This window comes from Arachis hypogaea, chromosome 1 (assembly GCF_003086295.3).
Source record: "Arachis hypogaea cultivar Tifrunner chromosome 1, arahy.Tifrunner.gnm2.J5K5, whole genome shotgun sequence".
NCBI classification, from domain to species: domain Eukaryota; kingdom Viridiplantae; phylum Streptophyta; class Magnoliopsida; order Fabales; family Fabaceae; genus Arachis; species Arachis hypogaea.
In genome coordinates, this window is record NC_092036.1 from 104,455,770 (window position 1) to 104,526,078 (window position 70,309).

General features: G+C 33.6%; 11 protein-coding genes across 11 annotated transcripts; 4 read left to right on the forward strand and 7 right to left on the reverse strand.

Annotated features, from left to right (window-relative positions):
• The first annotated feature begins 2,685 nt into the window (after window positions 1-2,685).
• Window positions 2,686-4,563, forward strand: LOC112706332 (CASP-like protein 2B2). The gene is made up of 3 exons (XM_025757593.3): window positions 2,686-3,399; window positions 3,514-3,646; window positions 4,159-4,563. Exons 1-3 carry the CDS (start codon window positions 3,176-3,178, stop codon window positions 4,390-4,392), a joined length of 591 nt encoding a protein of 196 aa, XP_025613378.1. The 5' UTR covers window positions 2,686-3,175; the 3' UTR covers window positions 4,393-4,563.
• Window positions 4,564-4,595: 32 nt separating this feature from the next.
• On the reverse strand, window positions 4,596-6,435 carry LOC112706324 (cytochrome P450 71D8). Its single transcript, XM_025757581.3, has 2 exons — window positions 5,391-6,435; window positions 4,596-5,306 (listed from the first exon to the last, which is right to left on the reverse strand). The coding sequence occupies exons 1-2, from the start codon at window positions 6,294-6,296 to the stop codon at window positions 4,695-4,697; spliced, it is 1,518 nt and encodes a 505-aa protein (XP_025613366.1). The 5' UTR covers window positions 6,297-6,435; the 3' UTR covers window positions 4,596-4,694.
• A 4,690-nt stretch (window positions 6,436-11,125) lies between these two features.
• On the reverse strand, window positions 11,126-12,982 carry LOC112706341 (cytochrome P450 71D8). Its single transcript, XM_025757604.2, has 2 exons — window positions 11,910-12,982; window positions 11,126-11,832 (listed from the first exon to the last, which is right to left on the reverse strand). Exons 1-2 carry the CDS (start codon window positions 12,801-12,803, stop codon window positions 11,221-11,223), a joined length of 1,506 nt encoding a protein of 501 aa, XP_025613389.1. The 5' UTR covers window positions 12,804-12,982; the 3' UTR covers window positions 11,126-11,220.
• Window positions 12,983-15,494: 2,512 nt separating this feature from the next.
• Window positions 15,495-17,524, reverse strand: LOC112706349 (cytochrome P450 71D8-like). The gene is made up of 2 exons (XM_025757617.3): window positions 16,385-17,524; window positions 15,495-16,308 (listed from the first exon to the last, which is right to left on the reverse strand). Exons 1-2 carry the CDS (start codon window positions 17,279-17,281, stop codon window positions 15,697-15,699), a joined length of 1,509 nt encoding a protein of 502 aa, XP_025613402.1. The 5' UTR covers window positions 17,282-17,524; the 3' UTR covers window positions 15,495-15,696.
• A 2,091-nt stretch (window positions 17,525-19,615) lies between these two features.
• LOC112706359 (uncharacterized) lies at window positions 19,616-20,421 on the forward strand. Its single transcript, XM_025757627.3, has one exon. The coding sequence runs from the start codon at window positions 19,643-19,645 to the stop codon at window positions 20,360-20,362; it is 720 nt and encodes a 239-aa protein (XP_025613412.1). The 5' UTR covers window positions 19,616-19,642; the 3' UTR covers window positions 20,363-20,421.
• On the reverse strand, window positions 19,662-21,373 carry LOC112706367 (TPD1 protein homolog 1). Its single transcript, XM_025757640.3, has 3 exons — window positions 21,219-21,373; window positions 21,050-21,148; window positions 19,662-20,966 (listed from the first exon to the last, which is right to left on the reverse strand). The coding sequence occupies exons 1-3, from the start codon at window positions 21,295-21,297 to the stop codon at window positions 20,626-20,628; spliced, it is 519 nt and encodes a 172-aa protein (XP_025613425.1). The 5' UTR covers window positions 21,298-21,373; the 3' UTR covers window positions 19,662-20,625.
• Window positions 21,374-30,730: 9,357 nt separating this feature from the next.
• Window positions 30,731-32,191, forward strand: LOC112706375 (two pore potassium channel a). Its single transcript, XM_025757652.2, has 2 exons — window positions 30,731-31,925; window positions 32,006-32,191. Exons 1-2 carry the CDS (start codon window positions 30,892-30,894, stop codon window positions 32,139-32,141), a joined length of 1,170 nt encoding a protein of 389 aa, XP_025613437.1. The 5' UTR covers window positions 30,731-30,891; the 3' UTR covers window positions 32,142-32,191.
• Window positions 32,192-35,444: 3,253 nt separating this feature from the next.
• Window positions 35,445-38,461, forward strand: LOC112706387 (microtubule-associated protein 70-5). The gene is made up of 11 exons (XM_025757680.3): window positions 35,445-35,701; window positions 35,820-35,905; window positions 36,005-36,070; window positions 36,162-36,332; window positions 36,458-36,628; window positions 36,709-36,864; window positions 36,948-37,094; window positions 37,185-37,256; window positions 37,327-37,926; window positions 38,014-38,162; window positions 38,244-38,461. The coding sequence occupies exons 1-11, from the start codon at window positions 35,596-35,598 to the stop codon at window positions 38,260-38,262; spliced, it is 1,743 nt and encodes a 580-aa protein (XP_025613465.1). The 5' UTR covers window positions 35,445-35,595; the 3' UTR covers window positions 38,263-38,461.
• Window positions 38,462-40,976: 2,515 nt separating this feature from the next.
• On the reverse strand, window positions 40,977-43,418 carry LOC112706383 (pentatricopeptide repeat-containing protein At4g16390, chloroplastic). The gene has a single exon (XM_025757666.3). It carries the CDS (start codon window positions 43,272-43,274, stop codon window positions 41,157-41,159), a length of 2,118 nt encoding a protein of 705 aa, XP_025613451.1. The 5' UTR covers window positions 43,275-43,418; the 3' UTR covers window positions 40,977-41,156.
• Window positions 43,419-45,462: 2,044 nt separating this feature from the next.
• Window positions 45,463-46,896, reverse strand: LOC112765156 (uncharacterized). Its single transcript, XM_025811068.1, has 3 exons — window positions 46,396-46,896; window positions 45,678-46,272; window positions 45,463-45,599 (listed from the first exon to the last, which is right to left on the reverse strand). Exons 1-3 carry the CDS (start codon window positions 46,894-46,896, stop codon window positions 45,463-45,465), a joined length of 1,233 nt encoding a protein of 410 aa, XP_025666853.1.
• A 21,262-nt stretch (window positions 46,897-68,158) lies between these two features.
• LOC112706403 (uncharacterized) lies at window positions 68,159-70,010 on the reverse strand. Its single transcript, XM_025757702.3, has 3 exons — window positions 69,385-70,010; window positions 69,210-69,291; window positions 68,159-69,102 (listed from the first exon to the last, which is right to left on the reverse strand). Exons 1-3 carry the CDS (start codon window positions 69,394-69,396, stop codon window positions 68,408-68,410), a joined length of 789 nt encoding a protein of 262 aa, XP_025613487.1. The 5' UTR covers window positions 69,397-70,010; the 3' UTR covers window positions 68,159-68,407.
• Between the last annotated feature and the right edge of the window lie 299 nt (window positions 70,011-70,309).

Sequence of the window (70,309 nt, forward strand, 5' to 3'; positions counted from 1 at the left end):
TCATGGCTTAAAACATTTTCTTAACACAATTGGGCCTGTTTACCAATATAGGTATGACTTGCACAACAAAATTATCAATCAATACATATGAATTAAAATCAAATTAACAATTTTGTAATTTAATTAAATTAATAATGTTTGTTCATCATCAAATTAAATTAGAGTTTTTCAAACTCATCAAATCTTTTAAGAAGTATATATTTAAAACATTATACCTTTAACTAAAAGGACATAACTCTTTAAAAATGGTGTTTGTTTGAAACATTGTACCTATTGACAATAGAAGAGTCACAGTAATTTATGTACGTGAGAAATTATAATTTCTGTGTGCAATGTATATAAATATACCTTTGTCTACTATTTAAAATACACTAATCAAGAGTGTATTTTAACTATTGAGAGATTTTCTTGTTAAAAAAAAAGAAAAAATATTAAATTTTATTGTATATTGGAAAAGTATTGTCATCAATTCTATAACAACTAAATGTAAAAACAAATATCTCTCTTAAAACAACTATGAAAACAAAATTCAATTAAAATTTTGTCATTTTTTTAATCATAATTACCCAACACATTTCAGCTTTTAAATTGAAGCTGGTACATTATATTCCAGAATATCCTACATCTTATTGTATACAATAGCCAACCTGTCATTGCTATGCTAATTCAACTTCCTGTGTTAGTGATTCCTCACTTCTTTCTATCTTTTGAGACGAGGTTTGTTACACATACTTGCTTCTGATGACTTCTTCTAAGATATTCTTATACCTATTAAAAAGGGTCTTAAAGAATGCTTAGAGAAGTACAGTTCATATGTAGAGATTTACTTCAAGCTTCTGTTAAAGATTTGAAATTTTGAATGATCAAATATATGACTATGCTTACTGCTTACATGCACATTGTTGCAGCAAAATATTATCCCAATATTTGCCACAACTAGTTCAAATAGAATCCTGATTTGATTTATTACGAGCCCGATTTCTCACCTCCATACCGTGGTTATGAGCCTGATTTGTGTATATATGGAATTATTAAATTTTATTTATTTGAAAAAATCAAATTTCTATGTAGCTTACTAGCCTCGTCATCTAAAATTTTGTAGATTTTCACGATTGAGTGAAAGGAAAAAGCCTACTGTTATCTGTGCACCAACATTTTTGTGTGTGTACTAATTAATTTTACAACTGACTTCAGTTCGGGCTCCTTTATTTTGTAGAGTAGGGCTAAAAGGGAGGCCTAGTAGCCTAGTGAGTAGTGAGGCTTACTTTCACTAACAAAATATTCTCTAGAATGTCATGAACTCATGATCTAAAATTTAGTTACTCATGTCTAACGAAAAATTTTAAATAAAGTTCAGATTTGTAGTAAATTAGTTATTGACCCGCTAGGATGAAAAATACCATGCAAAACCACAAAAATTAAAAAATTCTCTAGAATATCATGATCTAAAATCTAAATACCAAGAAAAGGCAACAGATTTGTGTTGCTAGATGACCCAAAATTAAATTTATTGTTGATATAACTTCCAAGGTTGTATTGTATCCATCAGTATCTTGCGTATCTCACTGTATGGAGGGTGTAGAGTTAGCATTCATTTTTCTAATTTTATTATTTTATTTTTTACGGTGTCTCTGTCTCTGATGGAGCCTTCTAGTATGATGCAAGTGGCGTTATGGTCTTATGGACCATCATGCTCCTTGAATCCTTAGCCATCATATAGATTGATAGATTCATAGATAAAGCAAAATCCCAATTCCGATGCACCTTACTTCCCTAATCTCCTAAAAAACATGCACCAACTAAACAATTTATTGTGTTATGGAAAGCTTGAGTAAACTATTGCTGAAATAGTTATTACAGCATAATTAAGTATGTGTTAATCCTAAGATACTATTAATAGTGATGGCGTGACAGGCTAAAACCTGAAACTGAAAGCACTAAGTGTGAAGTCTTGAAATGGCAAATAGATAAAGTGTTGCGCTTAGTGGAATGTAGTAGTTGATATATAGTAGGGTCGTCAGGCAAATGATTTATCTAATTATCTTCCTTTTGTTTTATATTACTTTATCACGCCTTGCAATCGATTGTTATGTGACACTCCTAAGTTATGACATCGATATTCTGGTTCTGATAATATACAAAATTTGGCAACATCATTAAAGAATGAGACCAATGTGAACACAAATTCACATCACAAAAGCAGCATACGTGGCCCCCCACAGTATCACAATGATATTCCATGATTCGATTTTCTTGTTTCCACACCAGGCAATAGAAGAATTAATCTCCCTTGTCATTCTGCAGTAGAAAAATTAAATTATGTTGAGATCTCCACAAAGAAAAATTGAAAAAAAAATAGGAGTCATATATTTACTTTTGTTAGTATTGCAAGTGTGAGGAGTGTTGAAGTTAGTCCCACATCTAAGAAAGTATGGAAGAGTGAGGAGTTTATAAGATGAGAGACCCATTTACTTGACACCTTAAAGTTTTGAGTTAGATGTGGTGTCTTCTCATCTTATATTCTCTCATTTGATTCCTCCCCGAAATCTCCCCGGTTGTCGAGAGAACCGATGGTTAATCGGTCTGGTAGTTTTAATAAGGGGTATTCAAGATGAAGCATCGGAACAGGCCCAACAACTTTATCATAAGATATGTTTACAATGGCATGGCCTAATAAAAAGAAATGACGCACCCCAAAAATTGAACCCACCGCCCTTTAAATGACTTAAATTTAGGCACTCCTTACCCCCTATCAGAACCTTTCTAGGGACGAGAAGTTGTTCCAACTCTCTAGAAACCATGAATGAGCTCTCAAAGCCACACATTTTTTCTTTTTCATTTAGCAGTACTTAAATGCAGAACCATTTAATGGCCCTTATTTTTACATGATATGATATGATGATAAATAAATGCTCATCAAGTTGCTTTTGGGTTTGTCCACTTGGCAGGCTCTGATGCATTTGTAGCTAAAGCTTCATCATCACCACCACTTTACAATTTTAAAGCCAAAACATTTGTGTGTGAATGAGTATATATAACTATATAAGTAGTGAAGTTCTTAGGATTGTTTGTCCCTATTGCTAACTCCTGAGTGTGTTTGTGGCATTCTGCTTTGTGCTATACACATAGACATAATAGTTTTCTTTCTGGTTCTTGTTTTAGAGTGTTGTTGAAAATGAGTTACTTGGGTGTGGGTGTTAGTCCTGGAACTGTGCCAGTTTATCACAGCAAGGACCTGAAGATGTTGGATAGGAGGGTGAAGATAGCAGAGGTGGTGCTGAGGTGTGTGATCCTTGTCCTTGGAGTTCTTGCAACTGTTCTTGTGGTAACTGATACACAAGTCAAAGTGATCCTGTCCTTTCAGAAGAAGGCTAAGTATACAGACATGAAGGCTTTAGTGTAAGCCCTTCTTTAGTTCTTTCTTTCTTCTCCTTTTTCTGTTGGAAAAATGGAAATGGTAGTGTACATGCATGTCCGGTCCCTGATGTTTTTGTATTCTGATATTGATTGTAGGTTCTTGGTAGTGGCCAATGCTTTGGCTGCTGGCTATTCCTTGATTCAAGGACTGTGCTGTGTTCTTAGCATAATTAGAGGGAGTGTACTCTTCAGCAAGCCCTTAGCTTGGATTATCTTCTCTGCTGATCAGGTACCTTATGTATATATTTCTAGTTTCTACATTTTAGTAGTTGAATTTGCAATTGATCAAAGATATGGATTATTGAGTTTATATAAAGTAGTAACTAGGCAACAGTATCTTATTCACTTTGCATGTTGACACCTTGTGTCAGAATTTTCAGAGTAGGGTCCAGTTGGTTATGGTTTACTTTCATGGCTTAAATTTTTATAGCAATCCAAATCAACAGTGATCATAAATTCATACATGATTGATACTAGCTACAGTCACTGTCACTCTCACCACAAGGCATGTTTGGGTTTAGGATCTCAAATGTGAGAGCTTTTAATTTCCTTTGTCATGCTGGGTTTCAAACAAGCATTAATAAGATAACGGGTTATGGTTTATGAAGTATTATCCTACTACAACTTACAATCACATAAAAGTATTTTTTATTCAAGTGAAGGTTTAGATTCATTTTTCAGTTGAATGAAGTCTCAAATATAAGGTATAACAGAAAGGTATGTTGAACTTGGTTTATTCAGGTAATGGCATATGTGACTATGGCGGCAGTAGCAGCATCAGTGCAATCAGCGGTGTTTGCAAAGGCAGGGCAAACTGAACTTCAATGGATAAAGGTTTGCAACATGTATGAGAAATACTGCAACAAAGTGGGAGAAGGGGTAGCTTGTGCTGTTGTGGTTAGCCTTAGCATGGTTGTCCTCTCTTGTATTTCGGCTTTTAGCCTCTTCCGTTTGTATGGCGGTAACAAAAACTAAGAATGCAGGTTGGTAGGCTTAGGAACTACCATGCTTTCTTGGCTATTGTGATAGTTTTGAAATTCATTACAATGCTCATTTTGAATATGTAGTAATGCTTGAATTATGATACCAATCTCAATGTAATTGTTCCTTATTCTTAACAATCAATGCCACATTAGCCTTTTACAATTGTTATTATCTTTCTAAGAGCATATGCTAAATTGCTAAATTGATTATATTGGATTCATGTTATACCAAATTGGCAATACATAGGAAATGAAGAACACACATGATATTATTTATTAGGCACTACGATGAATCTAAAAATGGTAAGGTGTGGGAATCAAGTAGAGGTGGTTTTTCCTTCCAACCACAGCTCCTTGCGCTTCATTCATATCCAGATCCTCTGGCCTAATTCCTTTAGGGAGTTCCCAGTTGAAGTGGTAGAGTAGCATAGCTAGAGCAAACTCAACGTTGGCTAAACCGAAAGTAAGTCCCGGACAAGCTCTCCTTCCTGCTCCAAAGGGGATGTACTCGAAGTTTGATCCTTTGAAATCCATAGGAGTGTCCTGGAACCTTTCTGGTAGGAAGGTTTCCGAATCATACCAGTAATCGGGATCTCTTCCGAGCGCATATGCATTTACCATGACTTTAGTCTTGATCGGTATATGGTATCCATGGATGGTGCACTCTTCTCTGGATTGTCTTGGAAGCAACAGAGGAAGAGGAGGGTGTAACCTCATTGTTTTGCTTATCACAGCCTTCAAGTAGGGAAGCTCTGCAACATCTGCCTCCTGGATTGTTTGCTTCTCTATCAAGGCTTTTCGAATCTCAGTCTGTGCCTTCTTCATAGCTCTGGGGCTTCTCATCAATTCCGACATAACCCACTCTATGACTACTCCTGAAGTGTCTGTTCCAGCAGCAAATATGTCCTACATCATAGTTTCAAAGGCCTTAGTTATCATAATCAAAAGGAATTGTATGTAATGGAGTTACAAAAGTTCAGACATACTAACCCAAATGACTGCTTTGACATTGTTCATTGTAATTTGGGTGTCAAGGGTGCCACTATGTTGGACTCTTAGAAGAACCTCAACAAGATTCTCAGTCTTTACTTCTTGTTCTTGCTCTTGCCGGTGTATACCTTCCAATTTCCTTGCTTCATTCTCCTTTATGATCTTGTCTAAGGTCTTGTCGATCTTGACATGCATCTCCTTCAGTTTGGCTTCAAAACCAGTGATGAAATGCAGAGGTTTCAAGGAAGGAAACAAATCCGCAAGGTCAAATCCATCGGATAACGCTATTGTCTTCTTCACAAAGGACACAAACTGTTCATGGTCTTCGGATAGGTTGCCAAAAACAGCTCTAGAAATCACAGTGCTTATGAGATTGTTAATCATTTTACTGAGATTGATGGTTGCACCTGGGGATTTGCGAATTGTTTCTACCATGTTAGCTACCTCCTCTTCTCGGATAAAGGAGAAAGAGTGAACCTTCTTAGAACTTAGAAGCTCAAGTGTGCATATCTTCCTCATCTGTCTCCAGTATTCACCATAGGGAGAGAATGCAATGTCTGTTGATCCATAGGTTATGATCTTGGAAGGAAGGAACTCAGGCCTGTCTGCAAAAGCAAGATCATGAGCTTTCATGATTTCTCTGGCCATGTTGGGGGATGAGACAATCACTGCAGAAATCTGACCCAGTTGAAGGTGCATGAGTGGACCGTGTTTGTTTGCTAGTTTTCTGAGAGCATGGTGTGGAAGTGATGAGCCTGCAAGTTGATGCAGGTTCCCTATGAGAGGTAGTTTCCATGGCCCAGGTGGCACTTTATGGACACTTTTACCCTTCTTTGCATGCCATAGCAATAGCAAAGAGATGATGAAGCTTATTATGATAAACACCATGGATGAACTAACTTCCATTGGCAGATCCAATACTCTCTGAATGATGCTTTCACTTGATGTACTTATGCAACCGATTCATGTTTATTTTATGCTGTACTTTATTTGTCTGAGTCAACGAAAACTTAACATGAGTAGTTGGGTATCTCACGCCATTGGATTATGTACATGTAATTTTGATTCTTCACCCCGGTTTATTCTTTCGGCTAGAATGTTAGGTAGCTAACCATTTTTTGTTTGTTTAATACTTGATTAGTAATTTATATCTTAAATATTGAATTTTAGAGTAAATTAACAATTAAATCTATGAAAATTTATATTTCGAACATATTAGTCATTAAAACAAAAAAAGTATCAATAAAAATCTTTAAAATAATAAACATGAATAAGTTAATTTAAATTAAGACATTCTACTATAATCATAGAAGGCTAATTTAAAGATCAGTTCCGCTACATTACCAATAATATATCTGCCAACTTCTGCCAACTCTTATTTATAATTGTGTTTCATGAAAGTGTGTTCGTGGATGTGTCTAATAAAAATGTTTTTTTTATAGATGTGTTTAATAGAAGTGTCTTTATAGATATATTTTCTGGATATGTCTCTTTATATATGTATTTAAAATATATTAATTACTAGACACATCTACGAACACACTTCTATGAAACACAAATATAAATAAGAATTGGCAAAAGCGAATAATATGTTGGTACCCTATATTTTTCCTTTAAAGATAGTGTATCCACATTTGTTATCATAAAAAAATTTATTAGTATTATTTTTAGAGATTAATCTATCCAAAATATAAATTTTCAAAAATTTATTTATCATTTTACTCTAAATTTTAAATTCTAATAATATCAAAACAAAAATATTAACTAATTGATTAATTTTAATAAAAAATATTGACTCCTAATATTTTTCTCTACTTATATTCATTAGCAGTAAAATATCTTTAACCCAACCATTTAATATTATATTTTTTAGTTAATACTTTTAAATATTACTAATAAAAAATAATAAATTATGTTATTCCTGGAATATTACCCTAAAAAAGTATTTGCATAAAAAATTGAATTAATAATTATATAATATATTATGATACATATACATAAAAAATAACCATCAGTCAGTATATAAAAATACATCTTTGATATTTTATTAAAAAAATTATTATATCTTTATAAATAAATTTGAGTATTCGTTTAATTTATTATAAATTTGATTATTTAATTACAAAAAATTTAATTATTATGATTAATCGTTTAATTAAAAAATAGAGTAAAGTATCGTTTTTATCCCCAACGTTTGGGGTAAGTCCTATTTGTATCCCTAACATTTAAATCGTCCTATTTGTATCCTTAACGTTTATAAAAGTGATTCAATGTTATCCTATTATCAATTATACTAACAAATCAGATTATATTTTTTAATTATTCTCACTTGGATGTATTCATTCTCAATTAGGTCTTACTTGGATGTGTTCGATTTTAATATTATACCCACTATTTGTGTTTAGATTCAATTATGTCCCTAAAAAAGTGAATTATGTAAATGTTGTAGGAATTAGTTTCAACTTTTGATGAGTTATTTTTCATAGTGGATCATCGATTCTATCCCAGATATTTGTATTCTAACTTCAAGAAGAGATTTTTAAAATTCAAACTAAAGTGTTAATGATGTGTAATTGACGGCAGGATAACATTGAATCACTTTTACAAATATTAGAGATACAAATAGAACGATTTAAACGTTAAGGACACAAATAAGATTTACCCAAACGTTGAGGACTAAAACGATACTTTACTCTAAAAAATATGTGATTAAATATGTAATTTTTAAACCTTTTTTTCTCTCTCTAATTGATTAGACATTAGCTATTCAACTTTAGCTAGATTTACATGCACGGTGCATGAAAAAATACAAAAATATAAATGAAATTATTTTTTTAGTGTTAAAAAATAAAATAACTTAAAGTTGCTTAATAAAAATTTTTTGATAGTATTATTTAGTCTAATCTTAAAATATATAGTAAATATCGTATTATACTATATATTATATATAAATATATATGTACGTTATTTATTATAATGTTTTAAATGATTATATACATAGATCTCTTTTATATTATTACAAACTAAATTTAATATTAACATAATGAATTTGTAGAAAATTAAGAAACTTAAATATCATTAGTTTATTACACTATTTTAATCTCTTTTTATATATTATAAAAGATTAGAAATGACGATACTTGTTGAATTGCATAGGGATCATATAGGCATATAGCCTCAACGAGGGACCAAGTCATAAGTGAGACAAAGCCTATATAAGGACATAATCCTTTACCAACTCAAACTTGCAACGAAAATGTTTACGCTATATATTCGTTTTGGGAGTAGATCTTTTCAATGTAATGATATTCTTTTACTCTGTTTAAAAAATATATGATAAAAAACCATATTTTACCACATCAATTGAGAAGAGACGAACATGAATTGAGGAGGTTGATTTGCTTTATTTCTTTTTTTCCAAGTGTTGTCTTACAAACACAAAATTCGGCGGCAATAGCCTCATCCTTTGACTTGATTCAAAATTTGCATTTAATTAGCTTAAGAATTTGTCTTAGACTCTTAGATTTTATGTTCTAAAAATATCAGGGAATAACATTTTTTATAATACTATTAGTAATATTTTTAATTAACACTTTATTTTCATACTATTATAATTTAAAATTTAGCACAAAAATACTTTTGTTGATTCGATATTAATAAAAAATAATAAATTTTATTAGTCATATAAAATTATTTTTTATGTTTTAAATCATGTTATATCGATTTACTTTCATAAGTATCTATTGAATTATTTAAATTTTTTGTTTCATTATCAAATACTTTGACTCTTAAAAATTTATCAAAGTAATAGAATTACTAACAAAGATGAATTTAGAGCTCAATAAATCTAAATTGAATACCAAAATTTTTTAATAAATATATGAAAAATATATTTGTACCTTGTTAATTTTAGACCCATTTACATTTACAATCTAAGTCGACTTAAGTATCTAAAAAATTCTTTACAAGCCACAACATAGAACTAATAACCAACTATAATTCATTTCTGATGTTTTATTTCTTATGAAGTCTAGCTTCGTTTGGCTTGGCTTTTAGCGTGTTTTCACCCGGCCAATGAAACTCTTTTCCCATTCAAATACCACATTTTTATGATAACTGTAATACTAATAATAATAAAAAAAATTATGTGCTGATCATAAATTAGTAATCATGTATTTGTATATAATATATGTATAATTTAATTTATTTTTAATATATATTTTATATAAATAATTAATTTTGTAGTCGACTTTTTATGTATACCGAACATCGTTGATGAATAATAGAAATGATAATAAAAAATAATTCCATATATAAACTTACAACCCAAACTATTTGAAAATTACTGGTACTTTCTATTTTTTCTAGGAGATAATTTATTTGTCAGTAGTTTAGTTATTAACCGTTTCTCTTCAAGCAAGGTCCAAGTTCGTTCCAAATATATTAATATATATATATATATATATATATATATATATATATTTCAAATGTAGCAATAATTTTCTTTAAAAAAATTACATGTTCAAATATTGTATTATAATTTTTATTGTGCATTATCTGTGCTTTTTTTATATCATTTTTCAACATATATAGAAAGTTCAACACGCGTACCTAATAGTGTAAATTGTTAACATTTTAATATTTTATTTTGGAAAAGTCTAGGGACAATAATTTTATTAAATTCTGAGCAGTATGTAACCAATAAAGAAAAGTAAACGATTAGATGAAATTTTATATCAATCTCACACCATTAAAAATATCATTAATGACTATTTGATAACTACAAATCACAAAAATTACTGAGTCTCTATACTCTCCTTTGTTTCAACACACTTAGCTTGTGCTATTGTGGTTAGCCTTCGCATGATGCTCCTTTGTTGTATTTCGACTTTTAGCCTCTTTCTTTTCTACAGCAGTTGTTAGGATATAGTTAGAAACAATTATATCAATTAGCATTATTTAATATATTTAAAAAATTATTATAAAATATTATGTATTTATTATTTTGATTATTTTAGTATTTATAAATATTTTTTATATTATATTATTTCATACAACTTGAATATTTATAAACTTTTATTTTATTATTTTTTTTAACAAGTTTAAATTTTTGGGTAAGTAATTTTATCATATATCTTGTTAGACTAACAGAATATTGATCTATGACATGCATTTTTATTTGGTGCTTAGGAAAATAATATATGGAGGACTTTCTCTCTTAACGAGGATGAATTTTTCATATATAGGCTTATGAGCTTTCAATTTTACACTTTGTTCCTTTAGTTTCCTCTTGTTATTAGTGTTATTTAAAAAAAAAAAAGAGCAATGCTAGGGGCAGCAATTTTTGTGATTTGTTAGCCATCAATGATGATTTGATGGTGTGAGATTTCATCTAATGGCTCACCTTTTTCTGCTGGTTAAATGCTGGCCAAAATTCAATAAAACTGCTGGCCCCTATACTTTTCCAAAAAAAACATAAACTGATAGAGCGAGTGCAGCCAGAACTAGCGGTAACAAAAACAAAAATGCAGGTTAGTAGGCTTAGGAACTACCCTACTCTTTTCCCCACTCTGTTTCAAATTCATTACAATGCTCATTTTAAGTATGTAGTAATGCTTGAGTTATGATGTCAATATGATCTCTTCCAATGTAATTGTTCCTTATTCTCTGTAATCAATGCCAGCAATAGCTTTTATTCGATCGTTAAATCTTTTTAAGACCTTATGCTCAAACGCTAAAGTGATGATGTTAGATTTATTTTATACCGGCAATACATAGCATAGCAAATGAAGAACACTCATGATATTATTTATTTGGCACTATGATGAATCTAATAATGGTAAGGTGTGGGAATCAAGTAAAGGTGATTTTTCCTTCCAACCACAGCTCCTTGTGCCTCATTCATATCCAAATCCTCTGGCTTAATTCCATCAGGAAGCTCCCAGTTGAAGTGGTAGAGTAGCATAGCTAGAGCAAACTCCACATTAGCTAAACCAAAGTTAAGTCCTGGACAAATTCTCCTTCCTGCTCCAAAGGGGATGTACTCAAAGTTTGTCCCTTTGAAATCCATAGGACTTTCCTGAAATCTTTCTGGCAGGAAGGTTTCTGCATCGTACCAATAATCCGGATCTCTTCCGAGCGCGTACGCATTTACCATCACTTTAGTCTTGATCGGTATATGATATCCATGGATGGTGCACTCTTCTCTGGATTGTCTTGGAAGCAACAGAGGAACAGGTGGGTGTAACCTCATTGTTTCGCTGATCACAGCCTTCAAGTAGGGAAGTTTTGTTACATCTTCCTCCCGGATTGTTTGCTTTTCTTTCAAAGCTTGTTGAATCTCAGCCTGTGCCTTCTTCATAGCTCTGGGGCTTCTCATCAATTCCGACATAACCCACTCTATCACTACTCCTGAAGTGTCTGTTCCACCAGCAAATATGTCCTACATCAAAGTTTCAAAGGCTTCAGTTATCGTAAGAAATTGTATGTAAATGGAGCTAGAAATGTAGACATACTAACCCAAATGACTGCTTTGACATTGTTCTTTGTAAGGATGCTAAGGGTGCCATTGTGAAGGACTCTTAAAAGAACTTCAACAAGATTCTCGTTCTTTTCTTCTTGCTCTTGGTGTCTATCTTCCAACTTCCTTGATTCATTCTCCTTTATGATTTTCTCTAAGATCTTGTCGATTTTGACATGCATCTTCTTCAGTTTGGCTTCAAAACCAGTGATGAAATGCAGTGGTTTCAAGGATGGAAACAAATCTGCAATGTCAAATCCATCGGCTACTGCTATTGCCTCTTTCACAAAGGACACAAACTGTTCATGGTCTTCAGATATATTGCCAAACATAGCTCTAGAAACCACAGTGCTCATGTGATTGTTAATCATTTTACTGAGATTGATAGTTGCACCAGTGGATTTGCGAATCGTTTCTACCATGTTAGCTACCTCCTCTTCTCGGATAAAGGAGAAAGACTGAACCTTCTTAGAACTTAGAAGCTCAAGTGTGCATATCTTCCTCATCTTTCTCCAGTATTCACCATAGGGAGAGAATGTAATGTCAGCTGATCCATAGACTAAGATCTTGGAAGGAAGGAACTCAGGCCTGTCTGCAAAAGCAAGATCATGAGTCTTCATGATTTCTCTGGCCATGTTGGGGGATGAGACAATCACTGCAGAAATCTGACCCAGTTGAAGGTGCATGAGTGGACCGTGTTTGTTTGCCAGTTTTCTGAGAGCATGGTGTGGAAGTGACGAGCCTGCAAGTTGATGAAGGTTCCCTATGAGAGGTAGTTTCCATGGCCCAGGTGGTACTTTATGGACACTCTTACCCTTCTTTGCATGCCGTAGCAATAGCAAAGAGATAAGGAAGCTTATTATGATAAACACCATGGATGAATTGACTTCCATATTGGCAGATCTAATTCTGTGTTTGAAGGATGCTTTCACTTATGAATGTACTTGTGCATGCAACCGATTCATCTTTGTTTATAGTTTATAGTGCATTTTATTTGCCTTGTTTTGTGTGCTGCCTAAGGTGCCTTTGGAGTTTGGAGATTGACTTCGACATGCACGAGGCAGGTAGCTTGTTTAGTTGACCATATTTAATAGTTTGCTTTTTTGTTGACTGTATTTAATAGTGGGTTTTTTATTTAAATAAATATAATATTTAGAAAATATAGAGATGTTCTGGAAAAATTGCACTTTCTCTTTTTGTTACTTATTTTGTTAGTAATAAAAATGGGATCATTATTAGAGATGACAAATGGGTTTAAATTGATCAGACGGTCTGTAATTCCACAAAAAAGATAGAACAGTTAAAAAATTGGGATGACTAAAGAGCAAAAATCCGTCTAATTTGCATCATTTAAATCGCAGATTTTAACAGTGTTGGGCTTAGTTTTTTTTGGCAATAAGTATTTTTGTAATTTTTTTGCCAAAACTCAACTTCTCCCAACTAACTTACAAGAGTATGAAGATAAAAATTGAGTGTTTTGGATTATATTTATCTTACTTTAAAGACAATATTTATAATTATGTTTTGGATTATGTTTATTTTGTTTTGGAAATAATATTTATAATTATGTTTTGGATGAAAACTTGATTTATAATTATGTTTATTAGATCTTTATAATTACAAAGACTTTAATATTTATGAATATAAAAAATATAATTTTTTATGTCTTTAAAAATTATAAATTTATTAATATAGTTGTTAAATTATATATATTATTTAGTAATTAATAATAAAAAAATGAGTTTTGGCGGATTTAGTCTATCAACCCATCAATCTGCACTAAGACAAGGTAAAGAAGAATTCTAAGACTGTCTCACTAAGGGCGGGACAGATTTCTAGTGGAGCAGGCTGAGCTTCTCCCCTTATCACCCCCTAATAATTATAAACGTAAATACGAAAAAAAATTTATAATTTGTACATAAAAAAATTATAATATTTCTAAAATATATTTTGTTGACGATATAGATGAAATACATTCATAACTATATGTTTATATTACCAATGAAAAGTTATATTTTGCAGGACGATTTAGATCCTTAAAAAATAAAAATCTTTAATATAATTTATTATTATTTAAATCTTATTATTTTGATTTTGATTTTTTAATTTAATTTAGATTGTATTGTTTAAATTTTATTTTATAATATAACTTAATTCGAATATTAATGTCTAATTTAAATTTTTATTAAATTTTAAAATATACCTTTTTTAATTATATTTGATTTAAATTAAACATTTTTGTAGAGAGGAGTGAAAAAGATGGAGAAGTAGGTGAAAAGAAAAACTTTGCTCAAGTTTAGACATGTTAATTTTTATAGGTATTTTTTTAGGTTTGAGGTCAGCTAATTTAAAGTTTAATAAGCCCAAGAGTCTATTTGAAAAATCTGTTTGGTGAATTATAAGTTATAACTCATAACAATAAACTTAAAAAATTTAAATTGATATTAAATATATTTTAAAATTTATAATTCATAATTTGTAAACTATAATTCATTTATATATTAATCATTAATCACATATCATAACCGTACTTACAATTTATAAATTTTTTTTTTGAAAAAAAAAGTTATAATCTTAATTAATTTTACCCATTGATTTTTTTTATTTTATTTTGTATTTAATATAAATAAATAGTTAAAAGTTCAAATTAAGAATAATTTATATTTTTTAAAATATTTAACGAGCCAAGCCAACCCAACGAATTTTTGTAGTTTATTTTTAACTTATAACCTGATCTTTTTAATTAACAGGCTAAAGTTTAGCTCAAGTTCAAGCTTGACTTGTTTAATAAAATGAATGGAGTTGAGTGAGTCTAAAATGAGTCAAGTTACGAGTCTCCGTTGAGTAGTCCAGTCCACTTCCATCCATAGGGGTCTTTTCTTTTTTTTTCTTGGTGGCTTTTATGGTTTTTGAGGAGAAGAAAAAAAATGTGTGTTTGTTTGATCAATGAGAGCATTTAACTTCCTTTGTCTTGCGCAGCTGAGGCCCAGCACAGTTGGCATACCTTCTCCAATCCATTTGACCAAAAAAAAAAAAAAAAACTTCCTTTGTCTTGCTGGGTTCAAACAAGCATTAGTAAGACAATGGGTTAGGATTTATGAAGTATTTTATCCAAGGGAAGCTTTATATTCATCTTGAGTTGAATGAACTCTCAAATATAACATTTATCAGAAAGGTATGTTGAACTTCCTCTACATATACAGGCAATGGCGTATGTGACTGGGGCGGGAGTAGAAGCATCGCTGCAGTCAGCGGTGTTTGCAAAGGCAGGGCAATCTGAACTTCAGTGGATAAAGGTTTGCAACATGTATGAGAAATTCTGCAACCAAGTGGGAGAAGGGGTAGCTTCTGTTGTTGTGGTTAGCGGTTAGCCTCAGCATGGTGATCCTCTCTTGTATTTCGGCTTTTAGCCTCTCCGTTTGTATGGCGGTAACAAAAACAAGAATGCAGGTTGGTAGGATTATGAACTACCATGCTTTCTTAACAAATTTAACAACCTGCCTATCCCCTTCTCCCCCCACTCTTTCTTGGCTATTCTAATAGTTTTCAAATTCATTACAATGTTCACTTTGAATATGTAGTAATGCTTGAATTATGATGCCAATCTGATTTCTGCCAGTGTAATTGTTCCTTGTTCTCAATAGTCAATGCCAGCATTAGCTTTTATTACAATTGCTGTTATCTTTTAAAAGCTTACGCTAAATTGATAAATTAACTTTGGCAATACATAGCAAATGTAAGAATACACATGATATTATTTATTAAGCACTATCATGATTCGTGAAGCTAAGAATGGTAAGGTAGGGGAATCAAGTAAAGGTTATTTTTCCTTCCAACCACAGCTCCTTGTGCTTCATTCATATCCAAATCCTCTGGCTTAATTCCTTTAGGGAGTTCCCAGTTGAAGTGGTAGAGTAGCATAGCTAGAGCAAACTCCACGTTGGCTAAACCAAAGGTAAGTCCCGGACAAGCTCTCCTTCCTGCTCCAAAAGGGATGTACTCGAAGTTTGATCCTTTGAAATCCATAGGAGTGTCCTGAAACCTTTCTGGTAGGAAGGTTTCTGCATCACACCAATATTCGGGATCTCTTCCGAGCACATAGGCATTTACCATGACTTTAGTATTCATAGGTAGATGGTATCCATGGATGATGCGCTCTTCTCTGGATTGTCTTGGAAGCAACAGAGGAAGAGGAGGGTGTAACCTCATTGTTTCGCTTATCACAGCCTTCAAGTAGCGAAGCTCTGTTAGATCTGCCTCCCGGATTGTTTGCTTTTCTTTCAAAGCTTGTCGAATCTCAGCCTGTACCTTCTTCATAGCTCTGGGATTTCTCATCAATTCCGAGATAACCCACTCTATAACTACTCCTGAAGTGTCTGTTCCAGCAGCAAATATGTCCTACATCATAGTTTCAAGGGATTAGTTATCATAAGAAATTGCATGTAAATGGAGCTAGAAATGTAGACATACTAACCCAAATGACTGCTTTGACATTGTTGAGTGTAATTTGGGTGTCAAGGGTGCCACTATGTAGGACTCTTAAAAGAACCTCAACGAGATTCTCATTCTTTTCTTCTTGTTCTTGTTGGTTTGTACCTTCCAATTTCCTTGCTTCATTCTCCTTTATGATCTTGTCCAAGATCTTGTCGACCTTTACATGCATCTTCTTCAGTTTGGCTTCAAAACCAGTGATGAAATGCAGAGGCTTCAAGGAAGGAAACAAATCCGCAAGGTCAAATCCATCGGATAACGCTATTGACTCCTTCACAAAGGACACAAACTGTTCATGGTCTTCGGATAGGTTGCCAAACACAGCTCTAGAAACCACAGTGCTTATGAGATTGTTAATCATTTTACTGAGATTGATGGTTGCACCAGCAGATGTGCGAATTGTTTCTACCGTGTTAGCTACCTCCTCTTCTCGGATAAAGGAGAAAGACTGAACCTTCTTTGAACTTAGAACCTCAAGTGTACATATCTTCCTCATCTGTCTCCAGTATTCGCCATAGGGAGCGAACGCAATGTCTGTTGATCCGTATGCCATGATCTTGGAAGGAAGGAACTCAGGCCTGTCTGCAAAAGCAAGATCATGGGTCTTCATGATTTCTCTGGCCATGTTGGGGGATGAGACAATCACTAGAGAATTCTGACCCAGTTGAAGGTGCATGAGTGGACCGTGTTTGTTTGCTAGTTTTCTGAGAGCATGGTGTGGAAGTGAGCCTGCAAGTTGATGCAGGTTCCCTATGAGAGGTAGTTTCCATGGCCCAGGTGGCACTTTATGGACACTCTTACCCTTCTTTGCAAGCCATAGCAATAGTGCAGAGATGAGGAAACTTGTTATGATGAACACCAAGGATGAATCAACTTCCATTTGTAGATCTAATTCTCTCTTTGAAGGATGCTTTCGCTTAATGTATTTTTACATCCTATTCATGTTTATTTCTTGCTGTATTTTATTTGTCTGTGTCAACGAAACTTTAAGATGAGTAATTGGTTGTCTAAGTCAATGATAGATTCCTTTACCAACTCAAACATGCAAAACAAATGCTTATGTTATTTGTTTCTTTCTTTCCTTGCTTGTTTAAGCGTTGTCTAACGTTAAACACACACAAAAAAAAAAATATGTCTGGCTTCTGTTTTCGACTTTGTCGACCTTGTGAGAATATAATGCTGACAAAACCTAGCCGGCTGAAACTGAAACGTACAAGATTTTGGACATTGGATTAACTAATGGATTGATGACATCAATAAAATCATTTTTTTAATCCGTCCTAAAGTCAAGTTCCTAATATGTAAACAAAATAGTCAGATACAGCCTGTTTTGTAAAGATAGTGCTTGATTTTTTTATGTTTGATGTAGCAAACATAGTTTATTTGAGAAGTGTTTGTTGATTCCATTAGGGATCTCCCAGTTAAAGTCATACATGTTGCATGCTTCCCTGCATTCCCTTGTAGCTTAGAAGCTCCAAGTGCATATCTTTCTCATTTATGTTAATATCTTAACCCTCTTTCCTGCTAGTGCTAGTTGATGAAGGTTCCCTATTAAAGACAACTTCCATGGCCCTGGTGGCACCTTATTCTTTGCATTCATTTTCTTTCTATAATACCATCTTTTTTCTTGACAGAAAGAATAAGAAGATGATTTCCTGTGCTCTGATTTTTTATTTTTATTACAATCAAAGAGCACTACCAAAGTGTTTCAAAGAAAGGGGGTTATCCTGACGTAGGTCTGCTTATGGCCTAGATCAACTTAAGTTTAATGGACTCTCTATCGAACTACTAAAAAAAATTGAAAGTATCAAGAAATGAAACCTTATACACCTTAAAGTTCATAAGATAGGCCGAAAAGAGAATTTTTTTGAGGTCCCTTTACTCATTATGCATAGCATTGAATAGAGTGGGTATTCACCTTATCAATATCTCAAATCAATGATGGATTCTACTGGACGTTTCAACCCTTTGTCAGACTATTATTCTCTTGTTTTGTTCCCTAAAGTGGAGTAAGACATCGATTTCTCAAAAAGATCAACTCTTTTAATTACATGATGGACTCCTTTGAAACCAAGGAGGAAGAATATTGGTACTCCACGGAAAGAATGAGAAATTTTGTTGTTGAGACTTAATGAGAACACTTCTCTATCTTCTGGCTTCCGCATACTCAGTTCCAATAAAATGAAAAAAAAAAGATTAATTAAGAAAAGATATTGCCAATTGCATATAAAATTCTGATGTGGTAAACGAAATAATTTTATAACTAATGTTTAACTTTAGAGCAACAGTTCTAATAATTATAGGAAGTGCTTACTTGATCGCATACGGTGATGCAAAATTTTAATGGCCATTTGATTTCGACAGATGCGATAGCTATTATAATTTATTATTTTTGACTATTAGTTCGTGATCAATACTTAAAACTTAAAAGTACGGTGCTTAAAAGTATGAGATAACATATATTATTAAATTATTAAATTAAAAGTATTAGACCTAACATTTTTATTTTACTTTTTTTATATGCCAATTCAACATTTGTCAGTTCAAGACACCATAAGTCATAACGATCCATCATTTTTTTTCAAAAGAACAAAAAGGGGATTGTCATAAAAATAAAATATTTTTATTTTAAAATTTGATTATTTTATTCACAGTAGATTTTTTGTGAGATTTGTTTTTTGAATTACCAAAAAAAATGTATAAATAGAAATGATAAAAGAAATTTAGAGATCTGATTTTTGCATGTATCTTTCTTAGAAATCGAATTTTAGTATTTTACTCTCATCTTTTGTAACGCTCTATTTTTTTTAACGGGGCACAATACCTAAAAGAGAAAGATTACAAAGCCACACTATCCACAGGGTATTACCGCTGTACAACCCTTTTTACATCATCATAGATAAGGTAAATATTTTTGTCGATTTTTATCGTCCATATATGTTGTCACCATCTGAACCTTTTTTGAAGTTTTTGGTGGTTTAATTTTTTTCTCCAAAAGTTATTTTTAATTTCAATTAGGATCCTAACCTATATATTTATTTTTGGTCATGTAACCTAATTATTGTTAAGGCGAGCCCAGAAGAATCTTCAAACTACAAAATCTTAAATGTTGGGAGCCCTTAAAATGTAAGGCCCAACATTTCAAGATATGCATGGCAAAAAGTGGGCAATTAAGCCCAGCATGGGGTGTGCTAAAAAAATAAAAATAGGCGGATAACATAGCGCTACACATGGATGATGGATGCCAAGATATGGGAATTGGGAAGATAAGATACGGATATCTAAAGTCTCAGCAGATGTGCTTTGTATACAACAGAAGAGGAACGAGTATTGGTTTTGCACTAATTTTGGTGTGAGCTATCATAAGTTACTCAAGAAGATGTTGAAGAATCTGAGCCTGAGATCAGAACTTGACATTGCAAGGCCTTCCAATCCTTGTTTCTCAGAGCGTCATCATTTATTATTTGTGAAAGGCATCAAGCCAAACATAGTAGCATCGTCCTCTGGTACAGATTTGAAACTCAAACAGCACAGAGCTTCAAGACTAGCAGTGAGTCTGAGACAGAAAACTCCAATTACCCTTGACCGCACAAGCGTGGACGTGGTTCCAATTCCAAATGGCCGTTATTCCACTTGCAAGCTTGTGATCATGGGAGCTGCCGTTTCTGTGGGAATATTGGTGGTTATGAGTGGGCTGGATGGTCAGAGGGCGTGGGCTTTGGGCCCAGAAGGCCCACTTGTGGAGGAGTTCTGGGACAATGTGAGGAGATACGCGCTGTACGCGCTGACTGTGAGCACGGGTGCCATATACACCATCGTGCAGCCCATCCTGGAGCTCCTCAAGAACCCTATCTCTGCCATCCTCGTCATCGCCATCTTCGCTGCCTCCATCTTCATTGTTTCTCAAGTTCTTACTGCCATGGTTGGTGTTTCCGACTTTACTTACAACTATGCCTACTAATAATTTTATGTATATTGTATTCCAAACTCCAATATTAATACTTTTCCTTTCGATTCTCACTCTCTTTATTATTAATAAAATAATAGAGCTATTTTATTTAGTAGGAAATAAGAAAGAAAAAAAATGTGCATTTTCCCATAAATAAATATAATACAATAAAGGTGGCAAAAACGGCTTGACAATTCGCTTGAAGATGTCTTTTATGGAACCATCTACATAGATTTCATGAACTGATCGAAAACATGAGAGTTGGCGAGTAGAGTCTATAAGCAAACGAGGGATGCAACGGTGAGAGGGTAGCGGAAAGTGTTGGCATACTGAAAGGAGATGGCTGTGGCAGGGGGAAGGGGCCGGCCATCATTGACAAGGCAATCATCATATCGGAGGCGGCGGAACAGTCTTGGGTTGATCAACCTGGCGGAGCTGAACCAGCCGCAGTGAAGCCTAATGTTGGCTATGCTGCAATCATTGCTGCACTTGTTCATTATTTGAACTGCATAGGAAGGTATCCCGCTTGGTAGAGGAGCCGCTTCCCCCGTATATATGGCTATGTCCTCCTTCGAGCATGCCTTCCCTATGCGGTTCATGTCCTCCACATCTACACCTTCAATTCATTTCATGGTTAACAACTTGCAACACAATATGGTTCAAATATCTCATCCAAAGTGTATGTGTATATATATATACCAGAGCCAGAAGTAGGCCTCTTCAAATGCTTCCTAGTTTTGATCATTGTTGTGTTTCTCTTTGAAAATAACATCTCATCCTCAAACACCTCATACCTCACTGCACCATGCATATATTGTTGCATTATTGTTATGTAACAGAATTGGAATGCACAAAGTAAAGGTGTTACCTAGCAGCACTGTTAAGGCAAAGGCCATGGATACCATGCAAATGCTTCGAGCTTTAGAACATTTGACCACAAACCCCATCCTGAATAAACAACAAACTTAGTTATTTGAGTAGTAGAAGAAATGAATATACTGCAAGTTTATATAGAATGAGATATAACATATAAATAATCCTTTTGCTAGGTTCCAAGGCAGGTTTTTTTTTTTTTTTTAAATCTTGGAAGCTACTACTAATAGCGCAGACCCTCATTTATAAGTTCAGTTCATGCTCAGAACTCGGAACCTCTAATTCCTCTGTTTCATTGCGTGCTGAACGTGTGCTTGCCCGGGCCTTAATTATGATATAATAAAAAGGGAACGACATGAAACTCAATTACCGCTTAAAATGAACAAAAAGGAGAAACATGGAACCTATATGCTTTTACTTTTCAAGATTATTTCCATGCAAGAATTGGCCATTCATTAAATATAGTTCTAGTTTCACTTTGAGAAGAGCATGAACCTGGAATTAAATATTGTTAATTCTTTGGCTCTCAGCATTCAGCAATGTAGTAAAGAAGTGGCAGTATAGTATAGCTTGTAATAGGGATGCACATAGGTATATGAAAATGAAGTGAATGCAGAGTGTAATTAGTAATTGCATGCACCGTGTGGATGAAACAAGAACTCAGAGCAGGGGAGAAAGTAGAGGCATGCCTAGTTGCTTTTGACAAGCGGCGTGGTGGTATGATACTAGTGATTTATTGACTTGTCTCACCCTATTCTTCATTGCTCATTTATTCCGATCCCCACCACACGAGCGTCCCTATATATGCTATGTGACTGCTTTTCAAACACACTGCACAACTCTCCTTTAGTTAATCTTGTGAAGAGCAATCCAAATTAAATACAACAGAACTCTTGATAAAGCTATTATACATTATTAATAGCGAAAGTCTCGCTAGCTAACATTTGGATAGTATTAAACATTTAACACTTTGTTACATTTAGGTTTTTTTTTAATTTGTGTATAAAAATATTAAGGGTGGTACTCCAATTAAAATTTTATAATTATGTTTATGTAATTTTTTTTATATTCTTGGATGATGAATTATAAAATTAAATTTTAATGTTATAAAAATATTTTTTTTATTTAAAGTATAACTAAATAAATAAATTATACTTTAATACAAAATATCTTTATAAAAAAATATTTTTAACAATTTTATTTGAATAATTTTTAAATATTAATACTGATTAATTAATATTTAAAAATAACAAAACTTATTAGCCTTTTAACATTATTATTATTATTATTATTATTATTATTATTATTATTATTATTATTTATTAACTATGTTACATGTATATTAAAAATAACTATATTTATATATAAATACACAGTTGGTGACTAATTTTGTCATACAAACAGTATTTGTGATTATTGATATATGATGATAGACTTAGACCCCTGCGGCCCTGCCATCTAATATGTTGTGTCAAACAGTATTTCACAGAAAAACTACAAAGTAATAACTCAAACTTTACCACGTACACCAACATAATATAAATAATTAATAAATTCAATAATAGCCAGACATCATGATGAATTTTTCCGCAAGACATTTATGCAATGCAGCCTTTTTTTTTCTCCTTTTTCTTTTTTTCTTTTCTGCTTCTTAGTAATTAGGGTAAATATTTTATTCGGTATCTGACATTAATAATTAGTAATTTTTTCTTTTTCAACCTCCCACCATACTCACTGGAAATTGGACCGCTAATTCCCATAACCGCCACCACCAACCGTAGTACCATACCCACCAACGCCACCACCAGCAGCTAGAACAGGGTATCCATAAGACGGCACCGAAGGCTGCATTCCATATCCGTTATCATGCCGACCGCCACTAGCATATCCAAAAAAATTCTAGCACCTTCTTCAGTCTTGTACATGAAGAACGCAAACCCTCTTGTTTTACTACTATTTTTATCAAATTCAAAAGGACCTTCTACTTCATCATATGCAAGAAAGTGGCCGCATATAGGAAAAGAACGAATTAGAAAAAGGAAGATGAGAAGAGGAAGGTTCAAGAGCCAAGGAGAAGAAGGGAGGAAGAAGGGGAAGAAGAAGAAGAGAAGAGAAGAAGAAGAGAAGAGAAGAAGAGAAGTTTTTTATGATTTTTTTTTTTTTGAGAGAATTTTTAGTCCCTTTAACATGACACATCAAGTTTTACTGGATACCTCAGATAAATCACCGTTTATCAATCGAGAACAGGAATTAATTTGTACAATTTTTTAGATGAATGAGACCTGGTTGAGATTTTAAGACGATCAAAGTCAGGATCAGATAGAGTGTAAGTAATGTTTGGTTAGTGAATTTACTCGAAGACCCAAAAGTAGTAAAATATGAGTGATCGTTTTGAATAAACTAAATTAGAAGCTACCAAAAAAATTTATTTAAAAAGAAACATATATAAATTGTTATTATTCGAGCTTACACATGAGGAAGTCAAAGTTTTAGGACGTGAATAAGATCGAGTGTTTTCTTCAAGCGCGTTAATTGGAGAAGAGAAGGTGCATGTACGTAATGTGTGTGGGGAGTGCTAGAAACTTCACAGAGCTTCTCTTTCTTTACAAATGATGAATTGATGTATATTGGTAACGCATCTTCGCCCATTCTTAGCTTTATGCATATGGGATTCCTTATCCAAACAGTACATAATATTATTATAACAAAACATGTATATGACCCACTTTTATTAATGTGGTTTGCTTCTAATGTTATTGTATGTTACCCGTATCATTAATAGTTTGATTTGAGAGTTCCACTTGTTCATACGTATCTTTTCTTCATATAATATAATAAATTAGATATGAGCCCAGGAAACTATGTTAAAGATTGTATAGAGAGAGAGCGCGAGGTGAGTGTGTTCATTTCACATAAATAATAATAGAAAGCAATAAGGAAAGATAAAGTGCTTAATAGATAGATGGATGAAAGAAGGCAGGATTATTATGAGAGTGAGAAGAAATTGAAGAGGTTATTGAGAAGAAGTGTGCAGTATGTTGTGTTGGTCTCTTTGTTTGCTTTGTTTGTTTGGTATTCTTCAGGGTTCTCCATACTGCCACAGTCTTTGAATGCTTACTTCTCAACGTTCCTTTTTTTCAATCTCACTCGCACCCTTCAAAGGAAATACATGTTCCTCCTCTGCAATGTCATTCTTGCTTTTCTTGCCAGCAACTCACTCTATGATGCGCCGCTAGTCAAAGGAGAATGTTATTATGAACAGGTATCATCATCAGAATTGTTATTAGCTAATCAAGATTATGAACCTTTGTTAGCAGAAACTGAGGAAGGAAAAGAACATGAAGAAGAAGGAGGAGGAGGGAAAGGAATTAATAGCGAAGAAGTGGTTGAAGTTGAACTTGAGGATGCAAGAAAGGAAGAAGAATTGGCGAATGCAGATGAACTGAACAGAAAGTTTGAAGAGTTCATAAGGAAAATGAAGGAGGAGATCAGGATTGAAGCTCAAACGCCCCCAATTGCAGTATAGTTATTAATTATTTCTCATATTCGTCCCATGTATGTGTTGCGATGAACAACTCTTTTTTCCTTTTATTACAATGTTACGTATATGTCAGTAAGCTCTTATTAATAACTAGTGTATAGTTTTCTTGGTTTTTATAACCACTTCGTGCTTCTTCTATAGTCTTTTCTTCGATCTTGCTCTTCTACCTCTCTCACTTGCTTTATTTACTTATTTACCACTTGCAACAGCTGAAGATCCATAGATAACAATCGAAGGGTGAAATGTATATATTATTAGCTAAGAGCATAAATTGGTATGCGTTCCAAGCATTCACAAACAGTAAGGTTGGGTTTGAAATGGAAATGGAGGCTAAGAGATAGATATAATAAGAATGGGTGTGAAAATTCTTTACTCAATGCAACATTTCCAATTCGTTTACGTGAGTGTCATTTTTTGTTATTATGTAAATCGTGATAGGTAACTACGATTTTCAATTTGTGCATAAACTGTAGGAGGCTGACACGGTTTATAATTAGAAAACGTTGTACATAAACCGCGGCTGCTTACCACGGATTATAAAGGAAAAATGCTACTAGAAACCGTGGTTGGTCACCATGCTACTAGTAAGTTCTTGCTGTGAGCATAAAACTTTATTGGCTGCCACGGTTTATGCTTAGAATAGTATAAATATATCATCCGCGTTTAAGTGTTTTAAGTGTAAACTTGCCTTATGAATACATGTGAGTATACAGCAAATTCATTGGTAAATTTACGTGTATACTCACATGTACTCACATGGCAAATTTACACTTAGAACACTTAACGCAAATTATGTATTTATACTACTGTAAGCATAAACCGTGGTTTTTTTTTTATTTGAAAATAAAAGGCTCAACACAATATAGTGGAGCAGCAGGAACAAAAGCCAAGATAAAAAAACGCAACAACATTAAGAAATAACCCTTTGTCATCTCCGGCATTGTCATCAACAACTAAAGGGGTCTACACCTTTCCACTCATTGTGGCTCAGCATAGTCATGTGAGTGATTTCTTCAACACCTTTGCTTAGATTCTGAAAAATCCTTTGATTCCTTTCCAACCAGATGTTCCAAACAATCGAACAGAAGCATCTCAATCGTTGCTCTCTATCCTCCCTCCTCCTCGGCCCCTCTGTCCAACACAGGAAATGTTCTCTCCATGAACCTGGAATAGCCCTTTGTTGGCCAAGAATCAATAACCAAGCGCTCCACACCTGCCAAGCAAATTCACAACATAGAAACAAGTGGTGCACATGTTCCTCATATTTATTACATAGAACACAGACGTTATTTTCCTGGTTAATGATCCCGAACCGGCTTAACCGTTCTTTTGTATTCACCCTACCTATTAGGACAAACCAGGCAAATAACTCTACTTTAGGTGGAACTTCCAGATGGTCTTTGTGAAGTTGTAGCTTGTCACCTCCTCCGGAAACAACGCCTCCTGCAAAACCTGAACACATGAGTTAGTTGAATAGACTCCTTGCCTATCATATTTCCATACTACTCTATCCTTTCTGTTAATTACTAATTTCACAGGTCTCAAAGCATCATGTAATTGTCCCAAAAGTCCCAACTCACATTGAAAGAGCTCTCTCCTCCATTGGAAGTTCCAGATCCATTCTAACCCATCCCAAAAACCACAATTCCTTGTCACAGATCCACATTGGTTTGAAACAGAGAAAAACCTGGGAAACCGCTCTTTTAGAGGCCCATAAAGCAACCATCTATCCTCCCAAAATCGCGTACGCCGTCCATCCCCAATCTCTATTGACAAGCCCGTAATCATCTTGTCCCTTATATGGTCATTTGTTATTTGTAGCTGGCAAATATCCTTCCACGGTCCTCCTCTAGTAGGTAGCACTTGAGTTGACAGCAGCTCATTAGGAATCAGATTATAGCAGGAGCAAACCACCTTCTTCCACAACGGACAGTCCTCCTTAGCAAACCGCCACCATCACTTAAACAACATAGTTGTGTTGCGAAGCATAGCATCCCCAACTCCCAATCCATCTAATTTCTTAGGGGTCTGCACCACTTCCCATCTTACTAATGCATGCCATTCCATTACAGCTTTTTTTCATAAAGTTTTATGACTAACTACGGTTTCTAATAGTATTTTTCCTTCTTAATCCGTGGTAAGCAGCCGCGGTTTATATACAACGTTTTCTAAGTGTAAACCGTGCTGGCCTCCTACGGTTTATGCACAAATTAAAACCGTAATTACCTACCACTGTTTACATAATAACCAAAAAGGACACTCACGTAAACAAATTGAAAATGTTAGATTTGAGTAAAGAATCTTCACATCTATTTTAAGGCGAAAGCTAGCGCACTCCAGATAAAGTAGGGAGTGCAGCACTCCTTAAAAGTTAACCTACTATCAAAAGTTATCAGGTAAATTTAATTTATTTATTATTGTTATTATTTTTTTTGTCATGGGCTGAACAAACAAACCAGCACTAACAAAAAGACTAATTCCTCTGTTACTCTGTTATTGTCGATGTGATGTCTTCAAATATTTTCACTGTTTTGTTTGATGGCAGGTGCTTCCACTATCGTTTTAGCTAGCTATAGATTTTGACGCTCTTGAATCCACCCTATTCCACTTCTACCATAAATGACCATCAAAGTCCGAAAAATTGCTGCCATAGAAAAGGAAGACGCATGTCTGTCGCCACTACTGGTTAGCTAACTCCAAACGCAAAACGGATTCTGTAGAAGAATCCCGGTTTTCATGAAGGCGCATGATTCTCAGATGACGACGCAGTCAAAGCACAATATGCATGGCAGTTACAACAAGTTCATTATCTTTTATTTCAAATTAACCTCAACGTGTACTTAATAGAATGAAAAATTAAAATACAATTATATTTAAACAATTATTTGTATTATTTTTTTATTAATTTATTCAAAAAATAATTAAATTCTGAAGCTAATTGGTATAAAATATTACAGATATAAAACTAAGAAAAATTTTTATTTGTATAAAAATGAGCCTAATAAATAATTATTCTATTTAATATATAATTAAGAGTATTTCTTTCTTTACCAACGAATTATAGTTCAAATGACATAATCTCTTTATATTCACCTAAGAATTGGTAAAAAAAAAATACTTCTTTCCTTTATTAACTTTTTTAAACATTAATTATTTATTTTACATACAATATAAAAATAAATGAATATAATATTTATTGAGTAGAAGCAATTACACAAAAAATTTTGTTGTCATAGTATTTGAACGAAAGAAAAGAAAATGTTATTTTAAGAAAAAATAATAATATATTTTTAATAATATTCTTAATACAAAAATAATAAATTTTAAATATTTTTTTAAATAATATATATTAACTAAAATAATATAATTATCTCAAATAATATATTATAAATATAGTAAAATAACATATTTCAATAAAAAATTGTTAATAAAAAATTATATAAATATTTTTTTACATGAATTTTTGTTTCGCACAAAATAAAATTATTATATGTTTATTTGCTTATTACGTTGTATAAATATTTTTTTAATTAAATTTATATAGTACTAAATCTTTTATCATTCTATTCATGTTTAATGTTTTAATTTTGTTTCACACAAAATAAAATTATATATATATATATATATAATACAAAATTTTTTATCATTGTATTTATATTTAATATTATAATTTTATTTCACATAAAACAAAATTTATTTAAATTTTAATATTATATATATATATAACACAATTTTTTTTATCATTGTGTTTATATTTAATATTATATTTTATTTCACACAAAACAAAATTTATTTAAATTTTAATATTATATACATAATATATATTTAATATTATTTTTTTTAAGATTCTAATATATCTTTTTTTGGATTTAGTACATGAATTTTTAACTTATTTTTTATGTATTATTTATTTTAATTTTAAAGTCCAATAACTTTTTTTTTTGTACAGACATATTGTTTTTAATATTTATATACTAATTTTTTATTTTGAATTTCATCCTAATATCTGAGACTTGCCAAAAAAATTTAAAATTTGTAAAAAAAATAATTAACCTGATTAACAGGTTACCTTTTTAAATCCAGATCATTCAAATAAAATATAATAAATAAAAAGTTTAGATTTAACAAATTCACAAGATGTGCATCACTCCATACTTAGCAAGGAGCGTTTAAGGATGAGCCCTGTTTTAATTGAGTAAATTGTCCTTAATTAATTTGGAATATTATGTTTAGTTTTTTTTAAGATAAATATAGAAATTAAATAATATATTTAAAATTTAAAAAATTAAATACGAATATTTTTTTTAAATATTATTAAAATTTTAATTTATATTTTTAAAGTTCTGGTCTTTATACTTTTATTTTTTAAAAGTAGACAAAAATTTTATATTTTAAAATTAAAATCTTTAACTATTGCATATAATAATGAGTCTCAACCTTTTAATTTCTAAAATCCACCAAAAGTTATTATTATTATGTTGTTGGTTGATATGTGGAAAATACTAGAAAGGACACGAATTCACAAGTTCACATTCGAATATTTAAGTGGGAATAAAGAACTAATAAAAAAATACACCAAAACGTATAAAAAATTAAGAAAGCACGTGCTGAGGTGCAAGTGTCCTCGCTCGCTGATCACAAAATAAATAAGTTTAAATGCTATTTGAAAATTTTTAAAAATAATTTTTTTAAACTTTTGATTATAAAAAATAATAATATTAATGTTTAGTATAATTTTTAAAATTAAACTACAGTTTTTTATAAAATTATTTTAAAATTTATAGAAAAATTAAAAAAATATTTTTTTTATAATAAAAAATTTTTATCGTATTTTTTTAAAATAAATAATTTTAAAATTAAAAATTTAAATATAAAATAATTTATTTATAAACTACTTTTAATATAATTATTTATTATTTAAAATTATTTTTTAAAAAAAACTTAATTAGTTATTTACCCAAACTCAACCTAAATGCTATGCATTATATCTAATCTCCATTGCTAATAATCTATTACAATATCAAAAGAAAAAAAAAAGACTCTTACGTTTGTTGTATTGAAAAACACATCTGAATTTAATAAGATTGTTAATTTAATTCACCAAACAGAATAGAAGAAAATGAATAAAAAAATAAAAATAAATTATATTTTTATAATTTGTTTTAGTTTATCACCAAATAGAATATAAGAATATAAAATTTGGTATTTTTATTCAAGAGTGTCTTATCTTATTCTATACTTCATATCTTGTCATATCCTGTTTTTAAAAACAAACATAGCCTTAGAGTTAGGAGTCACCTCTAGTTTATTTTCTTTTGATTCTGTTTAATTCATTTCTCTTTATTTTCTTTACACTTTCGTTATTTTTTTATTTCTTTCTTTATTTTTTATTTTATTTAAATTTTTTATTTTAGTAATCATTTAATTCGTATTTTTTATTTTGCTACTAATCTTTTGACTCAATATATTTTGACATTGTTGCTAAGTTATTTTCGGGTCGTGCCTGCTCTTTTTTATAAGAGTCGTATTTGTTCTTTGATATTTAAAATTTTGATACAAACTCGATTTGATATTTTGTCCAATTATGTAAAAATCGAGTGAAACAATTATAAATTATGATCTTCCTAAAATTAACTATAATATGTATACGTTAAAATAAATAATTAAATTTAATTATTAGTATAAAATATATATAAAAATATAAAATATATATTAAAAATAAATTAAATAACACATATTTATATACAAATATATAATGGTTGATTTTCATGACTAATTTTAATTTAGTATTTTTGACTAAAATATATTAATTCTTTATCCGTGTATATTATTAGTGGCGCGTGTTACCTTGGGTTGGATAGCTAATTAAAGGGGAAGAAACTTGGGAGTTTTTGAGGTGTTAAGATGTCCACTTGGAAGCATAAGAGACATTATTGCTTCTGGTCAGTGGTCACGTTGTTTAGTTTATGTGTGTGTTCAATTAATTGCTAGTTCTGCTAATTAATTTAATGAAAACAAGAAGAGTGAAATTCAGTTTCTTTAATAAGTCGATATACACAAGAAGCGACGTTCTCAGCAGGTAATAACTAAAACCACTACATGAATAATCTACTCTTGTCTTTCTTGTATGCCATTGGTGTCTGCCTTTGAAAATTCGTTGTATTTCATCAGGAATAATGAGGTAACATTAATATTGCATGAAAAATTAAAAATAATAAGTGTATATATTATATTATTATTGATGGGGATTGATGAGGCACAAGAGTCATTGCTTGCAAGAGATCATTATCATGAGAAAAGTGACCTCCAGAGAAGAAGGTCCACCAGGAATTATGGCACAGCTTCATCAGATTCATCGTCACAGACATTCAACAATCTCCAACAAAATAACAGTAATCATGTAGTTATAGTCCAAAATAATAATAATAATAATAATAATAACCCTTCAACAGAACAAGCAGAATTTCAATTGAAACCAGTGTTGTTGTGGCTAACAATGTACCTAGGTGGAGGTACCCTATGCTTCTATATGACAAGTAACCAAATTGAAGGTACAAAAACCAATCCCTTTCTTGATGCACTTTACTTGTGTGTTGTGACAATGACCACTGTGGGTTATGGAGATCTTGTCCCTAAAAGCACAGTGGCAAAACTACTTGCATGCTTCTACGTCTTCACCGGAATGGCCCTCGTTGGTTTGATTCTTAACAAAGCAGCAGATTACATTGTTGAGAAGCAAGAAATGTTGGTTGTTAAGGCCATGCACAAAGAGCTTGACAAAGAGTTTCAATCTAACAACAATAGCAACAAGGCCAAACACAAGTTCTTGGTTGCAATTTGCACCTTCTTGGTGCTTATTACAGTGGGAATGATTTTCCTATCTTGGGTTGAGGATCTTGATTTTGTGGATGCATTGTATTGTGTTTGTTCCACAGTGACAACTTTGGGTTATGGGGATAAGAGTTTTTCAACTGGAATTGGTCGTGCTTTTGCAGTGTTTTGGATATTGAGTAGCACCATTTGCTTAGCTCAATGTTTTGCATATCTTGCTGAAATGCACACTGATGAAAGACAAAGATCACTTGCCAAAATGATTCTTTCTAGGAAAATCTCACGTCCTGATCTTGAAGCTGCTGATCTTGATGGAGACAAATCTGTTAGGTAATGTATAATGCAATTATTGCACTACTATCATACGTGATGCTTATTAATCTCACACATTATATTGTTTCTCTTCTCAGTGCTGCAGAGTTTGTTGTATACAAGTTGAAGGAAATGGGAAAGATCAACGATGAAGATGTTTCCGATGTATTGGAATGGTTTAGAAAACTAGATGTAGATAAATCAGGAACTCTGACAGAAGCTGATATCATTTGAATTTTCAATACACTTTATATATTATTTCTCTCATATTTTGATTTGGAAAATGCTTGCATAACATACAACTGATTATTGGTTATGTACTAGAACTTTTACTTGTGGATTAATCATTTAGTGGAAAAGGGGCATTTTAGTCATTGAAATAAGCTTGTGTAAATGTAATCATCGGTTCTTGGCGAGTAAAATTCTGTTAAGTGTAATATTCACAATTAATTGATCTGTTATACTTTCAATAACTTGAGTTGTCATATGTTTTATAACTTGTCAAACTTTTATAAACTTTTTCCAAAAATATTTTCAGCAGCAAACTTTGAATGACCTATATATTGACCAATTTTACCTAATGTAAGTTTTGTTGTTTCTAGAGCATGATAAAAAAAGATGAGAATTTGCTATGATTTAATTATAATTACTAACAAATACTTAGGTTGTTGATCAACAAGAGCAGAGCACAAATGAATTCAATCAACAATTGGGAATGGTTGGGCTAAATTTTGCACTTCCTTTGGGTTGAAGGTTTCTTTTCTTTAAATATATTACTATTACATACCATTATTTACACAAAGAAAACTCTGGAACAATATAGGTAAACTTCAATCTCATGAAAGAGATGAAAAGGTCATTGTTAATGTCACAAGCTAATAGTCGGATATAGATTTGCTTTGGAGTGAAACTTTTGTTCGTATAGTCCACCATTTTTTAGTATTACTATTTAGTATTAGTATCTTAGTAATAAGAGCAATTCTATGATGCCTACAAATTTTTTGTTTAAATTGTCTAAATGTGAGTGTTTGAGAGATAAAATTCACTCTTTTGTGAAGTTATAATATGTATTATTTGTAGATACTATAAAATATATCATCATAGTAATTAGGATTTAACTAACTTATATTCTGAAGACACATTTTAAAATCGAAAATATTTGGTAATAAAAAGATTAGACAAAAACTGCCAAAACTTACTATTTTTGACTTTATTTAATGCATCCTGTAATAAATAAAGAAAAAGTATAGAGAGACAATGTGAATACTGAACAATGTAAACAATAGATATGAATGTTCAATTCAATAAGTATACAGATAATTATGTTGATTATTCTTAATTGGATGGTTATTCCTTTTGATTCAATTTACTCATACATAATTAACAACGGATGGATGTTCAATTCACTAGGCATATAGTTATCCTAATATTAAGGTTTAGGAGGTAATTTGGGGGTGGAGTGGTTTTTTACTTTATTAGGTCCATTTTAGAGTCTATTATTCATATTGTTTACAAAAGTCATTATCTATCTAACAGAACTGATAAATAAATATTAAATAAGACAAATTCTAACTATTTAGACAGATTATTTTTTGTCTCTCAAGTATTATGATTTTAAATTATAATAAAAAAAAATTTTCAATGTTTTTGATGTGTTTAGTACATTGAAAATAAAAAAAAAGTTATTTTTACAATAATTTTTATAAAATATTGTTTTTATAACATGTTTAACTTATATCTTTAGGACACACGTTTAATAAGAACTTAATAATTATTATTCATTGCAGCATTGTTTAAGGGAGAAAGTCCTCCACAGTCCACACACCAAATCATGGTTGCTTGCAAAATGGGCATGGGCTGAACCTTCCAAAATTCAATCTGTGAAATCACCAACTGAGCCCAATCCCTCAAGAATTCTTAAGGAGACACAATTCTTAAATTGAATAAGATGAGATAAAATAAAATAAATTAGATAATGACAGTTGCACAGGTGAGAAGTGACAATGTCACAATGCTATGTTAAATTTCAATTGTTGAAATATATAGAGATATTGAATATTTGAATCATATATATGTTTTTGGTCATAGAACTTATAAGATCTTAAGTAGATGGTCATATATATTATGTCAACAAAAGTATCTCTAACCTTAAAAGTAAAAAATATGTAAGTTTGTCAATATTTAAATTTACCAAATATAAAATATCAATTTATAATTTCAAAAAATTACAAGCACACTTCAAAAATAAATAAATAAACTCACTCTTAGTCTAAGCAGAGATAATCTATTCAATTTTTAAGTAAATTAATAATGGCAATGATATACGCCTATGTATCAAGTTATCAGCATGTAGAATATAATGAATTGCACAGGCTTACGTCGGTATGTATAAAATACTGTATCTTAATTTACATGTTTATTATTTAATTTTAATATTTTTTGGTTTGGTACTTTATAGTATGTATTATTTTATTTTAATTTTAATCCGCCAACTCAAAGTATCAAAAGCTTAGCTTGATTCCACTTTCATTAAATCACTATCAAAAGAATGGTTACTAATATATAGCAAATTCTAAAAGAATTATAAACTTGAATTATATTTGATGAGAAAACCCATTAGCCCAAACCCTATCTTAAATTCTTAATGTCCTAATTTCGCTGTTGATAATGCCTTCCCTTTGTCGCATGCATAAAAAATATATGCCATTTGGCTTCGACCATTTTGTTCATCAGAAACAGCTGGACCCGTGTACGTTTTTCACCTTTAAATGTATCATTTTATTTAATTATTCTTATACTTTTAAGCAAAGATCAACCAATATATTCATCCCAAATTATTTGTCCTTGGAAGCCACCTTTAGTTCGTCACTTTCTAGTCATGAATACATGTCATTTCTTCATTCATTTAATTTCTTATCCGTGAGATTGCATCTAATGATATAAAATAATTCAATTTTCTTTTGATGGTTAAGTGTTGATTAGAATTTAATAAAAGTGCTGGCCTTTAGCACTCCTCTTTATTATTTATTAGGTTAAAAGGATATAAACAATAAAATGGATAAGATTAAGAAGTTGTAATAATTTTGTCCGCTTTGTAATTATCTTAAACTCTGATTGGTGAGTGATGATACCTTAATACTAATTGAGATTGAAAACTGAAGCAAAGGGTGTCAGCAATATCGGTTACCCTGCAAAATGATTGAGAAACTGAACTTTATCAGTTATGAAAAGAAGTATTAGGTATAGCAAAATTGTTTAACCGTTATTATTATTATTATTATTATTATTATTATTATTATTATTATTATTATTATTATTATTATTATTAGGTAAGTTCCCAATTAACCTTAATTTATGTTTAATCAAGTACAAATAGTAACCGGCTTGGCCGGCGTGTGATGCATTTTGATTTTGATTTTAAAATGTATGACTAAGTTTGGTTGCTTAAGTATAGGGAGAAAGTCAATTCCATTTTCTTTCTTTCATTCAAATTCTATTATATATTGTCCTGGCACTGGAACCTTCATTTTGTTGTTGATGTTTTTGGACTCATTCTATTTTGTCATTTACCAGTAACAGTAACACACAAGAAGGGGATCAAACTTCAACGTTGTTTTTGTCATTTTTCACTTGTGTGCATATATATAACCGAGTGAGTGCATTTGTCAGAGAAAAAAGGAGGGAAAATATGGTGATGAACGGTGAAGAGCAATATGGAGATGATGTTGTTCAACTTGTCCAACCATCAGATCCGCTGCTGTTGGAGCTTAATCGTTTGCAAAACCATCTCAAAGGTTCTTTCATATTCATATTGATATGCTTTCTTTTTATGCATGGCTCGCTGTAATTTTCTAGTTTGTTTTTCTTTTTTATTTGTACACACCAAAATGAATAAGAAAATGTTTGTTGCAGAAAAGAACAAGGAATTGGCCACTTGCCAGGGTCAAATCAAGACTTTCAAGTTAACTGAAGCTCAAAAGGATAAGGCCATAGAAGAGGTATTTCAGTATTTGTGTTTTAGTCTCTCTGTATCATTATAATTACAAAACATATATAAGAGCTTCTCAGAACTAACTATTCTCTTTTGAGTCTGCCAGTTGAGAAGTGAAGTTGATAAACTGGAGGAGAGGCTTGGAGTTACTGAGGATCATCTCAAACAGAAGGTGCTGTATAGTCTGGTCCTGTTATTTCATGGAATTTGAAATCATGTTTAGTATTTCTAAATGCATGTTTTTTAAATCTATTGCCATGCAGAATCTGGAAATCAAGATACTGGCAGATGAAAAGAAATGTGCATTGGCTGCACAATATGCGGCAGAAGCAACTCTTAGAAGGGTACATGCAAATCAAAAGGATGATGATTCTCTTCCAATTGACAGCATCATTGCTCCATTTGAAGCTGAGATTAAAATATACAAGAATGTGGTACAAATAATGCAACTCCCAGCAAGGATGCATTTGTCAAATAATTAATTTAATGTATGAACTTTACTTACTGACAATAATAATAATAAAAATAGTAACAATGTAACATGCTTTTGGCTTCATAGATTACTGCACTACAAGAGGATAAGAAAGCTTTGGAACGACTCACAAAGTCGAAAGAGTCAGCACTGCTAGAAGCAGAGAGGATTTTGCGAAGTGCACTAGAGAGGGCTCTAATTGTTGAGGAAGTTCAAAATCAGAACATAGATTTGAAGAGACAGATTGAGATTTGCCAGGCAAGAATCTCTATCCTTTCTCACATTTTTTCTTTCTGTTGTGAACTATGATGCAGCTAACTAACAGCTGCCATAAACAGGAGGAAAACAAAATCCTAGAGAAAACACACCGCCAAAAGATTTTGGAAGTTGAAAAGCTTAGCCAAACCATTCAAGAACTCGAGGAAACCATCTTAGCAAGCGGAGCCACTGCTAATGCCATTCGTGATTACCAACGGCAGATTTCTGAGCTGCTAGTAGACATATCTTGAACTCATTTTCTCATATAATATCTGGCTGGTTAGTATGTGTGGTAACTTGGAGTTGCACCATCATGCAGGAGGAGAAGAAAACATTGGAGAGGGAGCTAGCAAGGGCAAAAGTTTCAGCCAATAGAATTGCAAACGTTGTAGCTAATGAGTGGAAGGATGAAAATGATAAGGTCATGCCTGTCAGGCAATGGCTTGAAGAGAGGAGGATTATGCAGGTACATATATGGTCACAATCAAGAAAGGCTAATAGTATTGCTATAACAATGTCTATATAATTTAGTAAGGAATTTGTGTTTAATATGTAGGCAGAGATTCAAAGGTTGAAAGACAAGCTAGTTATGTCAGAGCGATCATCAAAGGCAGAATCACAGTTGAAGGTATTTTTCTTAGTTTTAGTGCATGTGAGCATCCATAACAAATCTTTACATATGTGGTTGTTTCTTTCAGGATAAACTGAAGCTGAGGCTAAAGACACTAGAAGAGGGTTTAAAGCAATTCTCAAATAATGCAACCAATTCGAACACGTTTTCTCAGTCTCCAAAAGAAGAAAAGTCTAACATCTTAGGTTTCCTAACTACTAGTAGTGGACTGAGAAAGAGATCCACATCACAACCTAGGGGATCTGCTGTTGGAAGCTCTTTGTTTCAGCAGCCAAATAACAAAAACATGATCACAGACAATGCTGCTGCGATGTTAAAACAGGGGAGCCCTGCAAGAAAGAGATATAGTGCTGCTGAAAATGTGTTGAAGAAAGGGATATGGGCATCACGAAGCAAAGTTGTTGATGGTGGTGAAAAGGAGAATGAGATACATGTGGACACAGACATGAAGTTGAACAGGTTTAGTGATGAAAACAAAGCAGCAGAAATTAGAAACACTGCTGTGGACGTGGATGAAGATTCAAAAAGCAAGATAGCAAATGATTTTGGCAGTGAAGATGTGGTCTCAGGTTTTCTGTATGATAAGCTTCAAAAAGAAGTCATCAATCTGAGGAAGTCTTGTGAAGTTAAAGACAGTAATTTGCAAGCCAAAGATGAAGAAATTAAGGTAATGGTGATAGTCATTAATTAATGCCTTGTCACCTAAGCATCCTTCTCAAATTGAACTAAAGACTTAAGATGTTGTTTATTTCAGATGCTTGCAAAGAAAGTTGATGCACTGACAAAAGCCATGGAAGTAGAGTGGAAGAAAATGAAGAGAGAAGCAGCTGCAAAAGAGAAGGAGGCTTCATCTACAAAGTCGGATGATAACAAGAAAACTAGAAGTACAAGCACCTCTAAAAGGTTCGGTAACTTAACATTAACTTCCATGTTTGTTCTGTTTGTCTAAGACTACACTATGACATTATTATTTAATTGCTGCAGGGTGACAAAAGATCATTGATGATTCTTTGTTTGGAGATAGTTCGAGACAATTTATTTATCATTGACAATGTGATTTTTCCTTGTAAAATGTAAATACAGAACTGAGATAAAAGAAAAGAACAAAAAATAGTAAGGCAGTTTCATGAACTAAACTTTCATTGATGAAAGTTCAATATTTGAATTTGATTATGTATATACTGATGTGTTCTTGTTCAACATATAGATACATATATATGATATGGTCTGTGATATTGACTTGTGAGTTAGCTAGCCAAGTTCATCTATAATTTCAAGAGCATAAAAATGCTATTATCTTGGAGTAACTTTTCCAAATACCAGAAATAATAATAGTTTTTCTCCTAGACATGAAAGCTTAACATTGCAATCATCTTATAATTCAATGTTTGGCAAGATTACAAGAGTCATATGCATAAAATATGACAAAATTGACAGATTTCTATGTGACTCCCCTGAAAGAAATCATCCAGCCACCACAATGGATAATTGACACCCGAATAGAGTCTTCATTACTCTAGTACATCACCAAACTTCACAACTATTATTTTTACTTCCGATCTAGTAACATTCAATTGACGAAATTAACTCAATAAACCAGTGTACGCAACAATGCTAATAAATTTTGTAAAATAAATATATTTTCCAAGTACTAAATTGAAATCTAAAAGGTTCCTCATATCTGAATACATAGATGTTAACTGAAAATGAAAAAGAGACATGATAAGTTGCAATTCTACCTTATCTCGAAATCAAATCATGATAACCAATCAAAAAGCATGGTGCAAAAGTAAAATCTATAATTTATTTAAAATCCCAGGAAAAACAATGACTTGTTAATTCAAGTACGGTCATCACTTATTTATGTCAACAACATAGAATGAACCCCATGATATCTCAAAAAGCATAAGCAAGATGTCATCACTTATTCTAAATTCACTCAGACGAACAGCAATAGTGCAAATATCCCAAAAAAACACAGGTAATTTTGAGCTAAAGAGAATATAGACATAATTCAAGCAAGATCATAATCCTCAAAGACATTATTATTTAATTCATTGTTCATTCATAATCCTATTAAAAAGGACAAAGGAGGATAAAAAGCCACAGTAAATAACAAGAAATGTTACTATCATATATCTGTCGTATAGTGAAATCTTCCCCCCTTAATAGGTGGCCAAACAAAGGTGTGGCGCATATCATTAGCAAGCATCGAGTTCTCCATGGTGTAGACACACTTCTTATGGACAGTTACTTGCAAGAAATCTCGCTCCATGGGAGGAGCCCCGCTGTCAAGTTGCAATGCTGCAAAGTCCTTCGACAACGACAGTGTGAAAAATGAGAAGAACAGCAACAATTTGTCTTCGGAATCCACTAGTTCCGCAAAGAGTATTGCACACACCTTCCCGTTGCCAAGGTCAACAAGATTGACTCTGGCCCCAGCTTCCATCTTGGGTTGACTACCCTCAAAAAACACATCAAGGTATTGATATAAGGCGACACGGCCATTCTGGTAGTTAACCAAAATGGCAAACACCTTCTCCGAGATAACAAGTGGTTCATCAAACTCCTCCCCATACTCATCATGCGTAAGGCAAACCGTGTAGTTGTTGCTGCTGCCGAGACCCAGAAGGGGCACAGAAATTTTTGGGGGATAAGTATTACGAAAGGGGCCAAGTTCAGTACTACTGCAAATGTACCTACCATTGATGAATTTCGAAAGATTGTTATCAGCGTCGGGCTCAACTATCCAAGTCTCTGTTATGGGGTCGAAGTGGGCCAAATAGGAGTCTGTCTCGTTCCCCGTGTCCGATGAAACAAAGACGGTGTTGTGGAGGACGAACACGACAAGGTTGGCACCTACCCGTTCGTAGTCCGGAGGAGGGTTTAACTGTTTCCAAACTCTAGAATCATGATGAAGAACGAAAAGTCCAGGATATATGGCCAGTGGATCTATACAGAAGTAAACATCGCCTGAGCCTGGCGTGTTTGCGATGGATGATCCATAAAGAGGGGCGGGTACACCATCCAGTGATTCCACAGGCCTAATACTGCGCTCATCAAATTTGAATTCGTAGGTGTTCCAGGAGTTGGAATCAGCACCGAGAGGTCTAGGGCAGGACACCGCCATATAAATCTTGGAGTCGAACTCGAAAGGACATAAATCAGGATCTGGAAGTTTCAAATCGAAATCGAACGGTGGTGGAGGCAAACAAGTCCAATCTTTGACATCATCTTCTTGTTTCTTTAAATTGCTTAGTTTGATCACGAACAACTTGTTAGAAGTAACAAGGCAAAGGCACGCTTCCTCCGCCATTTCAACCTGCTCCGCTTTTCGCCTTTTTGTCTCAGCAGCATCCAATTCCGCCATCACTCTCTCTGATCGAACAACGAGATCACCACTGTTAGGGTAAAGTACTGGAGAAAAGAAAAAAAATGGTGATGCAGTTTCATGAAATAAATTTTCATTGACGAAAGCTCAATGTGGGAATTTGATTATATGATATGGTCTGTGATTGTGAGTTAGCTAACCAAGTTTGTCTATAATTTCAAGAGCATTAAAATGCTATTATCTTGGAGTAACTTTTCCAAAAGCTTAACATTGCAATTATCTTATATTTCAATATTTGGCAAGACTGCAAGACTCACACGCAGAAAATATGACAAATTAATATGTGACTTCCCTGAAAGAAATCATCCGACCATTACAATAGATAATTGACACCCAAATAAGGGTCTTCATTACTCTATAAGGCATCCAATATAAACCGATTGTTATTTCCGAATCTAGTACAAAAATTTCGTCAAGAGACAAATGAAAACGCATATAAATTACATGGTTCATCATTCCCTGGAAAAACATTACAATATAAAAACGGAGAACATAAATTTCATGAATCATTCAGCAACTAATTCAGGCGAACCCTTAGATTTCAGCCATGATTTAGCTGCTTCCAGTGTAGTCAAAAACCAGCCAGCCTTATCGGGAGCTTCGTGGAATGGAGCATTCAGTTCCTTCAAATGTGATTCGAATACATTCGCCAAACCTTTATCTGAATACTTGTGCTTCCCATGCCCAGTGTTAATTCCAAGCAGAGGTGGAAGTTCCTCTCCAGATTCCAAAACATCAGACAAATCTTTTATCCAGACATGAAATGCGGTCAGCGCGGCTCCAAGTGAGAGACTCTTTACATGCAACGACCACTGAGTTTGAGTTTTGGACTGTATTTCTGTATATATCTCGAGTGTCAAGCCCAGGTCGAGAAGCTCGCAAGCTCTGTCCAACAAATCCAGGTTGACACAGAGATCAATAAGAGAATTGCAAATGGCCTTCTTTACCACATCAATAACTGAATTGAACAGTTCTGATGCATCACTTCTAAAATCTCCCTCCTTCTGTTCCACCAAATATCTCACCACAGACCCGATCTTTGGATTAGCTTTCTCCAGACAATTTGCTAGCTTCCCAAGTTCTTCTTTTGGTGTTTGGGTCATAACATTCAGAAGACACCCACAGAAGCGATCATCTGGAGTGAGTCCCAAATCTAATAGTTGATTGAATGTCTTCACAACGTCATCCGTACGCTTGACTTTTCCATAGCACTGGACAAGTGATGTCAGCACAAAAATAGTAGGCTCAAATCCAGATTCAACCATTTCGTTGTACGTATTTTCAGCCTGTGAAACCATCCCACTGCAAGAATATATGGTAATCAAGGATGAGAAGGTCCAACTATCGGGATTGCAAGTCCCAGAACTTTTCATATCTTCGTAAACTTCAAATGCTTCATCTATGTAGCCAACATCAGCACACATAGCTAGAAGGGTATTATAAAGAAGTGTATTCATCTCCAGCCCACTTTCCCTCATTTCCTTATAGACAATGAGTGCATCTTCGCAAAATCGTGCTCTGCCATAGGCTCGTATGAGAGATGCATAGGTCGCCCAAGTTGGTGAAAATCCATTGCTAGTCATCTCTTTATATATACTCTTGGCCTGCCATGGCCTCTTAGCTCTCCCCATGGCATCCAACAGAGTGTTATAGATAACCATGTTAGGCTTAACGCCAAGAACCTTCATTTCTTCATAGACATTTAAACACCCATCGTAATTTTTGGCCACACCATACATTCTAATCAATGTTGCAAAAGTCACGGTATCAATTCGCCACTTCTCTGTTCTGGCACGATCATAGAGGCTCAAAGCCATATCAATATTACCAGCTCGTCCATAAGCATCAATCATGGCCGAGTATGTAACTTCGTCGGGCTCACACCCGAAGGTGGGCATCTTTTCAAACCACTCAACAGCCTTATCAGGCAGAGAACACATCCTAGCACAGCTAATTATAGTTGAGAATGTAACATTATCAGGTTTGACCGCTCTCTGAAGCATTTCATCAAACAGCTTCTCTGCTCCATTCAAATCCTTACACTTCCTAAACACTTTGAGGGTCACATTGTAAAGAATCACCTCCCTAGACGGTCTAATCTTATTCTGAAAGTATTTGAGAACAAGAGGTGCGGTTTGGGAACTCACCATGTTATTGAGAACAATTACACCGTCCTGCTCCAAAACCTTATCCCCCAAGCTCTTGAGAATTTCAGAGACATCATGCTCAGTGGGGTTGCACGAGTCCAAAGAGTTTGCAATTTTAACAAGATTAGTGTACCTTGTATTATAAGACTTCTTCCGAAGCTGTTTGGCTCGGGGGCTTTTGGGGTTGACCCACACGTAATTCTTGGAGGAAGACGAGGATTTTTCGACTGGGTCCTCAAATTTGGAATCTTTTTCAATGTCAGCGTCTTCGGCTAGCTTCGGAACCGATTCCTGCAGCGAGACGCGGTTGGCGTGGAGAAAAGTTCTTGATTGGGAAGGCGTTAGCGAAGTGGAGGGTGGTTGAAAAGAGGAGGCAAAGTTTCGGACTTTGTGGTTGAATTTGAATGAAGAAGACGAAGAACCGATCGACGGTGAGAGAGAGTGGAGGGAAGGGGAGGAGCAAACATGGTAAGCCATTTTCGCCACTCTGAGTTGCTCAATCCACACACCTTCACACTTCACAGACCCTTATCGCGCAATGGCGAAAACGATACAGCGTAATTTACCATCTTATCCTTTCCGATATCATATATCTCTTGTGAATGACCGGGATGGAAATGTCAATTCGTCTTGCATAAATAATATCTTTCTTGACTTAATACTCAAAATCGTCTCTAAAAGATACTTCAATCCCCATTTTGGTCCCAGAAAGATAAACATAATCAAAAGAGTCCTTAAAAGATACACCAGTTAATCACATTTGTCCTTCCGTCAAATTCGTTAGTGACTTGGCTAACGATTGCTGACTTGTCTCATTAGCTTTCACGATGGAATAGACCAAGGTGTCATAAGCTGTTGCTGATACTTTGAGAAAACAGTTCAAATCAGTCCCTATTTATTTCAAACCTAATCCTAATTTCCACGATAAATACATCGCGTTCAGCATTTAAAATAGGGCCCTATGCCTGGGTAAGTGTTGAAATTGCTGGTTTGGGGCGACGATAGAGGCAACAAATGGAGGCCGTAGTGGTGTGTCATTTCCGTCAAACGGCAGTAATGGTTTGACTGTCTCAATTTGAATCAGGAGGAAAACCCATAAGAAATCATGTTTCTGTGGGTTGAAGGCTGCGATAAGAAAATCTGGCACAGCAGAGAATCTAGATAGACTATTCCGTGCATGCCCAAGGTACCGGATGAGTGTTGTGTAAGAAGTCAAAGGTGTTCCATGTTGGCTTTTGTTTTGGGGTTTTAGTTAATTTTTTGTCTTCTGATTTCTGAATCTGCAGAAGGGCAGTCACTGCAATTACTTTAAGTGGGTTGACGATGATGAATATGAAAGGGTTGGCGAAGGTGGAATAAAGAAAGATTACGGGGCTGAGCTGCAGGTTGATGGTGACTATGATGAGTGGAGGTTGAAGGTGGCATAGAGACTGGACAGCTTGGAAGCTGAAGTAAAAGCATTGAAAATGTTAATAATTTTCCTGTTTGCTGTAGTTGTGGTTAATGTCATCGTTTGTTGTTTGTTATGTAGTTCCAAGTAAAATAAATTCTGGTGATATGTGAAGGTGTAATGAGATGAATCCCTTGAATGAGAATAGATGGTGCATTTGGTTTTTTAAGATTAAGACAACAGAATTGAATTCAAATGTTCCAAAGAATTCCGAATCACTGTTACAGTAGGACGTATAAAGGAATGAACATAATCAGTAGTGAAAGTACTATTAAATATTAACTTGCCATAGAAGGCTAGATGTCACATTGTCTGAAGGATAAAAACCACAGCAAAGTCATAAGATTTTACATGAGAAAACAAAATAAAAGGGCATAGTACAACTTTCAATTACATAGATAACCAAAATGTAGATAATGGAAGTTCAATTGCCTTGTGCAAAAAACTAAAGTATTCTGACACAAAAACAAATTCAAACAGAATACATTTCAACACCAATCAAAGTCATTTATCAGTCTTTCTTGGGGGCTTGAAGCCTGGAGTAGGAACGAAGGTCATAAAGTTGGCCAGCTTTTTAGTAGTGGCTGAACTAGTTCCCTTGATTGTCTCAGTAGATATAGCCACTGGTGGTGCTACAGTGGGCTTAGGAGAGGACTGTACTCTGGCTTTTCCTTTAATGACCTTTAACTTGGGCGGCCTAGCTATGACTTGTTCCTACATAAATTAATTGCAGATTTAGATTTAGATGTACATTATAAAAGAAATCATATGTGCTTAATAGTTGCCTAGTCATGATACAACCTATTGTGTTTCTTGTGTTGGTGGTATGCTTTCAGATTAGCTAATGTCAATCACTATTGGAGGCTGTGTTGGTGATGGACCTCTATCTGCTGGAGCTGGATTATCTTCAGCTGGGACAGAGTTTACTTCAGGGTCAGCACCATCTGCAGCAGGGGCAACTTTAGCTAGTTGCAGCTGCAACTGTTTGGCATGCTCCTCAGCTTCCGTAGCTTTTTTCTTTGCATAGCTTCTCTTGTTGTGTCCTATCTCACTACAATACATGCATCTAATAGGGTTATACTTCCTCTTCATCTTTGTCTTTGACCCATTAGGTTGCTCCTCTTTGTCCCTTCTCCTTTTCTTGGTTGGTCTTCTTGGCTTGGCCTTAAATGGTGGTGGAACGGGAGCTTGGTGTGGAGTTTTTTCCCACAGATCCTATCCCTTCACTGGGTTGACATTGAAGCAATAAGTCTTCCTGTACGAGTCCATCTTCAACCAGTCATGACAATAGTCTTCAGGCCGTTTGTCATTCTTATCCTGAATGGCCGATATTGCATGCATACACGGCATCCCTTACAAAGACAAATCAATTATTATTTAAAGATCGTGCATGAAAGTAGATGACAATAACTAAGTGTTGAACTTGTTACCTGTGAGTTGCCAAAAGCGACAGCTGCATGTGTGCTTTCCCAGGTCAACCACCATATTGATTGGCCAGCCATGAATTTCGTAGAGTTCCTCCTTTTCATCACCAGACCATAGTGGAGCCCAGTGGCTAGATAACGTTGTCATTACTTCAAGTCTACTCTGCTGAACAGGGGGGAGAATCCCTTGATAGTTATGTAGCTTCTTTCGATTGTCAACAATACTCTTCATGATTATTCTTCTTACTTCCTCAGCTAATGTTAAGATGGGCTTGCTCCTGTCATGCTTGATTTTTGCGTTGAAAGACTCGCAAGCATTGTTGCAGCAAATGTTATCGACCTTTGGCACTTCACTAAAATGCGCCTTTGTCCATGCATCCTTAGGCCATTTGTCGAGATATTCCCAGGCTTTTATATTGATCAGCTTCACTCTATTCATGTTTCGATTGAATTCAGTTGTTGTCCTCGACCGAGCACATTCCCAAACCAAATCTTTCAATTCAGTGCTTGACCACTGTTTTGAGAAGTTGCGCCACAAATGCCAGACGCAGAATCTATGGTGTACCCTAGGAAACACTTCCTGAACAGTCGTTATTAAACCCTGCAAGTAAACAAAGTCACGAAAAGATGTTCAATCAATATAGTCCCTCAGATATATTCATTAAATCAATTAGGTCCCTCAATGTTATATAGTAAATCAAATTAATCCTAATAACAATCTCACCTTCTGCATGTCTGAAATGAAGCACAATTTGTTCTCCCTGTAGTCTCCAAGGTCATTGTGCAGTAACTCAAGGAACCACTTCCAATTGTCTTTGTTTTCGACACTTACAATGGCATAAGCAATCACCAATATGTGATTGTTAGCATCCTGTCCACATGCTGTTAAAATTCGACCCCCATGTAGTGTCTTTAGAAATGCTCCATCAAGGCCAATTAAGGGTTTGCAACCTGCCTTAAACCCCCTCTTGCAGGCATCAAGACAAACATAGAAACGATCAAACAGGGGAGGACTCTGAGGCATGAGGATAACAGACACTTGAACTGTGGAGCCTGGGTTACTAGTCAACAACTCATTGGCATAGTCCCACACCAACCCATATTGAGCTATCTCATCACCCTCAACTATTTTCCTAGCAGCTTTCAAAGCTCTTGTAATGCATGTGCTATTGAGATAGATGTTGCACTTTCTCACAAACCAGTCATAAACCTCTCGATGCTTCATGGTAGGGTGTTTTTTAAGCTTGGGTACTAGCTTACTAAGGGTCCAGGTTTGGGTTGCAGCTCTATTTTTCCTCCTTCTTGGACAAGTGTGGTTATCTACTAGAGTCTTAATTTGCCAAGATCCATCTTGTTTATTACACGCACAGTAAACTACCCATGGACAATCTTTAGACTTGCAAACAGCTCTGACTCTAATCTTGTCATTTTTCGAAAACAATATATTTCTACCCCACTGTATTGTATAGTCCCTTGTTGCTTGCATGAATTCAGACTTGGATTTAAATACCATACTAACCTCAAATTTCAACAGCCCAAACTTTGTCTTCTCATTGAACTAAGGGTATACAGCTGGTGATTCTTCATCAGACTCCAACACTTGATCAGAATTCTCTGAGTGCCAGGAGTCAGCATCTGAGGCACCATCACTGTCATCTAAATCTGCTAACAAATATTTCAAAACATAAGCTACCCTAACATTTGCAAAATACGTCAAAAAAAGTAACCCTAAGAAAATTAACATACCAGACTCAGAGCTTTGTTCATCTTCAGAACCCTCATATTTGGAATCATCAGTCTCTATTTCCTTATCACCTAATCTTTTCTTAGGGGGCTTGTGCTTGTCTCTGACTTTAGATCTGCTGTCCCCTTTTCCACTACTTTTTTTACTACCAGAGTCACTGTCACTGTCACTGCTATAGAGGTTGTCTCCTACAACCTTTGGAGGCCTATACAGTTCATCTTCAATACTCTCATAAGAGTCATGAGAGTCGCTGTCATCTTCATGGAGGGGAGCTTCTTTCACTTGTCTTCCAGATCTCGTGACTCTGCACCCACTGCTACTATCCTTATCCCCTTGTGATGATGCGTTTGATTGAGGTGGGACTGATTTGGCCTGATGACTGGTCTTCTTGGCTTGAGGAACAGGATTCATGGGCTGAGATGTTGTCTTCCTGGGCTGATAGACTGGTTTAGTGGGCTCAGAGTTGGGCTTCATTATTGGTTTATTGGGCTCGAAAATGGGCTTTATTGTTGGTTTGTTGGGTTGTGACTTGGGCTGTAAGGTTGTTTTGTTGGGGTTAGAGGTTTGCTTCTTGGACTCAGGAACCATTGCTGTGGGTTTCTTCACCGGTTGGGAACTGCACTTGTTAGCTTCCATAGGCTTCCTCTGTTTCAAGCTTTCTGCTTCCACATTCACTACTTCCTCCTCCAAGATGTCTACTATACAAGGCTGAGATATACAATTCTCCAGGTAGATATTGATTAGATTGTGATTTCTCCTACAACCCTTGCACATGGCAACCAAGTCTCTGTCTGTGACTAACCTTCTCAATCCGGATGAAAGGGGAACTCCAGGATCTTTCCATCAACAGTTTCCAGCTTCAATGTAACCCAACTCCTTATAGTAACCCCTTACAAAGAAGACATCAAGCGTGTCTCCTTCAACCCCCATCAACACCTCTGTCTTATCAGGTTCATATACAGTATCTCCTTCCAGATTTTTTTTAAATAATCCACCATGGTGAAACACAAAAGTCATTGGAGGACCTTCCATCTACAATAACAAAAAACAAATTCTTTCAGCCCACATAGATTGCCACTACCTATTCTCAATGATAACATAACAAACCCTAACCCCAAAACAAACATGCAACAACGAAACAAAACCATCATTAAAATGAAAGACCCATAACTAAATATCATCACAACGGCAGTCAAAGCAATGCAGTCTGACACACTCAAAATCTTCAACAATAATCACACAAACCCTTACCCTGCTCAAATCCCTACCCGAAGTCACACAAAGACATACAGAATGCCACCCCTAAGTCATCAGGCCACAAATTGATGCAAAAAATATAAGAAAACTATTATTCTTACCTCTAACCGTCTCGGTTGCTTCTTCCACAATCAATGTTGCTAACAGAGCCGACGACCTCTATTCTCAGTAGCAATACCTACTCTGCTTTGATCGTCAACCAACAATGCCAAACGTGGATGGTGACGTTCGAATGAATGGTGAAATGGTTAGGGCATGGCTTGAGGGAGACGAAAGATTTTGGAGCCAAACATGGAGATACTTGTTATGAAATGGGGTGATACTCTGCAACGTAACGTTTTGATTCCATGCTGCCAACAAAACGACGCCGAATCATGACTATCAGGGCCTAACTTAAAACGGCGTCGTTTTCCTTGCATGCCACCGTGGCAGTTAATGCCACACGTCAGCAACTGTTAGCCAGGTCACCAAGAGAATTGACGGAAGGACGATACTGATTAGGTCGGGTATCTTTCAAGGACTCTTTTGATTAAGTTTATCTTTCGGGGACCAAAATGGAGATCGAGGTATCTTTCAGGGACGATTTTGAGAATTAACTCTATCTTTCTTATATGTAAATTCTAAACATTATTTTATTTTACTTTAATTTTTTTTTTATATTTGATACCCGCATTCATAAAGTTCAATTCATGCACAATGGTTATATGTGTTGTGATAAGGATCAACTTAGATGATCATTCTCAAGAGTGAATGAATTTAATGAAAATTGAAAAGAAATGACTATTTGTATATATAAATAGAGAAAATATCAATTTGAAATAAACTTCTAGCAATAATAAATATTCTTTTTTTTCTACGATATAAAATTCTCTCCTTTTTTTATTTCTCTTCCTGGGTTTTTAAATGATAATATACTAGTATATATATAAATTACTTCTATTATTATAATGAGATAATTATATTAGTGAATATTAATATTACGATCTTCTATTTACACTTATTTATTTTATATTTATTATATCTTTTCATTTATTTATTTTACAAGACGTTACCAGCATGAGACTCTGATCAAATTTTAGAAAGACTCAAGTAAAAAATTTTCATTATGTCGAAACTCTCTCATCTTGAATTTAATGCTCTTGATATATCTAGAAGAAACTATTTATCATGGATACTGGATGCTGAAATCCAACTTGATTCAATGGATCTTGGAGATACCATTAAGGTTGAAAATAATGTATCGCAGAAGGATAAAGTCAAAGCCATGATCTTCCTGTGTCGTCATCTTAACGAATGATTGAAAAAAGAATATCTCACATTAAAAGATCCTGCAGATCTGTGGAAAGACCTTGAAGAAAGGTATAATCATCAAAAGACAGTGATACTTCCTCAAGCCCGATATGAATGGACGCACTTGCGTCTACAGGATTTTAAATTCATAAATGAATATAATTAAGCAATGTTTCAAATCACCTCACGAATGAAATTATGTGGAAAAAAGATAACTGATAATGATATGTCAGAGAAAACTTTCTCGACCTTCCATGCCTCGAATATGCTCCTGTAGTAGCAGTATCGAGAAAAAGGATTTAAAAAATATTCTGAGCTAATTTCTTACCTTCTTGTTGTTGAACGCAACAATGAGTTGCTCTTAAAAAATCATGAAGCGCACTCAGTTGGCGCTGCACCATTTTCTGAAGCAAATGCGACAAATCATAAACCCTAAAAGAGGTAAATGACAAGGTTTTGGTAACAAAAAAATTATGGAAGGAAGAGGAATTATGTTCACAAGAATAGATCTCACCAAAGGTGGGATCAAGAAAGAAACAATGGGCAAAATAAATCAATAAAGGATAAGTGTTTTTGTTGTGGTGGAAAGGGTCATTGGTCACGTACCTGTCGTACCCCAAGGCAACTAGTCGATCTTTATCAAGCATCTTTGAAAAAAGATAATAAAGGAAAAGAAACAAATTTTGTTTCAAATGATGTTGAAAACTACACCACTCATTATGATGTATTAGATTTTTTTTGAGGATTCTGAAGGAAATATTGGTCATTTGATCAATGATGGAATAATTTAATATGTGAGATTGTTAAGTATTCATGTAAATAAATAATGTAAGAAACTTCTTGTTAAGTTTTATTTTTTATGAATTTCAAGTGTGATGTATATGAATAATGTTTGAAAAATATTTATGTTTATGAATTTTAAAATTATTGAATGTGCCAAGATAATAACAATAATAATAATAAAATTTTTGTATATGATACTATGTACAGTACTTCTTAGAAAAATAATTTCAATTAAAAAAAATAATTTTACTGTACATATACTTTTACTCATTTTATTATTATTATTTGTATCTGAAGAAAATGACAAGGACATATAGTGAAGATGTTTGCCCTGTGAATAGTGCGAGTTCGCACACCATTCTCAAATGTAATATATATTTTACTCATATTGTGCCAAGAGAAGAATATGTTAATACTATTTTTGGCTCAGGCAATATGATAGAAGGCTCTGGAAGAGCTATAATTTTGTTTCATAGAGGAACAAAATTCATAATAAATAATGCACTATTATTTACTAAGTCTCTAAGGAATTTATTGAGTTTCAAAGATATTCTCCGAAATGGATATCATATTGAAACAATGAATGAGGAAAATCATGAGTACTTATGTATCACAACTCATGATTCAAATAAAAAGGTTATATTAGAAAAGTTACCCTCACTCTCATCTAGGTTATATTATACCAAGATTAGTGCAATTGAATCAAATGTCATTGTAAACCAGAAGTTTACTATCCCAAATGAATTCATAACTTGGCATGATCGATTGGGTCATTCGAGAACAACCATGATGCGGATAATTATTGAAAACTCCCATGGACATTCACTAAAGAACTAGAAGATTCTTAAATCTAGTGAATTTTGTTGTGCTGTGCATGTTCTCAGAAAAAGTTAATTTTAAGGCCATCACCAGTAAAGATTGGATTTAAGTCCTCTGAATTCCTAGAAAGGATTCAAGATGATATATGTGGACCTATTCATCTACCATATGGATCTTTTAGATATTTTATGGTCCTAATAGACGCATCTTCGAGATGGTCACATGTTTGCTTATTGTCTTCTCGTAATCTGGCATTTGCGAGATTACTTGCTCAAATTATTCGATTAAAAACACAATTTTCAGAAATTCCAATCAAAGTAATTCGCCTTGATAATGCTAGTGAATTTACTTTCCAAACTTTTGATGCTTATTGTATGGCTAATGGAATAAGTGTTGAACATCCAGTAGCTCATGTTCATACACAAAATGGGTTAGCAGAATCACTTATTAAACGCCTCCAATTAATTGCTAGACCCTTATTTATAAGAATAAATCTCCTAACCTCGGCTTGGGGACATGCTTTTTTACATGCCACGGTACTTATTCATTTGAGGCCAACAAGTTACCATCAGTTCTCTCCTATGCAACTAGCTTTTCGCCAGAAGCCAAATATTTTCCATTTAAGAATATTCGGGTGTGCGATATATGTTCGCATTGCACCACCTTATCACACCAAAATGGGACTCCAAAGAAAATTGGGGATATATTTTGGATATGATTCTTCCTCTATACTGAGATATCTTGAGATATAAACTGGAGATGTATTTAAAGCCAGATTTGCAGATTGTCATTTTGATGAATCAAAATTTTTATTATTAGAGGGGAGAATAAGCTTCTTGAAAGGGAACTTAACTGGAATGCATCATCCTTGATGCATCTAGATCCTCGATCAGGGCAATATGAACTAGAAGTTCAAAAGATTATACATTTGTAAAGAATAGCAAATAAATTGCCTGATGCATTTTCCAATACAAAGAGGATAACCAAATCTTATATACCAGTGGAAAATATCCCAATTCGAATTAATGTCCTAGTTGGACAAGTGGCCACTGAAACAAATTCACGCCAAAAGCGTGGTAGACCTGTCGGTTCCAAAGACAAAAATTATTGAAAATGAAAAGAGGTAAATACTATTCCTTTTGAAAAAGACATAGTAAAGACACCTGCAGTTATCCAAAATTCTGATATAATTTTAACGCCAGAAGACGTTCAGGTACATGAAAATTATGAAAATAACGAGATATCGATAAATTATGTCTTTACAGGAGAGAAATGGAACCAAAATAAGACAATTATCAATGAAATATTTGCATATAATGTGGCATTAAATATCATGCATGAAAGTAAGGATCTTGAGCTAAGAACAGTCGAAGAATGTCAACAAAAGAATGATTGGCCAAAATGGGAAGAAGCCATGAAGACTGAGTTAGACTCAGTTGTAAAACGCGAAGTCTTTGGACCTGTAGTCCGTACACCAGAAGATGTAAAACCTATTGAATATAGGTGGGTATTTGTGAGAAAACAAAATGAGAAAAATGAGATTGTACGCTACAAAGCTCAACTTGTGGCACAAGATTTTTCACAAAGGCCCGGAATAGATTATGAAGAAACATATTCCCCTGTAGTGGATGCAATAACATTGCGTTATTTGGTCAGTTTATCTGCATATCATAAATTACATATGCATTTAATGGATGTGGTAACAACCTACTTATACGGCTCATTAGATCGTGATATATATATATATATATATATATATATATATATATATATATATATATATATATATATATATATATATATATATATATATCCTGAAGGACTAAAGATGTCTAAACCATCCAATGAATATTTGCAAGGGTTATACTCAGTTAAATTGCAAAGATCTTTATATGATCTAAAGCAATTTGGATGAATGTGGTATAATCGTCTTACTAAGTATCTGGCCAAAAAAAGGATTTAAGAATGATGATATTTTCCCATATGTTTTCATAAAGAAATCTGCATCTTGATTCATTATAATTGCTGTGTACGTTGATGATTTAAACTGGAACTCCTAAAGAGATTCCAACAATTATAAAAACTCTAAAAGAAGAGTTTGAGATGAAAGATCATGGAAAAATTAATTTTTGTCTCGGCCTGTAGATTAAGCATAAAAAAAATGGGATCTTTATTCATCAAAAAGCATACACAGAAAAGATCTTGAAGAGATTTTATATGGGTAAGTCTCATCCATTAAGTACCCCAATGATCGTAAGATCTTTAGATGTGGAAAAGGATCAATTTCGTCCTAAGGAAAAAAATGAAGATATCATTGGTCCTGAAGTACTATATCTTAGTGCCATTGGAGCGCTAATGTATCTTGCTAATAATACACGACCCGATATATCATTTGTTGTGAATTTACTAGCAAGATATAGTTCCTCTCCAACCAGAAGACATTGGAATGGAATCAAACAAATCTTTTGATATCTTCATGGAACGATTGATATGGGATTTTTTATCCCTATGGATCCAAGTTACAATTAGTTGGCTATGTAGATGCAGGATACTTGTCTGATCCACACAAAGGAAGATCTCAAACAGGATACCTGTTCACATATGGTGGTACAACTAGGGGTGTTCAAAACTAATCGGATTGAACAAAACCGGCCAATCGAACCGAAAAAACCGAGAACCGAATAAACAAAAAACTGAAAAAAATCGAAAAAATTATATTTTGCTGTTTTTTATGCGGTTCGGTTTGGTTTTCAGTTTTGATACTGAAAACCCTAACCGAATCGAACCGAACCGGTCAACTAAAAACCATAAAAAAAACATTCCCCCCAACCCATCAGATAACCTAACATGACCTAACTCACTAACTAAGTAACTCCTATTCTCCTAACCTAGCGCAGCCAAGAAACCCTATTACCCCACCCCTCCCAGCCCCTCCCAGCAGCGCCTCCTAGCTCCGCCTCCCAGCCCCTCCCACTCCCAGTCCCGCGAACCAACGCCTTCCAGTCCCGTGAACCAGCGCCTCGCAGCAACGCCTTCCAGCCGCGCCTCGCAGCAACACCTCCCAGTAGCGCTGAACCAGCCACCCAACAAAGCTGGACCAGCCCTTCCCAGCACCTCCCAACACTAAACACCAGATATGGATGATCCAACTCATCCAAGTCAGGTATTAATTTGAATTATTTCTATTTCATGTAATAATTTTATTTTGTTTGAATTTATACTTTTGTTTGAATAATTTTTGTTCTTTGTTCAGTGTAATTTTGTTTGAATTTATGCTTTTGTTTGAATAATTTCTGTTTTATGTTTAATGTATTTTTGTTTGAATTTCTGGTAATTGTTAATAATTTTATTTTGTTTGAATTTATGTTTCTGTTTGAATAATTTCTGTTCTATGTTCATTGTTCAGTTTATTGTTGTTTATTGTATAATATATTTGTTGTTAATTTACTAAAATTGCTTCTAATTGTTGTTCTGTTGTTCATTATTCAATGTTCAATATCAAAGGATGTCTTTAACAATTAACATAAAAAGCTTTTCCAATTTTTGCATATGGTAGTTGTTAAAAGTTTTTTGAAAATATAATCCACTTAAGAATCAATTTTATATGTTTTCATCTTCAAATTATATTAAACTTGCATAGGGTTTAAATTTAAATTTTACTCTTATCAATAATGTGATAAGAACAAAGGTAGTTTTTTTATGGTGAACAATAACAAAGAAAAGTTATTGTCATCACTCACAACATTGCATAAAATTGATGCACAAGTTTATATAAAAAAGTAATAATACTGTGATTTAGGTGTTCTTTGATCCAAACTCATAATGCATAATTATAAGAACAAATAAGTACTTGATATAAATTAGACAACTATTGAACACAACAAAACATCCATCCATCCTGTTCTAGTTTCAAAGATATTGCAACAATAATACATGAATTAAGTAATTTGTTTTATTATTTTACTTGTTATTGGTTCATTGATTTCATTGTTGCTGGTTGTTTTTTTATTGCTGGTTCAGTTTATTGTTTTATTTGTTTTTCATTGTTTAGGAAAATTTATTATTTTATTATTTTACTTGTTATTGATTCATTGATTTCATTATCGCTGGATGTTGTTTTATTGTTGGTTCAGAGTTCAATGTTTTATTTGTTGTTCATTCTTCAGGGAAATTGCTTCTGATTGGTGGTTCACTAGTTCAGTGGGTTTCACTCTATGCATCAATTCTAGACCACATATTTTTTCTGCTCCAACGAAAAGGCACCTCACTCATCCAGTCAACTGTGGTAAAATTCTTATTTAATTAGTTTATTTTACAATTAAATAAAGATCTCTATTTTAAAACTTTTAATGCAGTTATATATTAGAGATACACTTGACTCATAGGTCGCTAATTAAATTTGCGTGGATATCATTGTATTCTGGAAGAGAAGGAGAAAATAAAGTGTATATCGTTAACTTTCAAAGGGGAGAGGGTGAGCTTATATAATATTTCCTAACACAAATTATATATTGTGTATATATGACTCCAAACCTCCAAAAATTAGGTACCACACCATTTCATCTTACACTTATTTTCTTTTTGACTCAATAATTGATTATTTGAATTCTTTTTGTCGTTAAATTTTATTAGATCAAGATTTTGTTAGCTATTGTATATTTGTATTTGTGGATTTCAATGTTATGACTTTGTGAAATAGTATGGTAGTATTTTTTTAAATGATTCAAAAAATCGAAAAAATCGAACCAAACCGAACTGTAGTTTAATTAAACGATTGGATCGGATGACTTTTCTCTCAAAAACTGAAATAAACCGCACTGCGAACACCCCTAGGTACAACTATATCATGGAAGTCCACGAAACAGACGATAGCAGCAACCTCCTCTAATCATATTGAAATACTAGCGATACATGAAGCTAAGCGTGAGTGTTTTTGGCTCAGGAGTTTGATCCAATATATTCTATCATCATGTGGACTGGTTGATGATAAGATAGCTCCAACTGTCCTGTTTGAAGATAATACAGCATGCGTTGCTCAACTTAAGGGTGGATACATCAAAGGTGATAGAATAAAATATATTTCTCCCAAATTCTTCTTCACTCATGATCTTCAAAATCAAGGGACAATTGATGTCCAACGGATCCACTCAAGTGATAATCTGGCAAATTTATTTACAAAGTCACTCCCAAAATCTTCCTTTGAAAAATTAGTACATCATATTAGAATGCACCGATTTTGATATATTAAATAATGTCGACGAGAGGGGAGACTGTACTCTTTTTTCCTTGGTTAGGTTTTTTTCCATTGGGCTTTTCTTGAGAAGGTTTTTAATGAGGCAGTCCCCATCACAAAGCATATTGTACTCTTTTTCCTTCACTAAAATTTTTTTCTAATGGATTTTTATTTAGTAAGGTTTTAATGAGGCATAATCCTAAATGGACATCCGAGGGGAGTGTTGTGATAAGGATCAACGTGGATGTCCATTTTCAAGAGAGAATAAATTTAATGAAAGTTGAAAAAATATGACCATTTGTGTGTATAAATAGAGAAAGTATCAATCTGAAACAAACATACAGCAATAACAAATATTCTCTTCTCTTTCTCTACGATATAAAACTCTCTCCCTTTTCCTATTTCTCTCCGTGAGCTTTTAAGTGGCAATATATTAGTGTATATATATAAATTACTTCTATTATTATAGTGAGATAATTATATTAGTGAATACTAATACTAGAGTCTTCTATTTATACTTCTTTATTTTATATTTATTATATCGTTTTATTTATTTATTTTACAACAAGCTAGTTATGATTTCATCTTTCAGCAACAAAAAACCGTTGAATTTAAGAGAAAACGTACCGATACTTTAATCAATGTTGTGTGTTGGTTTTTTAAATAAAGTTTAATAAGTGTTGGCTACAAATGAATTGTATTCGAAGATTGAAGTAATTCGAGATGTTAGTAAGGCCTTGAAGTGGAGCATAGAATGAAGGCCATGTGCTGAAATCATCAAGTATGGAGTTGTCCAGCATATGTTTGATTAACATGGTGATTAGAACGAGTTTCAGTAACTGTCCCATATTTAAGAAAGATTGAAGATTATCAAATTAGAAGAGATTCAGAAACTGTCCCACATTTAGGGCTTGTTTGGGTGAACTTCTAAGAAAAAATCTTTTTTCGAGTTATCTTTTTTTAAAAGATCTTATAGAAAAGTAAAAGTAATTTTATGTTAGGATATCTCATGTAAAAAGGTCTTTTTATCTATCAATTATGTTTGGGTATAACAATATAAAAGTACTTTTTTGTTTATTTATTACATGAAAAACATCTTTTTTTAAGGAAAAAAGATCTTTTAAAAAAAGATGTAAATTACAGCTTCTCAAAAAAGATCTTTTTTTTTATTTTACTAGTGCTTTTACTTTTACTACTAGAAATTTGCCAAACACGTTAAAAAATAAAAAAAGATATTTTTTTCATTGAAAAAAGATCTTTTTAACAAAATAATGGCGGCCAAACATGCACTTAATCAAAAGGGCGGGAACGGTTACCTTAGTCTCCGCACACAAAGAGGCACAAATTCTTTAATGATCAGTTATGGAAAGAGGGCTATAAATAACAGGAAGCAGTACGGCACAGGGGTTGGAACTTTTCTCCAGAAATACACTCAAGCACACTCACATACCTAGCGAATTTCTGAGTCTGCATTCGAGTTCGATTTCTGTAGGATTCCTTCCATTATCTTTACTTTTCAATTTAACAATTTTTGCAAACTTTATCTTTCCTTGTTCAATTTATCTTAAAAGCATATTTTAATTTCATTGTCAAATTTACATTTCAGTACCTTTACTTTTCATGTCAAAAGTCCTTTGACCCAGTCGGAGGCATTTTTATTGCTTTATTTAAATTCAATGCAAGCTATTTCGATTTCAGTCAATTTTACTTTTCGAAATCTTTGTTCTTTTACACTTCTTCAGTCTTTTACACCTTTTGAACTCATTTTCCTTTTATTGCTCATCTAATTAGAGGACCTTTGATGCACTTATAGAAAATCTGGTACTTGCAAAAGAGGAGTGAGTTTCGCTCCCAGACCATTAGAATCGAACCACCATCAATTTGCTAAAATATTTGGCATCTGCTTGGGAATTGTTAACTTCCTTTCGAAAAGTTTCTCTGGTCCATATCCCAAGGATATAGAATGAAATTGCTAATGAGTTGGCCCAAATTGCTTTGAGATACAGGATAGGCCCAGAAACACTAAGAAAGTTAGCAAATATCTGCCAAATATTAGTGCATGTGGATGAAATAGAGGCTCTATGTGTGGATGATTGGGAAGATGATGATTGAAAAAAACCAATTGATGAGTATTTAAAGTATGATGGGCATGTTCTTCTGTTAAATCAACTTTTTGGGTCTCAATTGAAATTGGATGAGCTACCTGAAGAGGTTCAGCAGATGCAATAGTTTGAATTGATGAATGAGATACTTGCTGTCCTGAATCTTGTTGATGTTATTGAGATGGTTGGTTAGGCGCAAGAGAGGAAGTGATTGATTGAGCAGTAGTGACAGGCTAAAATACAGCATACATTAGTCGAGGTTTACTTCGACTGAATTAATATATTCGAAGATAATATAATGTTACTGGAACAGATCTTTTTCTTCGAATCAGCTGAAAGCTCGGGTCCGAATCAATTTCATCATCCGACTTCGAGGATGCGGCAATGCAAGAAGATTTTGGATGGAAATATATATAGATAAAATTTATACTTCATTCTAATTTTATCCATAAATTTAAAATTTTCTATTTGAGTTCTATTGGCATTTTAAATTTTTCAATCTGATTCATAAAAAATAAATTTATTTTAATCAAACATAATATTTAGTTATTTCATATTTTTCATAATATCAAGTATTATTTATATATGATTAGCAAATTGGATTAATACTTTAGTGATACCAAATATTTGTGCAAAAAACAAAAAATTAGGTTTAAATCTTTATTCGTTCATTAAATATTAAAAGTGTAAATTAGATGGATAAAATTGTTTTGGCACCCAAACCATGCTCTATTAATTGCAGAGCAGGTTGTCAACTCACTTCGATCGGATTAGAGCATATTGGATACTCATAGATGCATGTTGTGCTAGTCATACACATATCAATAAAAAATATTTAAATTATTAATGAATCACAGTTTTATATATTTTTTATTGAACTTTTTTATACTTATTGTTTTGTTGATTTTTAGCAAATCGACGGTGGTTCGATTCTAATGGTTTGAGAGCGAAATTCACTCCTCTTTTGCAAGTACTAGTTTTTCTATAAATGCATCAAAGGTATTCGAATTAAACGAGCATTAAAAGAGAAATGAGTTCAAAAGGTGCAAAAGACTGAAGAAGTGTAAAAGATCAAAGATTTCAGAAAGTAAAACTGATTGAAATCGAAATAGTTTGCATTGAATTTAAATAAAGCAATAAAAATGCCTCCGATTGAGTCAAATGACTTTTGACATGAAAAGTAAAGGTACTGAAATATAAATTTGACAATGAAATTAAAATATTCTTTTAAGATAAATTGAACAAGAAAAGATAAAATTTGCAGAAATTGTTAAATTGAAAAGTAAAGATAATGGAAGGAATCCAACAAAAATCGAACTTGAATGCAAACTCAGAAATTTGCTGGGAATGTGAGTGTGCCTGAGTGTATTTCTGGAGAAAAGTTCTAACCCCTGTGCCCTACTACTTCCTGTTATTTATAGCCCACTTTCCATAACTGATAATTAAATAATTCGTGCCCCTTTGTGTGCGGAGATTAAGGTAACCGTTCCCGCCCTTTTGATCAAACGTGGGACAATTACTGAATCTCTTCTAATTTGATAATCTTCTATCTTTCTTATCTGGAAAACTCGTTCGAATCACCATGTTGATCGAACATATGCTGAACAACTCCCTACTCGATGCTTTCAGCACATGGCCCTCGTTCTCTGCTCCACTTCAAGGCCTTACTAACATTTAGAATTACTTCAGTCTTTGAATACAATTCATTTGTAGCCAACAAATTGCCCCCTAGGATTAATGTGTTTAGTTTTCGAAACTATGCCTTAGAAGACCAAACACTTAATCTTATCCTTCGAACATAGTTTAACGGAAAATTACCTTTTAATTTGGCCATTAATGCCATTTACTCTCTCCAACGATTTGACTCGTTTGACACGTTTCCCATGATTTACACTCTCTCTCCACCACTTCGCCTTCTTCACAAAGTTATCTCCTTTCTCTTTGAATTCTTTCTGCAATAACAGTTAAGCAAGAAAACCCCCTTTAATTTCAAACCTCTCATCATTGCTTAACTTTCTCGAATCTCCATTCTCTCAACATCTCTTGCATTTCTCTTTCTTGTGTAGCCTCTATTTTTCATCCTTTGTTTTTTTTTAGCTCATCAATGGCTGCTTCTTCATCTCACGTCGCTACTCAGGACAAAGGTAAATGTCCTATAGTGCAACCACCGGCTCTTCCGACCTTACACATACTGAACCAGGTCAATGATGAGGTCATTGATGACCCATAGCTCCAATTTGATGATCCTAGAATTCTTATCCCCTTCACTGTAAGTGATGACACCCATTGGTTTGTTGGTCCCATTGAGAGTTTAGAAAGGGCGAACAAGCGACTCCCTTACTTCTCCAATGCTCAAGGGGAAGACTTGTTGATTGGTCAGGACCTCGACATTTCCTTTTCTACCAATCCCCAAAAATCCATCAATAACAATCCTAAAATCGCCCCTCGTGGAATTGATTTTACGGCCTGGCATGAGCACCTTGCACCAACAAAGAACGCTGCTTGGGGGGATCTTGGGATTCAAGATCTTCTACGACTTTCTCACTTTACCCCCTTCAACACATCCTTGGATGATTGGGGCCGTAACTCATTTATGGAATAGGACTACCAACGATTTCTATCTTCCTTGTGGGATGATTGACATGTCACTCCTTGATGTAGCTGCCATCATAGGGCTCCCAATTAACCCTCCAGATTTTACTTTTGATATGCGGCCTGAGCGATAGTACAACATAGCCTTTAGGACCTCTTACAGCGAGTTCATTGCTCATTATATGGGTGCAAAAAATGACCCTGTAACAGATGATAAACATGTGGCTTTTTGTTTTATTGGTTAAATGCAATAATCTTCTGCTCTAGAAGTGTTCAAATAAAGAAGCTTTTCTACCCCCTTGCTGCCCTCCTCCATGAAGGAAACACCTTTAACTTGGCCAAGTTACTTCTAGGGCACATTTTCGAAGAACCTGGCCAGTTTGTCAACTGTCTTTGAAACAATTACTTGATTAGCACGGGAGGTCCTCTCTGGCTTTTCCAACTCTAACTAAATGCCATTTTCGAAAAACACATGATAAAGCCTAGAGGTGGCGTTGTAGACAAACAGCATATTGAGGGCTTTCGATTGGCTAATTTCAAACCAAATTTTCCAGAAGCTCAATCGGATGAAGATCAATTTTGGACTGTTTTTTCCCTTTTCCACTCTTGTAAAAATTTCCATAAGGAGGACCTCAATTTCACCCCTTTTCTGTGTTAAAATTGTGGTCCTGTATGACTCAAATGTTTCCTCTTTCCTAATGACACCGAAGAGAGCGAACTTACCAACAGGAGTTGGGCAAGCCTATTGGCTGTGCAAATGATCCCAATAGGGCTACCTCTATACAAAAAGGAACGTTTCAAAGCCACTCTGTATTTTCCTCACTATACAGCCAGACAACTAGCTTCTCCCAGGCTATCCCAACTCCACTCCCCGAGAACAACAAACCCTTTTGCCATGTCACTTTGGCTTCGAAGAAAGAACTCGATGTTTGTCTCTTGAAGAATCAATAACAAAGAGAGAGCTACAATCATCTTATTTATAATCGTAGTTCATTCATTACAAAATTTTACTTCAATTGGTGGGCTACGTTTTATTCTAAATATAGCCGTAGCTTAGAAGAGATCAAGAGTTCTATTACTCGAATGATTCTTGTTGCTTAAAGTTCTCTCAAGAGGCCTCTAAAAAGAGGCCTCTAAAAAGGAAGGTCGTTTCTTTAAGGCAACAACTAAAGAAAAGTCCCAAACTCTTTTAAGTTCTTCCAGAAGGGTATATATTTTATTTTTATATTATTTTTTTTAACCCAAAATTCCTCGAAAACATTACTTAAATTTCTTTTGATTTCGGTCTTTCAGTAGTTATAGTTACAATCATCAAGCGAAAGCTCTTCTGATGATAGTGATTTTGATCAATTAAGTTTAATTGGTCTTTCTTACATGTGTGTTAAAAAAAATACACATAATAAATTAATATTTTATTGGTTAATATTCATTTTAATTTGGTTTTTGTGAGTAATTAACTTATTCAGGTCTGTAATGTTTGAAAGTATGTTTGACTTGTTTAAACTTCCAAAATTAAAAGTTAAAACGACATATCACGGCATCAAGCACAATAGCACATATTTGCAAGGAGATAAGGGCCAACGCAGAAAAATATGTATCTGATCTTGACAGCAATGTATGTGGGTGGGAGCTTAATTGATTTTACAAAGGATCGATAACTATGCGCGGTGTTCCTACATTTTTACTGAGTACTGTCTGCCTTTGGATGATGAGGTGCGTGGATGGGTCCGAAATGTTCCGTCATAAATTAAAGACAACCCTCAAGAACAAAATGTATCTTTGGAGGGCATACATTATTTGTAAAATAAAATTATAGATTTTGTTAAGTAGAAAATAATTTTTGTGAATAATATAAATAATGGATTTTAGAATTTGTCTAATAAAGTAAAAAAATATTCTATTCTCAAATTATTTTTTAAACTCTAATATTATGATAACTATTCATACACTTAATGAATTGAATATCCACCTATCATTATCTGTTTATAAATAAATAAATATCCGACATATCTATTATTCATATTATTTAATATTCTTATTAGAAAAATTATAGATTACTAATTAGTTACCCCACGAATTTTCCTAGCTACTCCATTTCCGTTCAAGTTTCAGATTCTTCAAATAAACATTCATTATTATTATATATCAATCAACGCTAGCTTCTGCTCTCTTTGAATCAAATTATTAAAAAAATTAGAGTAGTCTATCCCATTGAGTTTCTTACACCGATACACATGCATGTAGATTGTAGACGGATTAGTCATCTAACTTGGCTACATATTCTGTGTCATTCCGTAGACAGTATTTTCGTCAAATTATTTATTCTAAAAATTTAAGTTAAATTTTTTTTATTTGTCTTATACTATTTATTTAGTATTTTAAATTTATTAAAAATTTAAACTAATTAAAAGAAGTTACATAAATAATTATATACTCTCTAACACGTATATCATTTTCTCTCTCTCCAATTCATCAAATATTTTAAGGCAAGGAGCGAGAATGCATGCATATATATATGCAAGAGAATATATAATTGCTGAGGTTTGTCGTACTTATGGGGGGCCGGGTTAATCACCACCAGCATTAACCCTGAACCTATGGATCTGATCTTCCTCGTACCATGCACATGATGATCATGTGAGTAGCCCCGCATGAATAGTTACTTAATTAAATCATGAGTTACATGGGTTGTAGTACACTACCACGTTCATGCTTTTAGTAACATACTATACAATGCCATAAAGTTAACTACTACTAATAATCACATGGAGTTTGAAATTAATTCTTCATAGTATATAAAATTGTATGTGTGATGTGTCAGAAAAATGGAAAGGGGACGGTGCCGACACAAGATGATGATGCATGACTACTCTCCTTCAATTCGATTAGTTTCGACATTATCATCAATTATGGATTCTATGCTGTCCATGATGCGACTGCATGCCCTGCCATATTAAGCTGCATTAATGCAAACTCTCCTACGAAAGTACAACGCTTATTATTTTTCATGTGTGAGAGAGAGATGTATAATAAGAAGCTGTGAAAAGAAGTATGTTTCACATTGATATGGAACATAGAAATAGCTTTGAAGAGAAGTATGTTCCACATTGATATGAAACATAAAAATAGGAACCATCAATTTGTTTGTATTATTTTTCTTTAAATAAATAATCACAAATCGGATGGTTCGATTTATGATTTTAAAAATAAAAAAAATTAATATTAAAATCGGACTATCCGATTTTTATTTAAAAAATTAAAAAATAAAAATATAAATCGAATCCTCCGATTTGTAGTTTATTTTTTTTAAATAATTTAGACTCTCTGATTTGTAGTTTATTTTTTTCTTCAAACAAATCGGACCGTCTGATTTGAATAAAACACCATATAAAAAATACCTAATCTTCCAATAATAATGTATTACATATATATTTAATCAATATAAAAAAAATTAGCCAAAGTACAATCCTTTGAATTAAACTCGTTATTAAACGCGATTAGGGGTGAACGAAATTGAATCGGATATGATCAAAATTTGGATCCGATTTACCCTAAAATTATCGGATCGAATTAAATTTAATATCAACAAATTTTAAGTTTGGATCCAATTCGATTCGATCCGCACATATAAAATATAAAAATATCTGCAAAATATAAAAATATTTTTATTGAAAAATATCAATAAAATTCTTTTTTTCATTCTTTTAAACATATTTACTCTTAAAACATTATTAAATATATTTTTCTTAAATAATAAAAATAAAATAATACAACATATATAATAATTATTAGTTGAAAAAAATATAAAAATAATATTTATTTATTTATTTTTGCATATTCGCGGATATGCGGATACCTACACGAAATCCGCAATCCGATCCTATTAATGTGCGAATCTGATCTAATCTAATAGTCTTGCGGATCGGATCAATATTCGCCATTTTCGACTCGGATTCGAATAAATACCGCGAATATGCGGATTGGATCAAATCCATGAACACCCCTAAACGGGATCATCTGTTATTAGATTCAACATAAAAATAAAAACAATAATATATATAGCAACTAGGGCTATCAAACGGGTCAGTCGGGCCATTTAAGTTCGTTCGGTCCGTTTAAGTCTACTTCATTCACGAGCCATAATTTTTCAGTTCAAACCATTTATGATTATCAGTCTGATAGATTAAATGGATTGGCCGTTTATCTTTTTATTTTTTAATATTTTTACAAAAAATATCACTTTTAAACCAAACAGTATTTTTTTAGTTGATGATGAGTTGGATCGAAAGAAATATTAGCTATTTTTTAAGAAAAAAATGTTAAAAAAAATAAATGAATCGTCCATTTAGTCCACGGGCTAACCCATTTAACCCGTCATTTTTCTTTGGTAATCGGACTCAACTCGAAAATTAAATAAACTTAATTTTAGAGACAATACCTACCTATTTTTTTTTTTGGTGACACAATACCTACCTATTTAAATAAGTAAATTGGTTGACCTGATAAATTTAGCACATTTTGACGGTCTAATAATAATCTTAAATTCTATATTGTTGCTTTCATCTTTCTTAAAAGAAAGATTTCTTTCGTAAAATCTTTTATTAGGGTTAGTTTTCAAAAAAAAAGTGATGTCATATAATTATTTTTTAAAAAAATTTAAATTAAAAGGAGGAGTTAACATAAATAATTATATCTTTAGAATGGTTTTTTAAATAAATTTTTTTTGGACTTGTTTGATTTTTCTTATATCATGTCATAAAATTATTTTTTTTTTTAAATTTAATTTAATAGAAAAAAACAACACAAATAAATATATCGATAATACGTGAAAATGAATAGAAAAAAGAGTTCCACTTAGGGTTACAGATGGTTTGAAAAAGAGATAAAACTATCCTTTTTGGCTTTTCCCTTTACTAACAAACATAATACAAGTAATCATGCACACTATCGGTTGTTGAGGTTAAAAAACGAAAGTATAGCTTCAAAATGAGAAGTTATAAATCTGTTCTAATATTGGAAGTGGTACTAGTAGATATCATAGGAAAAAGAGGGAGAATGAAAAATTGGATGACTTGCGGTTGCTATATATATAAATCCCGAAGATTAACTAATATATATAAATCCACATACATCATTAATAATCTTGATGCTTGGCGGTTGCTATATATCTATGGAACTCAGATAGATACCACCTAATATAAAAGCATTGGCACAGCTATGAATGTCGATGAGAATTACATAAAATTTTGCAAATTTAGACAATAATTGAACTATACAGTATCTTTCACTGAAAGCAACTTGTATCTCTGGATTGACATTACAAGGTCCCTTTCCCTTGTTTGATAAGAAACACACTTTCTAATGTTACTTTATGGAAATGCCAAACTAATAAAGTGAATAATGTCGGCTGATAATAGATCCGATCCCCTAACTAAACTAAACTTGTATGTGTAAAAGTTCCTTTATTTTAATTACCTTGCACTTCTAAAGGAAGTGAATTAAAAAAAGTTTTTGTTATCCTATATCTTTAGAATATAGGTTAAATATACTATAAAAAAATAAATAATATTAAAATATTTTTTTATAATATATTTAACCTATGTCTTTAGGATATATAATAGTAAAATTAAAAAAAAAAGTTCAAAATATATAACTAATTTATGACTGATCTGAATAGCCTTAATTTCTTGTAATAAGTGAGCTTACAATGCATGGTTTAGAAAATTAATTATTAATAAATAAAATACGAATGATCGGCCCTTGTATTATTGTGTGTTAGCTAGGTTCATGCATGGATCTGATCACGATAATATCGCAATGAAATAAAGAAGAGGATCATGGTTGTCAAGTTGTCATTTTCTACTGAGGTCACTCCTCAATACCAACTAAAGCATACTAGGCCAACCCTTATTTATATTTCTCTAAATATATAAACAACACGTACCCCGCATAAGCTCACGTATTTGTCACATTCCTATTCCAAATTCCCACTTCAATAATACTATTAATCTCAAACGAACAAGTTTAATTTGCAATAATAATCTTAATAGTAATGTTTATTATTATTTTTCTAGCTAGCAAATTATATAAGCTATGTATGTAATAATAAGAAAAGCAGCAACAACGAACAGAAAAATGATAACTCACTAGTAGTATAGTAGTATAGTCGTAAAGTGTAAAATTTCTAGATAATAAGTAAATGATCATAGAAAGGAGTTAGTACAGAAAAGAAAAAAATAGAGAGAAAAGGGAGACAATGACGTAATTAAAGTGCATTAATTAGTGGGTTGGATCGTGGTTAGAAAGTTGTTCAACGTGTACACACACTATTTCAATCCCCACTACCAAAGCTACTTCTCGTTTTGAGTAAATCAAATAAATCCATCCACACTTCACCCTTAATTTGCTTACACGCAAATAAATGCACTTCCCCGAATAGCTATATAGTTCCATCACTCGCCTAATTTGTCAACACGATTAATTAATTCACTAACCTATCGTATCATCATGCTTCCCTAGCTAGTAGCAGCAGTGCAGAATTTGTTCAAGCGAAAATATTTAGTATTCATCAATTATTAGACGTTATCGTCGTTCAAAAATTATTATTATTATATATACACACACTAGAAAACTAGAAACAAGTTGAAAAAACAAACAAACAAACAAATCAAGAAAGAAATTATGTATGATATTAAAACTACTACTACTATATATATTGGTATACACTGTATATTTTAGAATGACGAGTTACATGGAGTAACTCTCTTATTCTCTGTGGCTTCAATATTTTCACATTCACTCATTATTCGCCGTGAATTTGTAATGATAACCAGAAAAAGAAAGAAATAATTGGTTGAAGAGAGAGAGAAAGAGAGAGAGATGCATGGCATGAGGATGGCGAATAGCGCAGAAAATCTCACATGACGGAGCAAGCTGACGTGTTATCTTCACAGAAATATTCATCGCAACGGCTCACGTAACACGGCCTGCCCCCACCGTAACTGTCATACACGGGCCTCTCGTAATACCCATCGTACCACGATGGCGGCCCCCCGTACCCCTGAAAGCACGGCCCACCGGGCCGACCTTCATAACATGGCCCACAACACATCCCAATTGGAACCACCGCCGGTGGTGGTGCCGGTGGACAAACCGGAACGGGATCACACGGAGGGGGAGGTGCTGGAGCCGGAGCCGGAGGTGGAGGTGGAGGAGGATCAGGAGCCGGAGCTGGTGGAGGAGCAGGTGCAGGAACCGGCACGGGTACTGGCACCGGAACCGGAGCAGGAGCTGGTTCCGGAGCAGGCTCCGGAGCTGGTGGTGGTTCCTTGGGCTTCTCGGGTTCTTTGGGCTTGGGTGGTTCCTTGGGCTTCTCGGGGTCCTTAGGCTTCTCCGGTTGCTTAGGCTTCTCTGGATCCTTGGGCTTCTCCGGGGGCTTGGGTTTAGGCTTTTCGGGCTGAGGCTTGGGCTTAGGAGGCTCGACAATCTCAATGCTCTTGATGGTGCCACAGGCTTTGCAGCAGAGCTTATCCCTGAGCTTCTCGGGGTTGCAGCAAACTACAGTGATGGTGACGATGTTGTTCTTCTCGTCGTACACCTGGTCTCGAATTTCTCTTGTTCAAACGCCAAAGAAACAAATCAACTCAATTTGATATCTCAATAATGAATTAAATTTTCAAATTAAATTGCTCTTGAACGAGTAGGGAGAGGAGACTCACGAGGGAATTTGCAGAGAACCTTCTTGACCTTCTTGTAGCACTTGTTACACTCAAGATCAACCTTGAGTCTCATTATCGTCACCTGCATCATCAAATTCGATCAATTGAATTATATATACATGTCACAACTGAATTTTGAAGCAGTTTTTAATTTGCAGAATTGAAGTGAAAGTACCTTCTCTTCCATGGTTGGATTTGGTTTGAGGCACCGCAGAAATTGAAGTGAAAATACAGGGGGAGGGAGACGAAGAAAAACAGAAGGGAAAATCCGAAAATTAGAAGGATCGGATTGATCCGAGAATATACGAGAAAACAGAGGAAGAGAAAGAGAGAAGAAAAGGGAAGGAGGGAGTAGAGGTGGGGACTATTTATATTGTAGTATAGTAAGAAGAGAAAAGGTAAAGTACAATATATATACAATGAGAGGGATACACGTAATGTTAGGAAGCACATTGAATTGAATGCTAAGTTAATTTTGGTTACATGGATTGGATGATGGTGGAAGGTGAAGACGACTAAAGAGGCAGCTGGAAGTAAGTGAAGTGGTGATACCGATAGTATATTGCTGACTCTCCAATTTACCACATCTCATGTGCTGTCTTCCTTCACACGCCTCCTTTCTTTATTTTGGACTACATGCACACCCCCATTCTGTTCATTCTTTTCATCTCTGCGATGCCGCATCCCAATAAATACCCATTCAATTAATGTCCATGTAAATAAAATCAAGACTCAATTATAGAAAAATGCAATTGCCATCCAAAACATTTTTTTGGAGAGTTTCTTGTAGTTAAGTCTCGGGTAATTATTAACTTCACATGTTATTTTAAGGTTCGAGTGTAATTTTAAGAATTATTTTAAATTTTAATTTGAGTTTTATCTAGACTTTAGAAAAGTTTTAATTGTGGTTTATTAGTGTTACATTGTTATGTTTTTGGGATGAGTGGTTTCAGATCATGATATTAGAATTCCAGATCATGATATCCGGATGGTTATTCTAGATAGTATAGATTGGCTCCCTAGCACTACTCTTATGATCGATATATTATGATGTTGTATGAATCTTTAGTGATAAAATTAAAGTTTTGTTAAGTAGAAAT

Bases quoted from the DNA above. Each gene is read 5' to 3' on its own strand.
- LOC112706332 (XM_025757593.3), top strand. From the start codon at position 3,176: ATGAGTTACTTGGGTGTGGGTGTTAGTCCTGGAACTGTGCCAGTTTAT. The intron at 3,400-3,513 runs GTAAGCCCTTCT...TATTGATTGTAG, and splicing joins ACAGACATGAAGGCTTTAGT to GTTCTTGGTAGTGGCCAATG. The intron at 3,647-4,158 runs GTACCTTATGTA...TGGTTTATTCAG, and splicing joins TTATCTTCTCTGCTGATCAG to GTAATGGCATATGTGACTAT.
- LOC112706324 (XM_025757581.3), bottom strand. From the start codon at position 6,296: ATGGAAGTTAGTTCATCCATGGTGTTTATCATAATAAGCTTCATCATC. The intron at 5,307-5,390 runs GTTAGTATGTCT...ACTATGATGTAG, and splicing joins ATGTCAAAGCAGTCATTTGG to GACATATTTGCTGCTGGAAC.
- LOC112706341 (XM_025757604.2), bottom strand. From the start codon at position 12,803: ATGGAAGTCAATTCATCCATGGTGTTTATCATAATAAGCTTCCTTATC. The intron at 11,833-11,909 runs GTTAGTATGTCT...ACTTTGATGTAG, and splicing joins ATGTCAAAGCAGTCATTTGG to GACATATTTGCTGGTGGAAC.
- LOC112706349 (XM_025757617.3), bottom strand. From the start codon at position 17,281: ATGGAAGTTGATTCATCCTTGGTGTTCATCATAACAAGTTTCCTCATC. The intron at 16,309-16,384 runs GTTAGTATGTCT...ACTATGATGTAG, and splicing joins ATGTCAAAGCAGTCATTTGG to GACATATTTGCTGCTGGAAC.
- LOC112706359 (XM_025757627.3), top strand. From the start codon at position 19,643: ATGCCAAGATATGGGAATTGGGAAGATAAGATACGGATATCTAAAGTC.
- LOC112706367 (XM_025757640.3), bottom strand. From the start codon at position 21,297: ATGGGGTTTGTGGTCAAATGTTCTAAAGCTCGAAGCATTTGCATGGTA. The intron at 21,149-21,218 runs GTAACACCTTTA...TGCATGGTGCAG, and splicing joins TGCCTTAACAGTGCTGCTAG to TGAGGTATGAGGTGTTTGAG. The intron at 20,967-21,049 runs GTATATATATAT...AATGAATTGAAG, and splicing joins GAGGCCTACTTCTGGCTCTG to GTGTAGATGTGGAGGACATG.
- LOC112706375 (XM_025757652.2), top strand. From the start codon at position 30,892: ATGCCATTGGTGTCTGCCTTTGAAAATTCGTTGTATTTCATCAGGAAT. The intron at 31,926-32,005 runs GTAATGTATAAT...TTCTCTTCTCAG, and splicing joins GATGGAGACAAATCTGTTAG to TGCTGCAGAGTTTGTTGTAT.
- LOC112706387 (XM_025757680.3), top strand. From the start codon at position 35,596: ATGGTGATGAACGGTGAAGAGCAATATGGAGATGATGTTGTTCAACTT. The intron at 36,333-36,457 runs GTACAAATAATG...TTGGCTTCATAG, and splicing joins TTAAAATATACAAGAATGTG to ATTACTGCACTACAAGAGGA. The intron at 36,629-36,708 runs GCAAGAATCTCT...TGCCATAAACAG, and splicing joins GACAGATTGAGATTTGCCAG to GAGGAAAACAAAATCCTAGA.
- LOC112706383 (XM_025757666.3), bottom strand. From the start codon at position 43,274: ATGGCTTACCATGTTTGCTCCTCCCCTTCCCTCCACTCTCTCTCACCG.
- LOC112765156 (XM_025811068.1), bottom strand. From the start codon at position 46,896: ATGAAGCATCGAGAGGTTTATGACTGGTTTGTGAGAAAGTGCAACATC. The intron at 46,273-46,395 runs GTGAGATTGTTA...GTTTACTTGCAG, and splicing joins TCATTTCAGACATGCAGAAG to GGTTTAATAACGACTGTTCA. The intron at 45,600-45,677 runs GTAACAAGTTCA...TGTCTTTGTAAG, and splicing joins TCGCTTTTGGCAACTCACAG to GGATGCCGTGTATGCATGCA.
- LOC112706403 (XM_025757702.3), bottom strand. The intron at 69,103-69,209 runs GTGAGTCTCCTC...TTTGAACAAGAG, and splicing joins GGTTCTCTGCAAATTCCCTC to AAATTCGAGACCAGGTGTAC.